Source organism: Callorhinchus milii, unplaced genomic scaffold, assembly GCF_018977255.1.
Source record: "Callorhinchus milii isolate IMCB2004 unplaced genomic scaffold, IMCB_Cmil_1.0 Scaffold2, whole genome shotgun sequence".
Taxonomy (NCBI): Eukaryota; Metazoa; Chordata; class Chondrichthyes; order Chimaeriformes; family Callorhinchidae; genus Callorhinchus; species Callorhinchus milii.
This window is the reverse complement of record NW_024704743.1, coordinates 74200759-74272847: the sequence shown is the minus strand read 5'-3', so window position 1 is coordinate 74272847 and position 72089 is coordinate 74200759. Positions and strand designations below refer to the sequence as shown.

At 42.4% G+C, this 72089-nt stretch overlaps 2 protein-coding genes across 3 annotated transcripts; one reads left to right on the top strand and one right to left on the bottom strand.

Annotated features, from left to right (window-relative positions):
• The first annotated feature begins 3716 nt into the window (after positions 1-3716).
• On the top strand, positions 3717-7539 carry pomgnt2 (protein O-linked mannose N-acetylglucosaminyltransferase 2 (beta 1,4-)). Its single transcript, XM_042332577.1, has one exon. The coding sequence runs from the start codon at positions 3775-3777 to the stop codon at positions 5527-5529; it is 1755 nt and encodes a 584-aa protein (XP_042188511.1). The 5' UTR covers positions 3717-3774; the 3' UTR covers positions 5530-7539.
• A 33013-nt stretch (positions 7540-40552) lies between these two features.
• gask1a (golgi associated kinase 1A) lies at positions 40553-71734 on the bottom strand. Of its 2 annotated transcripts, none has more exons than XM_007906398.2 (5): positions 71631-71734; positions 63931-65436; positions 46603-46725; positions 45210-45313; positions 40553-41253 (listed from the first exon to the last, which is right to left on the bottom strand). In XM_007906398.2, the coding sequence occupies exons 1-5, from the start codon at positions 71631-71633 to the stop codon at positions 41052-41054; spliced, it is 1938 nt and encodes a 645-aa protein (XP_007904589.2). In that variant the 5' UTR covers positions 71634-71734; the 3' UTR covers positions 40553-41051. The 2 variants fall into 2 exon arrangements, 1 of the variants encoding a protein (XP_007904589.2); XR_488842.2 differs by lacking the exons at positions 40553-41253; positions 45210-45313; positions 46603-46725 and adding exons at positions 58095-58211; positions 58383-58504; positions 61431-61644.
• Between the last annotated feature and the right edge of the window lie 355 nt (positions 71735-72089).

Below are 72089 nucleotides of genomic sequence, written 5' to 3'. Positions count from 1 at the left end.
GCAGAGAGTGTTCACAGGTACAGAAAACAATCCAAATACTAATGGGATACTGAACTGTAGAGCTGTAGAATATCAAAGATTGTTGCTGTAGCTGTGCAGTGAACTGGTTAGATCTCATTTGTGGAGTATTGTTCATTTCTGGATGCCCCACTATCAGGATGAAATTCGGGCTTCGAGTGGGTCCACTGACAATTCACCTGGCTCAGTTGGCAGCAAGCTTGCTCTGGGTCAGAAGGTTGCGGGTTCCAACCTCAAATTGGGATACAAGCTCATAAGCCTACAATGCAGAACTGGGGAGACTGCTGCTGTATTGTTGGAATTGCACCAGATTAATACCTGGATGAAGGGTTCAACTAAGAAAGGAGCCTGGGCAAATTTGAGTTTGCAATCTCTAGGGCTAACCATTTAAATGAAATACCCTTCCAACACGAACTGAAGAATGGCCACAGGTCTAACGGACATTGAGGGGGAGCGTTCAAGGTAGGCCCATCTGGAAGAAAGCATGTAGAAAGAACTTAATTTTTTATTGAATCTTATGATGTCAAAATATCTCTGAGGCCTGCACAGGTAATTGCTGTCAGTTGTAGACACAGTTTTTATAGGCAAGATCCCCAAAACAGCAATGAGGTGAATAACAAAGAAAGGGGCTTGAATGGATGTGGGGGTAAGGTAAGGAGGGGGGATTGAAGTGATGTTGTTTCTCTGGGGTTATGAAGTCCGATTGGTCTCCTTTTATGCTGAATATATCCATGTTTCTATATCTGGAGGACTGTTGGCCAGGAGAAACTCTTATTCTCTTTTTGAATAGTTCTGAGCTATATAAATGCAAATTGTTGTTGTGGGATCTTTAATGTCCATGGGTTACAAAATGAGCATATGACAACTTGGCTCAACATCTCTTCCGAATTACAGCAGTATTGACAGAGCAGCACTACTACCTCAGTTCTGCATTATAATGTCAACCCAGATTATGAGTTTGTGTCCCTATGTGAGGTTTGAACCCACAAGCTTCTGACGCAGGGGCAAGAAAGTTACCAGCTGAGCCAGGCTGATGCACAAAGGTAAAGGCAATGTTTACATTCCACCCAATGCACCTTTCAATTCAGTTAGAAGGATATAAAACCATGTGAGAAGAATTAGTATCTAGTATCTTCATGACTCAAGTTGAATGACACGAAAATAAATTGTTGCAAGTAATCTAAGGATGGAAGTAGCCGACTGCAAATCATATATGTAACAAAGACTACAGATGAAACAAGTAATAACTTTTATCGGGATACTCTATTTATAATAATTCATTATAACAACTTGCATTTATATAGCACCTTTCAGACAAAAAAGGCTCAAAGGCTTCACGTGTAGTGGTAGCAAACAAGGAAATGAGAGATTTAGAGTAAACCAGACGGTCAGTTTTTTATGAAGGCAGTCAAAGAGGTGGCAAGGCAAAGTAGTTTTATACTGTTAATCATTTCCAATAATCTTTAAATTTGGTATGGCATCCGGAGAATGTCTCAAAGCATTTCACAGGATATACTGTAGTGACTGTTTTTGTGGGTGAATGTGGCAGCCAATATGCACACAGCAATGTTCCACAAATAGCAATGATGTGAATGACCAATTTTATTTGAAGAATTGGAATAACTGCCCCCCCTGGCAGTCTATATATGTACAGTGCCTTTTCAAGCATATTATGAGAGAAGACGCAGTGCGGAGTGACTGGAAGAGAGATGGAGCAGGAGATATGAGGTGGTGTGGAGAGCGGCAGCAGAGACAGCGTGGAGAGGAAGGTGATGTCACCCATCGTCCCGTCCTCCCCCCAGTTACAAAACCTGGCTCTGCACTGAGGTTGACACACAGGGGGACAGAGGAAAGAGGTGGGGGTGGGGCCTGAAAGCATGACCACCAATAATAGAGCAAAGGGAATGGGTAGTAAGCAATAAATCAAGTGAGTAGAGCGGAGGATATGAACTGGAATATAAGAAAGATGACTTCAGACTTGTTGACATTCAGCTGCCGAGGTGCGACTCATCCAGGACTTGATGTCAGATAAACAAGCTGGAAATCCGAAAGCAACGGACACAGAATTGAGTTCAGTGAGTTGGGTATCATCAGGGTACACGTGGAAGCTAACCCCACGCTTACAGAAGATGTGGCCAAAGGAAAGCATATAGATGAGGAATAGGAGAGGACCAGGGATAGAGCCCTGGGATGGGGGCATAGGATGAGAAGCCCCCACGGCAGGGCAAATGGAAATATAGTGATGGCACAGGCAGGAATAGAACCGTGTAAGAAAGTGCCGCACTCGATTACTGTTAAGTATTGTACCTGCTTTGGTTGTCAAACATGGAAGCTATTTATGTGTCCCACAAACAGCAATTAAGGAATGTAGTTTAGATTAACAAACAGCCTTGTTATTTGAATTCATGTTTGGGTTACATTTCTCAAACTCATTCCAGCTTTCTTGTTTTTGCAAGTTGTGTGATACTAAAGACAAACAATTAGTGGGCAGACAGTGTTTCACGTCCATTAGTGTGAGAGACTAATCTTTAGCACTGTCTGAATGATGCTGTGGGTTAGTTATGTGCTGTATGTGCAGCTTCTTTTTCCTCCTTTAACATCTTTTTTTTGCTATTAAAAATAATTGTCATTGTGCTTGTCTCAGCCCTACCTAGCCACTGCTCCTTGGGGAGTCACAGGAGCTTTGCAACAGTGTACCCTGCATGTGACACTAACCTTCAGGAAACTGACAAATTGAGGCAAGCCAGCTGTAAAAGCAGGAGCGAGATCATAGCAGAGCATGCTCAGAGCAAGAATATGCCTTCACTGCAGCTGAGATAATGGTAGTGATCGGACAGCTATTAAAGCAAGTTCAACATTTCCGATTGCAATATTGACCCAGTGTAGGGCTGACTGGAGATGAACAAACCTATAACTGTAGCAGAACAGGTTAAGCTTTTGTTTTACTGTTAGGAAATCCTTTCAGTGCTTGACAAAAGGTAAGCTAAATGTTTTTGTGTCAGTGTTGGTTGGGAGCTGGGCATGGGGGACAGTGATAGAAAGGTGCCTTGACAGTGTTGGCATCAAACTTATTAAATGTCTTGCTGCTTAGGAGAGGGGGAGGTGCGTGTTCTGTAATTGTATTGATTTTGCTTTTTGTGCACACATTTCTTTCTGTCAGTTCAGGTTATTTTTGCTTGGCTCAGAAGGTGCCTGCGGTAAACATTACTGTGAGATGCAACCATGAACTGTACAGCGATTTAGAAGCTTTTCCTTTTCCTTTATGTGTTATATTTCAGGGAGCTTCCTGTCCCCTCCATCAATGATACTATACTCTTGAATCCGTGGATCAGGATGTAATGCTTTAAATGTGTAATTTGAACTTGTTGAGAACTGCAGGGAAGGAGAACCCAAGACATGTTGGAAATGCTCAAAAAGCAGCTCGGGAAGAGAGAGGTGCTTAAGGCTTCCAGTGTGAACTGTTTGGCCCCAAGTTCTATTGATGGGTCACATCTGAAATGCTGGCTTATGTTTCTGGCAAAGTCCTGACATGGAGCTTCAACACACAATACAAATTTTGAGGTGAATTGCCAAACTGAGCCAGGCTGACACTTATCAGGTTAAAGGCCTCTTTCATCGCTGTAAGATTCTATGATACATAATTGAATCTTTTTTATTGCTAATAATTTCTCGTTTGTTGCTTTCAAGGTCCTCGCTTCTCCCTTGATTGAAAGATTACTCATCTTCTTGCTCCTTCTGAAGTGGACTTCTTTCTTCATGCATAGGCCAAGCCGGTGCAGAATGAACATAGCAGCTATATTCAATGCTCTGCTTGTGTCCATTCTGGCAGCTGTACTGTGGAAGTACGTTACACTGTGGGAACACGCTGCCTTCATAGAGGAAGAGCTGCTCCTGTCCCAGCAAAGTCAGGAACTCTCCCAAGTCAAGATTGACTATCATGCAGCACTCCAAGCTCTTGTGGAAGATGGCACGAAGATGGTCTGCACGGGAAGAATACACACTGAACGCATCTGCAGATTTGAGTCTCTCTGCTTCTCCACTGAAGCTGAAGAGTTTGTGTTCTTCCACAGCAACGCTTCGTTTTTGCTACCAAATTTGGGATCCCGGCGGTTTCAGCCTGCGCTGTTAGATATGTCTTCTGTAGAAGACCACAACACACAATACTTCAATTTTGTAGAACTTCCTGTTGGTGCTCTTAAATTCATGCAAAAACCCGTCTTTGTGCCAGACGTTTCATTGATTATGAATCGCTTCAACCCTGACAACCTCATGCACATTTTCCATGATGATCTGCTCCCAATTTATTATACAATGCAGCAGTTCCCAGACCTGGACCTCAATTCACGATTAGTCTTCATGGAGGGGTGGAGTGAAGGCTCGCACTTTGAGCTTTACAAAGTATTTAGCAGCAAGCAGCCTCTTTTGAGGGAGCAGCTCAAAAACCTTGGGAAGTTGCTTTGCTTTACAAAGTCTTATGTTGGATTGTCAAAAATGACAACTTGGTACCAATACGGATTTATCCAGCCTCAGGGTCCAAAGGCAAATATATTGGTATCTGGTAATGAAATTAGGCAGTTCACGCAATTCCTAATGCAAAAGCTAGATGCTTCTGTAGACTCGAACAGTGAGGATTATATTGTTGTGTTCAGTCGCACAATCAACAGGCTGATACTAAATGAAGCTGAACTGATCTTGGGTCTTGCCCAAGAATTTCAGATGAAGACTATTACCATAACTCTAGATGACTATTCCTTTTCAGATCTCACCCGACTTATATCTGGGGCATCCATGCTGGTCAGCATGCACGGGTCCCAACTGGTGATGTCAATCTTCCTGCCGCGGGGGGCTTTGGTTGTTGAACTCTTTCCTTACGCTGTTAACCCAGAGCATTACACCCCTTATAAAACCCTGGCCAATCTTCCAGGCATGGACCTCCAGTATGTTGCTTGGAAGAATACAAAGCTAGAGAACACTGTTGCCTTTCCCGATAGGTCATGGGAGCAAGGGGGAATAAAACACCTGGATAAAACTGAGCAGGAGCGGATAAGAAAGAGCACAGAAGTTCCCCGCCATCTATGTTGCCGAAATCCCGAGTGGCTGTTTCGTATTTATCAGGACACACACGTGGACATCCCATCACTTATAAGTGCTATCCGGGCAGTAAGGTCCAAGCCTCTTGTCAGAAAGGTTAAGTCAAGTAGTGTAATTTATCCTGGAAAGGTGAGAGGTTCAGAATGCCAGGCCACTGTCCATAACACACACAAGGCAAAGTTGTCTGTTTCATGGCAGGTGCCTTGGAATCTTAAGTACTTAAAAGTAAGGGAGGTGAAGTATGAGGTGTGGATACAAGAACAAGGTGAGAACACTTACATGCCGTACATCTTACCTCACCAGAACTACACATTCATAGAAAACGTTAAACCCTTCACAACATACCTGATTTGGATAAGATGCATCTTCAATAAAAACCTCCTTGGACCATTTGCAAATGTGTTGGTATGCAACACATAATGGCAAGATTTCAAGATGGGCAAGAAAGAAATATAATTTCTTACTTTCTTCAATAGATTGTGTGGCTTTGACAATGTGTAATGTAATATTCTGTTAGCCCTAGAAATGAAAAATCGTGTATTGCATAATGGAACAGATCAGTCAAGTGACATTTTTAAATTCATAAATAATGGCTTGTTTGGGGGGCTTCTTACACAGGTAGATGAGCCTGTGGTCTCTGGTGCTGCTCTACCTCTAGAGACCCAGGTTCAAAGCCAATCGTAGGTGGGATAAAGTTCACCGTTCAGTGTTGGATGTGAAAGATCACAAGAGACATTGGTAATGACCATTTTGGCCAGACTCCTAACACGTTAGCTGGATGTAAGCCTACAGCATCTTAAATTAAGGAGTCGCTGAGTTGATGAGAATGGTGAGAATACCATTGACTGCAGAAGGGGAAGGTGCTTGTCAGGTATAAATGTTGAGAGTACGAAAATAATGGAAGGGATTTGCAGTTTGCAATCTCGGTTACCTGGTTCATGAATAATGCATTTTGAACAGTGTCAGAGGTGAATTAGAAGGAAAAAAGAGTCATCTGTTTCAACTCCCCGTCTCTCCCCCCAAAAAAAGTAACTAGCTGTGTTGTTGAGAGTTACATAAGTGCCTCTCGTATGATCCAAAGGCATACTATTTAACAGTAACAACCACATTAACGGTTAATATTCAAATTTCAGTAAAGTAAATGTGCTAGAGATCTTTCCTTGCTAATGTTGCATATATATTTAAAGATGTTGTTGAAGTGTTAACAGTTGTGACTCATTGTTTTTTTTGCTGATCTAGCCACAGCAGAGATAATTTTAATGTACAAGATTAATTGTACCGTAACCATTGCCAGTAGCCAGAAGGTGTGTGCCCTCGGAAGTAGCAACATTTGCCTTAAAAATAATGCTTGGAAATAATTAAAAGGACAATACTGTCTGTACCTACTGAAATGCAACCATTTTAATGTAGACATTTTATTAGTAATGGAAGAGAAAATATCCTACATATCCTGTCGTGCCAGGTCGGGAAGAGGGGAATCCATTTTTGCTGCCTTTTGTTCTCCAGTGGGTGTCTGAGGTTGTAGATGGTGATCAGTAAAAGCAGCATTTGATGAAATGCAAAACTTTCCCGAGATTCTACACAGTCTACTTTTTTTAAAAAAAAACTTATTTATTTGTATGTATTATTTATACAAGAAAGGATTGCTCAACTACAACAATAGTCACTACACTTCACAATAAATCCTGTGAAGCGCTTTTAGACATCCTCCCAAAGTGAAAGGCACTATCAAGTTCAATGATTTTTTTACACCACCAAAAGGGAGTCTGATTTTAAATGTAGACATTTTCAGCACAGAAAGGAGGCCATTTGGCCCATTGTATCTGTGCAGACAATTCCACTTATGACGTGACAGAATACAGAAGTCATTATTGTCTGTCTTGTCTTCCTCTGGTTTCCTGCTTGTTTGTTAAATTTTCTTTTCTCACCTCCCAGTTATCGTACTGTACTATTACCGTAAGACCTTTGATGGATTGTGAAGTTACCTCTTTGCTTTTAATTTAAATGTCCATGGCACATATTCTAATGGGGAAGGAACACCCAATGGGTCATGCCTTGAAATGAATGTCAACTGGATGTGACAGATGTGTCAGATCAACGAAATCTCAAACAGTCACCCTTGATCAAATGTTTCGCTAGTTTGAGGACATATGGATTAGATGAAATAATTCTGCATTCCTTTGTAGGTGTTTATAGTGCGACATTGTAATAAGATTAGAGTAAACAATGCAGGTTACAAATTATCAGTACGGTACTTCATTTGTAAAAGGCAAAAGTGATCTAATGTGAACTATTTTGTGTAAGGTATTGACAATTGCTTGATAAATGTATTTATTGTGTCTGATTGCTATGTTATTAGCAATGATAGTGTTGGTAATCAACGGGAAAGAACAAATGTTTATCAATAAATGGATGATAGTTTAAAAAAAACATTTGTGTTGATTGTTGTGCTTTTTTTCAGTTTTAAATCAACTTACTTCAGCCTATAGCTCTGAAGCATGTCCCTTGTCAGTTGGTAAAGCTGTTACCTAGTGTGAAACAGTTGTAACTAGCTGTTACCTCGTGTGAAATAACCTAGTTGTGGAGTCCTATAGCTCAGTGGTTAGAGCACTCGCTTTGCAAGCGAGAGACCTGAGTTCAATTCCAGGCAGAGGGCGAAACCTTGGGCAAGTTTCCTTACTCCACACAGAGCCTAATAATAATCCCTCCAAAACCAAAAACAATAATAAATTGGTCATTTTCAATCTACGACTGTTTGTGGGACATTGCTGTGCGCAATTGGCTGCCGCATTCGCCCACAAATATACAGTCAATTCACTTTACAGTGTGTTCTGTGAAGCGCTTTGGGACGTCCTCCCAACGTGAAAAGCGCTATATCAAATGCAAGCATAAAAAAACAGTCACAGATTCTAAAGGACCCATGTTCAAATCCCTGTTCCGCTCTGAGTTAATGATCTCAGTCACACAGACAGTTGGGCCCTACAGTTGTTTTTAAACAAAATATATATTTATTTGTGGATAGAATATATTATATTTACACTCATCTCAAACAATTCTCACAACACAAAGAAAACCGCAACTCATTATTATCCCGTTACAGACGCAACAGACCCGGGAGGGTGGGGCGGGGGAGAAAGGTGGGATGGCCTCTGCACACTCCACTTTAGTGGAGGGACCAAGGCTTCCCCCCCCCTTGCAGCGCACAGTTACAAGGGTTGCTTAGTACCCCACTCCCTGCCCCCACACCCCTCCCATCATCAAGATGTGCACACAATTTCAGGGTGCCTTACAGTTAGACTCCGTGCATGAGGTAGGGAGGGAAAAATAATCAGCCTGACATCCTACTCCTGATTCCTATGCAGTGGATGCCCCCCTAGGATGGGTGCTCGTGCGTTTATCCCTTGAAGATGAGATTGGGTCTGACTGGTGCTCGTGGTCACTGCCAACACTCTCTAGGCTCTAAATGTGAATGGCTACTGGGGTGAGGAGCCATAGGGCCTGCCTGTGAGATTGCACCTCAGTGAGAATTAGTCTTCAGGAGAGGGGTACGAAGAAAAACAAAGTTCCCATACGCAGGCTCACAAATATTTCTGGCCTCACCAAAACCTGGCAGATTGCTGAATGATTCAGAATCTTGGGAAGAATTGGAGAATGAGAAAGGCACACTTTTTCAAAAATGAAACTGTAATTGCTTTTTCTAGAATAGACTAAAACCCTGTAACTTCTGGCTTCTTTCATTTATTGTGCTTCATCTGTACCCTGGTCGCATGGTGTTCATTACATTCTTACTGTTTGTTGGATAACTTCTCAGGCATTGTTTAGTGTTCCCTTTGAGCATAGCACCGCTAGCAATAGCACCTCTTTAATCCACTGCACAGATGTGACCACGCTGCTGAGAGGGGCAGAAATATTGAGCAACAGTTATTTGCTTACAGAGAAAACACAGTATTTTGTCTGACCTCCATTAGGATTCTCGTGGAGCCACTTGTAGACTATTCAAATGCTCTCCTCGCTGTTCTCCGACCTGCTTACCCTGAATCCACAACCCGCTGCCTCCACTTGACTGGCTCTGACCTCTTGCTTATCCCTCAAACCCTTTGTTCGATTATCAGTGGCCATGCTTTCAGCCACTACTCCCCCAAACTCTGGAACACCCTTCCTATATCCCTCTGCCTTGCCCCTTCCTTCCCCATTTTCAGGTTAGCCTGAAGACCTTCCTCTTCGATCGTGTCTATGGTCATCTCACCCCAGCTCAGCGTCATGCTCCACCAAGGTTAAGTACTCTGGGATGCTACCCTGGGTGAGGGGTCTCCATGGTAAAATTGGGGTCACATCTATTTAAGCGTTTACACCTGATAGCTTGTATAATCATAAAACAGCACAGAAATTGGTCATTTGATCCATCAGGTTTGCACTGGTGTATTTCTCGATACGAACAACTCAGTCAATTTACACTCTTGCTCACTTCCCATAAACTTATTTGTACTTTTTCAACAATCTATCTAACCCCCTTTAAAATAGTCCATTTACTTCAACGACAGTTTGCGACAGAGAATTCCAAATTCCAACTACCAAAGAAACATTTTCTAATTACCCTTTTAAATATTTTGTAATTTAAACGATCCTTGCATCAGAGCCAAAAATGGTTTATTATAGTTTGGAGGTTTAACTTGAAAACAGTATGTGTTCACGGACTCCACTGCTCCACACTTGAGCCATCAAAATAAAGCTGAGAACCTGCACTGATATTTTCATAGCTGTTGTTTTATTGTTGTGGTCCAGAGCAATCCATTTCCAGCTTCCTACTCACTGTTTCACATTTGGAAGCGATGGGATCTGCCAAAAATCACATAGACAAAAGTGAAAAGAAGTTGGATTTTTATTTGCTATACGTGGCAACCACATATGTTTTAAGCAATTACATCTGTGCTGTAAGGCCCGGATATATTGTGGAGCACAAAATGACATATTGTATTGGTTGGGTGGTTGGGGAATGAAGAGGCACACATGGACGTGGCCTAGTGTTAGTATATTTATATAAAAAAATTATTCATAGAATAAAAAAACTTGCATCGTGTTGCAAGTTTCATTTATTGAAAAAAGTGTATTTGTGAACTTTTTTTTGAGCTGAGTTGATATGAAGGCAATATGAAGAAAATGTGCTTATCAAGCTCCTTTGTAATGCAAACCTGAACCATGGATATAACCTTTCTCTCCTGAGTATTTGAGACGATAAGGTCTTTCATGTTCCATTTATAACTCCCTGTTCTCTGATCGTTCACTGCCAGCTGTGGCTCGAGCGCCTCCGCACGTACTGCCTCTCCCTTTCACAGGCCAAAACTGACCTTTACTCCAAAGTCATCCTGGAGGCAAACAACAATCCAAAGACGCTGTTTCCACCGTCCATCACTCCTCCGTGCACCCCATCAAGCTCACTCTATCCTCCCAACAAACGCCAAGTGCAAAGAGGTTCTAGACTTCTTCACCTCAAAAATTGAAAACATCTGCTTGGCTGCATCATTCCCCCCTCACCAGCCCCCCCACCCCAACTCTGTCCCCTTCCACCCCACCCAGACTATCCGCACCGCCTTCTTCCTCTGCCACAGCTCCAGCCACTGCCCCTCCTTACACTCCTTTGCCCCCATTTCTCTCTCCTCCCTCTCAACCACAATCACCCGCATGAAGTTCACCACCTGCTACCTTGATCCCCTCCCCACCCAGATGCTGATCACTCGACGCCCCCTTCTCTCCCCACTGCTGGCCCACATGGTCAACCAGTCTCTCTCTTCAGGCTCTGTTCCACTCCCCCTGAAAACCACTGTTATCACACCCCTCCTCAAAAACCCCCCCTCGATCCCCCTAATCTCTCACACTACCATCCCATCTTCAACCTACCCCTCCTTGCCAAAGTCCTGGAACACATTGTTGAAGATCAACTCCAGTCACACCTCTACCTCCACTCCCTCCTTGAGCCCCTGCAGTTTGGTTTTCACCTGGGCACAGCACAGAGACAGCACTTGTCAAAGTCACAAACAATATTCTCTCTATCTAGGAACAGGGCTCCCGCCTCCTCATCCTCCTGGATCTCTCTGCCGTGTTCGCACAGTTGACCACACCATCCTCCTCCATCAGCTCTCCTCTCTCATCTACCTTAGTGTGGCCCCACTTGCATGGTTTGAGTCCTACTTAACCAACCGCCTCCAACAACAGCAACAGCTACTTGGATTTATATAGCGCCCTCTATGCCTGACGGCATCTCAGAACGCTTCACAGTAACGGATCACGGGGCCGAGTCAGGGGGAGGGGGAGGAAGGTGACCAAAGGCGCGGTTGAAAAGAAAGGTCTTCAGAAGGGATCTGAAAGTAGGAAGAGAGGGGGCGAGGCGAAGGGAGTGAGGAAGGGAATTCCAGAGCCTCGGGGCATAGTGGCTGAAGGCACGGCCACTGAGGATGGAGTGGAGGACTTGGGGGATGAGGAAGAGGCCAGACCCGGAGGATCGAAGGCAATGGGTACTGTTTTGAGGAGAGAGGAGGTCAGAGAGGTACGGGGGTACAGAGGAGTGGAGGGATTTGAATACAAAATCCTTCCATTTCACCTCAATAAATGGTTTCTCCTCCCGTCCCCGCCCAATCACCTGAGAGGTACCCCAGGGCTCCATCTTTGGCCCTCTACTTTTCCTCATCTATATGCTCCCTCTGGGCAAAGTCATCTGCAGACACAGGGTAAACTTGTATGTGGATGACACGCAAATCTACTTTGCCTCTTCCAGTACCAACTGCTGATGTTTTATCAGCTTGTCTGGCAGTCATCAGGGCCTGGATTAGTGTAAACTTCCTGCAGCTGATATGGACAAGACAGAAGCCATGCTCCTTGGCTCCCATCAACATCTTCACTGCTGCAGATCTGAACTCCATAACCCCCCTGAGCTCTTTCTCAGACTCACCAAATCAGTTTGCAAGCTAGGCGTCCAGTTCGACCCCCAACTGTCCTTCCTCCCCCACATCCAGTCCCTGATTAAGACTGCCTTCCTCCACCTCCGCCACATTACCCGCCTCTGACCGTATCTTACCCAAATGCAACCGAAACCCTCGTGCATGCGTTTGTCACCTCCTGCCTGGATTACTCCAACGCACTCCTCGTCGGTCTCCCCAGCTCCATTACTCACAAGATCCAGCTCATTCAAAATTCTGCCGCCCGCATACTGACCCGGACCAAACATCTCACCATTTTTGACCAGGCTCCACTGGCTCCCCATCACCGAACGGATCGATTTCAATACCCTCACACTCGTGTTCAAATCCATTCACTCCCTGGCACCTCCCTACCTCTCCAACCTCCTCACTCCCCAATCCACCACCTCTGCTCAACTGGCGCCGGCCATTGGAGGTCACATTTTCAGCCACTATGCCCCAAAACTCTGGAACACTCTCTCAATCCCTTCGCCTTGCCCGCTCCCTCCCCTCTTTCATGTCCCACCTAAAAACTTTCCTCTTTGAGTGTGCTTATGGCCATTTCCCCCCTCCCCCAGCTCGGAGTCAGGCTCCACCACTGTTAAGCACTGCGTGGAGGGTGCTATATAAGTGCAGTTGTTTCTGTCATCTTCATCTACTCGTGTTCATTGAATTCAAAAAAGTGTCCTTGAAAAATTGTTCCATAATGCAATTGCTGATAATAAAGTTCACCACATATGTGAGGGTGCTTACTAATTCATGAATTAATATTTTACAAATATGGCGACAGGCACCACTTTCCGGACCTGATTACCACCATCTGGAAAATGACAGGATATGCATTAACAACAACTTGCGTTTATATTGCATCCCTCATGCAGAGTAGAGTCCCAGAGCACTTAAGGCTATTTTGGATGGTATTAATGTGATTTGGTCAATTCTGGCAATTTGTATGATCTGGTATTTTATGCCAATTGACAAATTCAAAAAAAGAAGGGAGTTTCTCCAAGTGTCCTTGGCAATAATAACCCAGATTAATTGGCCATCTGTTTGTGAGTCCGAAATCAGGCAGCATAAATATTAAACAGCCAGTAGCAGGTCTTAAAAGGATCTAAAAGGATGTTTTGGAAGAATTTTTTTTTGCAGCAGCCATTGGTAAGAGTAGAAGGAAAAATTGGTTGAACTCCAGTAAGTCCCAAATCACTTTACAGTATATTCTGTGAAGCGCTTTGAGAAGTCTAGAAAACGTGATAAGGCACTATAACAAATGCAAGGATTATTTTTATTAAAAATCATCAATGTATTTTAGAGGAAATTTGATGCATTTGTGAGAGAAGGAAATAGAAGGGAACAGGATTGGGGATTATAAGGGGTGGAGTCTTGTGCTCCATGCTGTTAATGTCCAATACACTCTCATGGTTGTTTGTGGGACATTGTTGATACAAATGACTACGTGCAGAAACAGTCGCTCCATTTGATAGGAATTCATTTGTGATGTGCTTTGAGATAATTTGATGTGTTAAGAGGCTATAAAAATGCCATTTCTTAAAATGCCAGTTTTAGCACCAGTTCCAATTGCTTTAGGGGAGTGAAAACACATTCAAATAAATTTGTCATTCTTTAAATTCTGAGCGATTATGTAACGTATCTTATTGATCTAGAACCATAGAATGTTACAGCACAGAAATAGGACAATCAGCCAACTCCACGCCGATATTTTTTTCCACATGAGCCACACTTTCCTGCTCGCTCCACATGTTCTTTACCTTATTTCAATTCTCAGTTTGGTTTGGATACTCTTAAGCATGGTGATGGGTTTCTGCATGTCACCTTTCTGCTGACCACCCCCCCAAAAAAAAAAATCCTTATTTCAAAGTTCTCTCTAATTCCCTTATTTGAGCATTTATGGAATCTACTTCAGATGTATACACTTCCTTTTGTTCTGAACAGGCCTCAGGAGAGAAGCTCAATTCAACTTGTGTCTGCCACATTTATACTATGCAGATGTAGTACATCACTCTTGAAACCATCTTCTGTAGGTATTGTCAAGAGCTGGACTGTAGCATGAGTCTTTATGCCAGAGACCCTGTTTGTACAGCAAAACTGACACAGTAATAAAAATTAGACATTGCTAATAAGTAGAGAAGCTCTGTCTGGGGGAGAATGACTACAGGAATTTGCAGGATCTGGACCTTCTGCTGCCCATTAGCAGCGATGGACATGAAAAAGATTGAACGTGAAGGTTTCCTGTTTCAGGGTGTAATCGACCAAGTGAATGAAATATTACACTGCATCATTTTGGCATCAAAAGACACTGTAACCTAGCATGGATCGTTGGTCAGAACACAGTTGCATTATTGCAAACTATTTTGGGATCTTAACTTCAAAGGGACATGGATGCATTGGGTAGAATTCGGAGGAGAACAGTGAGAATGATTTTGTAACTTAGCATTACACAACAACCTAAGAGTGTTCTGTAATCCTGAGTGACAGGGTGAAGTGCTTTGAGATTTTCCTAGGTGCTATGTGAAATGCAAGAATTATTATAATTTGCATGTAGTGAGATGTCAAGGTAGCGAATGTGCTCAAAGATTCAAAGATATCTGCTTTGAGTCTAAATAAGGAAGAAAATAAATATTTGAAATTGCAGTGATTAAACGATGAAGACTTTTTTTTTAACAATGTTTTCCTCACAAACAGCATGGGTTATTAGATCCAGGCAGAATCCTGATAATGAATATGAATGAATGCAAGGCACAATTCAGATTTTACTTATCTTTAGGGATCCTACATTATGAGGAGAGATTGTCAGTAGCTCAGTGGGTAAATATATTGCCTGTAGGACTGAGCCTTGGAGATGAGGAAGATACTATATTTCATCCCTGGTATATTTTACTTCCTCAGTTGGGGGTACTACAATTAGCATTTGTGTCTTTGGATTTGTGTCCAGGGAAAAAATAGCTTGATTTCCCTTCTGATCACTGTGCACTGATGCCTGCTAGAAAATGAATAGAGATCAAAGCTCCTGTATGAAAAATGTGAACTATAGGCAATGTAGTTGAGAATTTGTAGCGCCTGTGGAAAGCCACTCCAGCATGAGTCAATACCTGCAGGAGAGGAAGGGAGAAAATAGGGGTGTTGATGCATCATTGCAGCAAATCAAGCTGCCAGTGTAAGTTTCTAATACTGCCTATCATAGGCTAAGTGAATGTGAAATGTGTGAAAAGCACGTTTTGCTTTAGCATAAATGGTTGCCATAGAATATGTAGCACTACTGAGATAATGTTACCAGTTAGCAATCATGTGAAGCAATCATGAAATTGGCCAAGCAACTATCCATTAGAAATGGCAAAAAGCCCCATAAAAGTAAGCATGAATTTCCACAATTCTCTGGTGGTCCTGAGTACAATATAATATAGAGTTACATAGATTGATAGACAACATGCCATTTGGCTCAACTAGTCTTTGCCCATGTTTATACATTGTGTGAGCCCCCACCCATCCAAAACCCCGTTATAACCCCTCTATATCCTTCTCCATCATGAATGTATTAAGTTTTCTCTTAAATATTATTGATACTATATGCTTCAACTAAAGTTTTCGGCTGTGCGTTCTACATTCTAACTACCCTCTTTGTGAAGGTACTCCTCCTAATCTCCCTATTAGATTTATTACTCATTATCTCATATCCATACCCTCACCAACAAATGCAAAAGGTCCATAAAGTCTTGGATAACCCTTTAAGAAGAAATAGACAATTGACTGGGAAACAATAAAAGAAGACCAGGAAATATAAAAAGGGATTCTGGGAGAATAGCCGGTGTGGGTTTATGATTGGAGTGTTGGATTATTTTGAGCTGAGACTAAAGAGATTACCAAATATGCCTGAGTTTTGAGCATCATTACATTAAGATCTAACTTATTGAATCCTTTCATAATATTAAACACCTTTATCAGGTCCCCTTTCAATCGTCTCAACCCCAGAAAGGTATAATCTCTACAATCTTTCTTGATAGCTGTAACCCTCACCTCTGGTAACATCCATGTGAAATAATAACATGGATAGTAATTAGAAGACAAACATACTAAAATCATTGCATTCTTTTTCTTATTGCAAAGTTCCTACACAAGCTATCACTGTAGGGTTCATAGAAATAACAGCATAGAATGATGCTGTTCAGTTGATTTTGTCTGTGGCATCCACTGAAACTATCCACTCCAATAGCACATAGCCAAAACAAAGACTTTCTATTTAGTTCCATCCGTATAGCTTGTCAGCCAGAGTTCTTTCCTTGCCGGTTTCCAATTTGTACACCAGCTCAGACCTCGTAACTCCACAAGAAAGGACAAGTTACTGTAATTTGTGAGTGACCTCCCCTTATTAAGTTTTGTTCTCTCTCACATCGCAAACACAGCGTCTCTCACCAAAGAAAGGTAAGTGAGTAACTGCTGCCAATCCTGCTCAGAATGCAAATTGTTGCATTCAGTCTTGACTTTGAATGTAGTTTTCTGTAGTGCTTAATAAGGAAATGTACAGAAAACGTGAATAGAAGGGTTTAGGTGAGGGAATAAGAGGAGTGAGTGATGTGTTGAGAATGAAGACTGGCATGGACTAGTTGGACCAAATGGCCTGTATTCATGCTGTATCAATAACAACAACAACAACTTGCATTTATATAGTGCCTAACACTCGGAGTAGCGTCTCGGAATGCCACTCTATGTAACCATAGATTCCTGCTAGGAAGTGTAAGAAAAAGAGACCTTTTTTGATAACACCTTATCATACTGAAACATCTCAAGGCACTTTACAGTAATTATTGTCAAGGGCACTGCAAGGTCCCACAAACCGCCATGAGGTGAATACCCAATTAATCTCAAACCACAAGAAACTTTTTTCAAAAAATGTCAGGGGATTTTTCATTTCCACTTGAACTTCCACTTGAACCTCGGTTTTATGTCTCATTGAAAGAATAGCAAAACACAGGGTCTGTACTGGGACCCCAGCTATTCGCCATATATATAAATGACTTGGATGAAGGAATAGAAAGCTTATATTCAAGTCTGCAGACAACACTAAGATAGGAGGCTCAGTAAATTGTGTAGATGGGAGTAGGAAGTTACAAAGGGATTTAGACAGATTAAGTGAGTGGGCAAAGCTGTGACAGATGGAGTTCAATGTAAGGAAGTGTGAGGTCATCCATCATGGACCGAAAAAAGATAAAGCAGAATATTTTTTTAATGGGGAGAAATTAAGAACTGTGGAGGAGCAAAAGGATTTGGGTGTCTATATCCACAAATCACTAAAAACGAGTTCCCGGGTGCAAAAAGTAATCAAAAAGGTGAATGGAATGTTGGCCTTTATCTCAAGGGCCTGGAATACAAAGGGGAAGAAATGATGCCTCAGCTGTACAGAGCGTTAGTCCGACCCCATCTGGAGACTGCGTTCAGGTTTGGGCACCACACCTCAGGAAAGATATATTGGGCCTAGAGGGGGTGCAGCGCAGGTTCACCAGAATGTTACCAGGCCTAGAAGGATTAAGTTATGAGGAAAGGCTGCTTAAACTTGGATTGTATTCCCTTGAGCTGAGGAGGTTGAGGGGTGATTTGATTGAGGTATTTAAGATGATAAAGGGATTTGATAAGGTAGATACAGAGAAGCTATTTCCTCTGGTGGAGGAATCCAAGAAAAAAGGGGGCATAGTCTTAAAATTAGAACCAGGTCATTTAAGAGTGAAATCAGGAAGCATTTTTTCACTCAAAGGGTGGTAGAAATCTGGAATTCTCTCCCCCCAAAAGCCGTGGATCTTGGATCCATCCACACCTTCAAGAAAGAGATTGACAGATTTTTGGTAGGTCGGGGTATTAAGGAATATGGGGAGAAAGCGGGAAATTGGATTTGAAATTCTAGTAAAGATATAGATCAGCCATGATCTAATTAAATGGCGGAACAGGCTCGACAGGCTGAATGGCCTACGCCTGTTCCTATGTTCCTATGAGTGGGGGGAAGCTTATGGAGGGTGGAAAACATTGCCTGAAAATGTGGTTGAAGACATGGGTCTTGTGGTGGTGGAGAGACTCCAGGGTGGGGTTTCAGAGAGGGAGGTGCAGAATGGTTGAAAGTTCACCCACTGCTGGTGGGGCAGAGAGGGTGGAGGATGTGAAGCTGACTGGTGTTTGCTGAGGGGGGAATGGAGCAGTGAGGCCAGTGGAATGGCAAGAGATCACAGAGGTAGAGTGGGACAAGGCCGTGGGGAGATTTGAATGTTAAGACAAAAATTTTGAATCTGATCCAAGGGCCTTCTTCATCCCAATCTCTCTTTTTATCTTTAGAAATGATCATAAAATGCTTATACACAGCACTCTTTAAGATCGTAACTTATTAATCATGTGAGTTTCTACATTATGAGCCTATGGTAATGAAGTAAATTGTTGCCACAATTAACCCCAATTTTAGGTAGATTTTTACATGTTGATGAGCAGACTCTGAGCCATCCAGATGGCTGCTGTTAATGGATTTCCAGCTTTCATAAGCTTTCCTAAGCGCTACAGATGTGAACTGTAAAATCTGACTTTAATGCCAGGAATGCTCTATGTGTTAAGTAGTCCCTCAAACCATATATTGATATTTAATAAAGCTGGTTAAGATTATTGGGGTGAAACCTCTTTGCATCAGCAGCACAGAGCTGTGGAGAGGCACACTGGATTTTTAATGCCCACACCACACAATCAGGCCAGAAAAAGATACACATCACAGAATACCAAAACAGCTGTTATCCTGGTTTAGTAACTCACGCTCTTGTCTCTGAATCAGCAAGTTGTGGGTTCAAGCTCTGTGTAGGTCTTTGAGCTCATAGATTATGCTGACACTCCATTGCAGTGCTGGTGTGCGATGCATTGTCAGAGGTGCTGTTCTTCAGCTGAGATGTTAAACCGAGGTCCTGTCTGTCTGTTCAAACTAATGTTAAAGATCCCATGGCACTATTCAAAAAGAGAAGGGAGTTTCTTCCGGTGTCCTGGTCAACAATCCCCCAAATAAAATTGGTCACACACTTCATGGATCTTTGTGGGCCATTGCTTTGTACACATGCAAGGATTATTATTATAACCAGATACTTATTATTCAACCTTCTTAAAGAGCAATCCCACAATTTCCTCTTTAATCAAAAATGCTCTGACCAGAGTTGATGGAGAACACTGAACAGTGCTTTGGGGAGTGAGCTAAGTGCATTCTGCACTCTGTGTGTTGATACTGAGGCCCCCTCGGGGGGAGTGAGCACTGTGCACATTCTACGGCATGAGACCAAACCACACATGGAGGCATCATCGAGGGCATCTGAGACATAGCTGTGTGCGGCAGTTCAGGGCTGATTTGGGCCTTGAGCATTGTGATCCACACCCATCACATTGGTAAAACCCACTGTATAACATCAGACAGGGTTTTGTTCTCGCACCATCGCTGTTCTGCAGGACTACTGACGAGGTTATGGACATGTGCTCCAACCAGTTCAGTGCACTCATTAACAACAGGGTGTTTACAGATCTCGCCTATGCTGATGATGCTGTTCTGTTCACTGATGACCCAGTGAAGTGGCCAGCGATCCTGAAGTGCTTCAAGAAGGCAGCTGTCTCCATGGGACTCTGGCCATTGGGGACTCAGACCAAGCTCCCGAAGGTCTCTGCTGGACAAGGGTCTGCTTCCATAATATTCTCTGATGAGACAAATAGGTTCAGGTGTTCGCTTACCAAAGATGTGGTATTGATTCCTCTGGTTACTGTGGATCAGACATCCACAGACGCTTCGGAATGGCGAGCTCGGTGATGAACAAGTTTGACAGGGCCTGGAGGCTGCCATGAATGTCCCTGGCCATGAGCCTGTGTATTTACAGGACCTGAGTGGTGTTGGTGCTTCTATAAGGCTCGGAGACATGGATGCTGCTGAATAGAGACTCGCATGTGAGGTGCCATCGCCGGATTCTCGGAATATGCTGGTTTAAGAAGGACACAGTGTCAGCTCAGACAACCGATGTGTGCAGTGACATAGTGCGAAGGCATCACTTACTCCAGACACTTCTGCTGGATGGACGAACAGTCGCCTGTACACTGGGCTCTTGGATTTGCTGTTTAGGTGTACTGCGGCTCGATACCTGAACGCAACTGGAGGAGTCATCGAGGGTGTCAGACACATAGTTGTGTGACAGTTCAAACTGATTCAGGCCTTGAGCCTCAAGATGCCTGAGACACTGCCCATGATCAGTTATTGTAGAGGCCACTACGACCCAACACTCAGTAGTAGCACTTCTCCTAAAGCCATCTCCTCACACTGCATAAGACCCTATTGTACTACATGTTTATCAGAGAATTGCTTCTGAAACAATGCTGATATGCTGCCAAACCTGCAACATGAACACCACACAAAGCATCATATTCCCTGTTTTTTCCATCAGTAAACAGCACCATACAGTGGAAAGCCTGTTATTGTGGTATGCAATACATTCTTTTGATCTCTTATGCTGACCCAGTCATATATTTGATTATCCATATAATTTCTGCCCTGAGTTAAACTGATTTGAAGCGTGACCAAATCATTAGCTGCTTTTTGAGCATAATCCTCCATACCCACCGGGGGATTTTCATTTTGAGATTTCAGAGCAAATCTGATCCATAATGGTTTTTGTTGGAATCTCTCAGTTCATTAGAGATGATATGACCGTGGGCACAGCTCCAAATTCCACCCCCTTATCTGGGATGGTTTCTCAGCTGAATCTCTAGCTCAAAGTGCAACCAATATTCAGGCGTGTAAAATAAGTTATTAATAATGAAAAAAAATGCTTTGAGTGAAGTTAACATGAAGGTTATGTTTAATTGTCACCAACGTCTAAAATGAATTTATTAACAGAGCAATGATTGTCAGTCATGTATTTGAGACAGAAAATTAAATATTTAAAATGCTACGTCTTGGTATAATTATGCTTAATTTTCTTGGTTGACAGTATCAGGTCAAGCACTCATCATCCCTCAGAATGTTAGTGCAGAATTCAGTCTTTTTTTTAATAATGAGCTTCTCCATACAATACAATACAACTTACATTTATATAGTGAATTTCACATCGGGAGGATGTCTCAAAGCACTTGATAGCTATTGTACAGAATGCGAATAAAATTGGTCATTCACTTTCTGGTTGTTTAGCTGTACGCAAGTTGGCTGCCGATTCACCAACAAAACATACAGCCACAAAACATTACAGTCTATCCTGTGAAGTACGCTGGGATGTCCTCCTGACCTCAAAGGCAACAACAAAAACAACAACTTGCACTTATATAGCGCCCTCCACGCAGGGTAGCATCTCACAGCACATAACAGTGGCAGAGCCAGACTCCGAGCCAGTAGGGGGTAGGGGGAGGTAGCCGTAAGCACAGTCGATCAGGAAAGTTTTCAGGCAGGACTTGAAAGAGGGAAGGGAGGGGGCAAGGCAGAAGGATTAAGGAAGAGTGTTCCAGAGTTTTGGGGCGCAGTGGCTGAAAGCACAACCTCTGATGGTGGGATGGAGGGTGCGAGGGACAAGCAGGAGGCCGGTGCCAGTCGAGTGGATGCGTCAGGTGGAGGATTGGGGAGTGAGGAGATTGGAGAGGTAGGGAGGTGCTAAAGTGTAAATGGATTCGAACACGAGTGTGAGGATCTTGAAGTTGATCCGTTCAGTGATGGGGAGCCAGTGGAGCCTGGCCAGAACTGGTGAGATGTGGGTATAGAGTTTGGTCCGGGTCAGTATGCGGAGTTCTGAATGAGCTGCATCTTGTGAATAGTGCGGCTGGGGAGACCGGCGAGGAGTGCGTTGGAGTAACCAAAACAGGAGGTGACAAACGCATGCACAAAGGTTTCGGCGGCATTTGGGGTAAGGTATGGTCAGAGGTGGGCAATGTGGTGGAGGTGGAGGCAGGCGGTCCTGGTCACGGACCAGATGTGGGAGAGGAAGGGCATTTGGGGGTCGAAACGGATGCCTAGTTTGCGCACTGATTTGATGAGTCTGAGGAAGAGCCCAGGGAGGTTGAGGAGTTCAGATCCGCAGGAGTGAAGACATTGATGGCAACCAAGGAGCATGGCTTCCGTCTTGTCCATATTCAGCTGCAGGAAGTTTACACTCATCCAGGCCCTGATGTCTGCCAGAAAAGCTAATAGAACATCGGCAGACCCGGAGTCGATGCTGAAGGAGGCAAAGTAGATTTGTGTGTCATCCACATACATGTGTGAACAGATGACATCGCCCGGGAAAGAAGAGGGCCAAAGATGGAGCCCTGGGGTACCCACAGGTGACTGGGTGGGGGTGGGAGGAGAAACCATTTGCAGAGATAAAGTGGAGGCAGTTGGTTAAGTAGGACTCGAACCACGTGAGTACAGTCCCACTAAGGTGGATGAAGGAGGAGAGCCGATGGAGGAGGATGGCATGGTCGACTGTCTCGAACGCAGCAGAGAGATCCAGGAGGACGAGGAGGCAGAGGAAGTCCTGGTCACAGATAGAGAGAATGTCATTTGTGACTTTGACAAGTGTTTGATGTAAAATTCGAGGGGGCTTGACGGGGTGCATGGAAGAGGTGGTGGACAGTGGAAAACAGCGTCTTTGAATTGTTGTTTGCCTCCAGGCTGACTTTGTTGTAAAAGTCAGTTTTGGCCTGTGAAAGAGAGAGGCGGTAGGTGCACAGTGCTCGAGCCACAGTTGGCGGCAAGAAGCCCTTGTGATGTAGTGGTGAAACCCCCTTTAAGGTGGAACATTATAACTATAACCTTGTGCTAGAAGCCCTGATTCTCACAATTCATCACATTGGTTGTGGGTATCAGGCTGTTTCAGTTATAATACAGTGCACTAAGATGCTATCTTGTGTGAAAGGCGCTGTATAAACATAAGTTGTTGTTGTCATTGTAGCATTCTGGCCTATGAGTCAGAAGACTGTACGTTGTGGTTCAAGCCCCGTGTTGAGAGTTTTTGCTCATCGTCTAAGCTGACACTGCAGTGTTAGAAAAGCACTGAGGTCCTATCTGCCTGTTCAATTAAAAATTCTGTAGCACTATTTAAAAAGAGAAGGGAGGTTTTCCTGGTCTCCTGGTCTTTGGGCTCATAGTCTAAGTAAAGTGAGGTACCAGTGCAGTGCTGGGAGGAGCAGGCATTAGCTGAGGTGTCATCTTTCGGCTGAGACATTAAGCTGAGGTCATGATTGCCTGTTCATGTGTCCTAGCCAACAATAGTCAATACATTGTATTGCGCCTTTCACATCAGGAGGAAGCCCCAAGGCACTGGAGAATCAGGGGAAGGTGGAGGTTCGGGGAAGGTGGAGGGCAGGGTGGGAAGGAGGGTGACTGAAGGCATGATAGGTCGTGAAGGAGGCAATGGAGAGGGTGAAGCGGAGGGATTGCGGGATGGAGTTCTAGAGGGTGGGGGCAGAGTGGCTGAAGCCCACCCGCCAATGTTGGGGAGGGCGAGGTGGGGGACGTGAAGCAGGCTGGAGCGTGCTGAATGGAGGGAGCAGGCAGGGTGGTAGGGGGGTAGAAGGTCGCAAAGGTAGTGGGGAGAGAGGCCATGGAGGGCTTTGAAGGTGAGGACCAGTATCCTCTTGAACTGTATCCTCTGTGTGATGGGCAGCCAGTGGAGCCGGGTGAGGACGGGGGTGATAGGTTCACGGATCCTGAAGAGGACATGGGCTACAGAGTTCTGGATGATCTGTAGCCTATGGAAGGAGGAGTTGGGGAGGCTGACAAGCAGGGTGTTTGCAGAACTGCTGAAAACTTCATCCATTTGAAGCTATGGTACTTTGATCACTTAGTGGGGAAGAGCAGTCTGGAAACAGTGCTACTATGTGAACGTGTGCCTGGAAACTGTAGTCAAGGTTACCAAGACATGCAACGAATGGACAATGTAATGAGATGAATGGGAGATATCAGAGATAATGTAGTTAATGAGTGGGAGAGAAGCTTCTTCTTCAGCTTGAAGAAGCTAAACATGCTCGCATAGATGTGGTTGTTGTAACAGAACACAGAAGGAAAGGGGTTGTCATGCACATCAGTATAATTACATTAACTAGAATACCAAAATTTAAATGATTGTTTTGGATTTTTGGGGATGGTAAACTTAAGGTTTGCTTTGGTTTAATTTGGTTTCCACATAGCATTATCAGAATTCAAAATGTTCCTGTTTGCCTCCAAAATGGCTACAGCTACAAGAATTGAATTTTAAAGTACAATATAACTTTGGGGCTTCTTTGAGTTCTTTGGGTAGCAGAACTAAACCTACAATCATCATTCTGTGTCAGCTTGGCTAAGATGGTAGAATTTTTTTCTCTGATTGTCAGGTTATGAGCTCCAGCAACTTGAGCTCACAGTTTAGTCTGACTGACAATCCAGTGCAGTCTTGGGGAAAGCACTGCATTATTGGACATGATATTTGGGATGAAATGTTAATTCGAGCTCCCATCTAACTTTTTGTTCAGCTAGATGTTGAAGCTCTCATGAGAAAGGGAAGGGAGTTCCTATATTGTTTATTCACTCTTAGCTTGTTGGGTTTTGCTGCTGCATTTGCTTTCAGAAACAGTCACTATACTTAAAGCACTTTGCAATGTTTCAGTGTTATAAGGTTCTGTGAAATGCAGTTTCTTGTGAGAGACTCAATCATAATCTAAAATGCTCATGGTCTCATTTTAAATGTGTTAAATGAGGTATGTAACATACATTTGTAAAGTTCAATGTTATCTATTTCTTAAACTCTGTGACCAGCACAACCTGACTGGATGTGAGTCAGTCTGACCAATGCATCTCTGCTCTGCTAGGATCTACCTATGTCAGAGCAATCTCCTTTTGGTCAACACAAAAGTGCCAAAAATAAACAACTCCCAATATTAGAGCTCTGCCTATCTGCAACCAGGTGCACTGAAAGGAAAATGAAACAAGGCACTTTTTGGTTTTGTTAAAGAACCCATTAGGGAGCTGAAGAACTTTAAAAGGACCTTTTTGGAGCAGAGCTGAAATGGATGGGTCAAATGTTCTTCTTCTGTGTTGAAAATTTCTATGGATTCGCACAGTACAGTGTTAATTGACATTAGATTTGAGCCTTCCTGCTATGTTACCATGCTTTCACCCCAGAATGTTTGGAAGTAGGTTGATATTACAATTCTTCAATTGTTGTTTTGTAAATTAACACAGATTTTGTAAATTGTAAGTAAATTAAAACAGATAACACAGCTTCTCCCAGGAATGTCCACATATCCTCTAATGTCCATGAGCAGTTCTCCCACTCGACTCAGAGAGCTTGTTTAGTCTCACACTGAAGAAGAGTAGCCCAGCCGTGAAGGACATTTCAGATTTACATCCATGACCAATCCTATCCGCTGGCCTTGGGCTGATGGCAGTTTTCACTTGATTGCTTTCACACACAGCTGAATTCAGAAAAGAAGAAACGAGATACACAACAACTTGCATTTAAAAACCGCTCCTCACCCAGGGTAGCGTCCTAGAGCACTTGACAGTGGCGGAGCACGTCTCCGAGCGGGGGGGTGTGTGGTAGGTGACCGTAGATACGGTTGAAGTAGAAGGTCTTGAGGTGCAACTTGAAGATGGCAAAGAGGGAGACAAGGTGAAGGGATAGAGGAAGAATGTTACAGAGTTTCAGGGTGTAGTGGCTGAAACCCACTCACACAGCTGAATTCAGAAAAGGAGACACAAGATACACCATTAATGGTAGGTTTACACTGCAATGATACCAGTCTGGTGTCCTGGCCTTAACTACCCTTCCTGACCTGCTATAGGTGATAATAACCCTGTGGGTAAGCAGGGTCTCCCTTGAGCTGAACTGATTCCAAACTGAAACACTAGGCAACGAATGTCGGAATGGAGCCAGCTCTCTATGGCGGTCTTGATTGTCCAGTTCCTGAACCAGTTGGGTCTGGAGTACACCAGGGCACTGCTGATGACAGACCAGCCAGCCTGGCTCATCAGCAGGACTTGGGAGGGCAGACCGGTCACTGGAACATAAGAACATCAGAATTTGCTAGGCAAAAAAAGATCAAGGTCCACCTAGTTCGCCTTCCACCGTTCCACCATCCTTGACATATCGTGTCCGAAAATATATACTGTATGCCGAGATATTATTTTCTAGCAGAAATCTATCTAATTTGCTCTTGAAACAAATGACATTTTCTGCTTCCACTGTCTCCCTAGGAGCCTGTTCCATAAGTTTACTACTCCCTCACTGAAGTAGTGTTTCTGCAGATTTGTTCTGAATTTACCCCCACTGGAGGCAGGGATTCCTCCCTCTCGGCTCCTGATAACCCTGCAATCCAAAGTCTTAAGGAGTAGCTGGACAAGCAGCAGGAAGGTCGCCAATCAATGCTCTCAATGGCAAACTTTGTGGTTTCAGCTGGTTCAATGCACAGCCAATTCTCTGAAAGCACTCTGGGACACTACCCTGCATGAGGAGGTGATATATAAATGCAAGTTGTTGTTGTTGTTGAAGCGACTCTCAGATGCTGCTTTCAGAAATTCAAACTTGGGATCAATGACTGAGCAGAGTTCTGGAGGGTTGGCCAGTGACACATTCAGTGTTTCAGTGTTTACCAATTATTTAGTGATTCTCGCAATTTGGAGCCCACTATTACAGAAACACCTCAAATCCTTTTCAATCTTTGCTCTTGACTTCATCGCCTTAATTCACAAGATCACAAGATTGGTTTGGGTGAAGAAAACCCTACAGAATTGCTACCCGGCCGTCCTCCTATCACTTTATCAACCTTGTTTTTTAAACACAGTGTCCTGGCCTCAACCACTCTTCCTGGTAACCTGTTCCCATCATTAATCCAGTCACCAAAGGAATATTTCCTGGTTCTGCAATTGTTCTTTGCAACCGTAAACTAGTGTCCTCTTGTTCTGCTGCCTTGGCAAATCAAAATGTATTATTTTGAGTTTACTTTCTCATTCCTGTTTAAATTCTTCTATTCAGTAGCTCTCTAAGATCCCCTCCGAGACTGTAAATACCAACAATGTCATTTGAAAACCTAGCTTAGGTTTTTGTCCGTCTTGCCATTTCACAACAGCTTGATTGCATATGCAAATATCTCAGCGGAAAAGATAATGATGAGAAAATATAAAAGGAATAAAAATCAGTCATTCCCCAGAGGCTTCGCTCAAATAATCACGGATGCTGCTTCCTGCTTCTGCAATTATAGATTAAGGGACAACGGGTATCTCTGCATCACTAGACAGGCTCCTGTCCATCAGCTCCCTGCTTTCCTTTATCATTTCATTTGGGGTTATTTTCTGCAAGGTTAAACCAGGAGACATGATTGACTGCAACAGCTCCAGCTGTGGCTGAGGCACTATTATTAATGGCATGTCTCTTCCATTTCTAGCTGAATCTAAAATCGTGTTATCCTTTTTCTCCGGCACTCATCAGCTTGCTCGACGGACCTGTCATCTGTGTAGAACACGTACATGAGCCTGATATCCCAGCTGCATTTTATGAAGTGATGTGACAGCACTTCAGCTATTGCATTGCAACCCAGGACAAGAAGTCTCGCTGGGAGAGATTCTGCATTTCATTTTCTCCTGTGCAACTGAAACGATTTGCAATGTTCACCATTCACTAATGAACACTCAGTGTAAACTCAGTTCATATACTTCTTAAAATCAATGAGGCATTATCAAAATAATAATAATAATCCTTGCATTTAATACAGCATGTATACGTTATGTCGTGTCTAAGCGTTTCACTGTAATTATTGTCAAATGTAGTAACTGTGTATTTGAAGGCAAAGCCAGCAGCTAATCTGCGCACAGCAAGATCTCACAAACAACCATGAAGTGAATGATTTACCTATTTATTTGGAGGATTGTTAGCCAAGACACTAGGAGAAACTCCTTTCTCTTTTCAAATAGTATCATGGGACATGTCCACCTATACCAGCAGACAGGATCTCAGTTTAATATCCTACCTGAAGGACAACACCTTAAGCACTCTCACAGCACTCTATTGGAGTGTCAGCCTAGGCCCTAGACTATGAGTTCAAAATTCAAATTCAAAAGGGAACTAGGTATCCACCATATTTGGAAGATAATTCCTTAATGATGGATATGAGAGATATATGGCATTGAAATAATTCTTATTATTTGTGGGAAAAGAAACTTGTGTATATTCATATGTTTCCAAGTAAAATAATTACTTAATATTTACATAATCCAAATAGCTTTCCTATTTATGTGTGCGATGAATGTAAATAATAGTAATCATTGCATTTGATATAGCCCCTAAAATGTCAAAAAGCCTCAAGGTGCTTCATAGTAAATATCGAAATGTATAGTGGCACAGAGTTACTCCACTTTACAGCATAACACCTTGTGAAGCATTTGAAACATCCTCCTGACATGAAAGGAACTATATCAAATGCAAAGATGATTTATCATTATTATTATTATGGACGAATATGGCGGCCAATTTGTGCACAGCTATGCCCCACAAGCAACCAGTAGTGAATGATCAATTTATTTTGTTTGGTTATTTGCCAGGACACAGGGAGAAATAAAATCATTTCACTTTTTGAATGATTGCTCTGGGTTGTTAGTCGTTTATCTGACCACCTGTAAATCAGAGTTTGACAGGAGTTGAGGATACAACTCGCCTCAATATAACTGGGTTGGGAAGGGAGGGCAAGGCTCCCACTGCTGATTGCTCTCCAGAGACTCTGCTGGAAAACTCACTTGTGTGCATAAACTAGGATCGGGAATGCTTCTTATTGTCAAATAAACACTTTTCTGTCACTCTGAGGTACTACCCCTCATGAAGGGCACTATATGAATACAAGCTGTTGTTGTTGTTGTCCAGGCTTATATGTGAATGTTGATCATTTGGGTAAAGTACCAAGGTCTGAAATCTGCTGATGAAGATCTCACAGGCCAGACACCAAACTATCTCTGCTGACCCCGAGTTTCTGAACATGGCAAGTTTCTCTCGCCTATTACGCTGTTTGGAGTTCATTACATGTAGGAAGCCAGACAAGGTTAAACCTTGATCAGTTTAAACCTTGCTGAGTTTAAGGAAGGCAGACAGTCTCACCCTCAAACACCTGATCAAGGAACAATAGTTGCTTTGAAATGTTTATCAGGATCAGAGATCACGGAGTACTTTACAGATTTATGAAGTGATTCTTCATTCATTTGCTTTAGTGGTTCAGTAACTTTCCATTAGGAAAATTTTCTATCCAGGGATCAAGTACATTCAACCCACTGCTCCAAGAACCTTATATGTGCAACAAGTTTTCACTGTTTTCAAAATTCTTTCAAAGACTTTTTCAGTTCTCAGAGATATTGGTTTGTGCTCCTGTTTTGGATATTTGTACACCAATCACAGAAAGTTAGTCTGCAGGTGCAGCAAACAATTAGGGAGGACCGGTATGTTAACATTCATTATGAAAGAATTAGAGTATAAGAGTAGGGAAGTCTTGCTGCAACTGTATAGGGCCCTGGTGAGACCAAACCTGGAATACTGTGTGCAGTTTTGGTCTCCTCATTTAAGGAAGGATGTACTTGCCTTGGAGGGGGTGTAGTGTAGATTTACTAGGTTAGAGCCAGGGATGAAGGGGATGAATTACGATGATAGGCTGATCAATTTGGGCCTATATTCTCTAGAATATAGAAGAATAAGAGGGGATCTTACAGAAACCTATAAGATCATCAAAGGGCATGATAGAGTAGATAGTGGGAGATTGTTTCCCAACTGGTTGGAGAAACTAAAACCAGGTGTCACAACCTTAAAATCAGAGGCCAGCCCTTTCGCACTGAGTTGAGGAAGAACTTCTTCATTCGGAGGGTGGTGGATGTATGGAACTCACTACCCCAAAGGGCTGTTGAGGCTCAGTCCTTGAACATATTCAAGACTGAGATCGATATATTTCTTATTGCAAAAGGGATTAAGGGATATGGGGATAAGGCAGGGCTATGGTATTAGCTGGAGTTAGATAAGGAGATCAGCCATGATTGAATGGCGGGGCAGGCTCGTTTTGTTTAACCCTCAACTGTCCTTTCTACCCCACATCTGTGCCATGACCCGTTCTACCTTCCCCCACTTCCGCAACATCGCCCGGCTCTGCCATTGTCTCGCACTACAGGCTGCTGGCAAGGAATCATTAACTCTGCTAACTGCACGGCAAAGCACTATTGTCCTAGCTGGACAAGCAGTGGGAAAGCTTGTCAGACAGCGATATCAATGCCAAGTTATGCGGCTTTAGCTGGTTAGACTCCAGCAGTACCCCAAAACAAACCCTCCAGGGACAGATTGCCATTCCATTCCATGACACAGAAATGTGTAGGTGGGATGTATGGAACTCTCAGTTTGGTTTGGATAGATTTAAGCATTGTGGTGGGTTTCCCCTGTGTCAGACACCCAGCAGATCAAAAAAAATGTTCTCATTGCTTTAGACAATCTTAACCAAACATATGTATTAATGGAGATGATAACGCACAAGTGCAAACAGATAGTTGGGAGAAGGAAACAGGAAACTTTCAAAGAATCTTACAAACACTCCAAACCTTGTAGTTTGAAGTAAAACTCTTTGTCTGCTTCTATGAGTTATGGACACAGGTCAAATTAAATAAAATTCTTGAAAGCCTGTATGAAAAGTCTTAATAATGGTATGCTATTAGACATATTATTTAATATTCCTGACCCTGTGAAGCATTTAAGACAAAACAATATTTAACTCAAACATTGCTTTTATTGACATGATGTGGCAGGTCAGCAACACTGCTATATTCACTCTAATACAATTTATTACTTGTATTAACATTACTCACAGTAGCGTGAGAGTGCGATGAGTCATTGTATCAGCCTGGCTCAGTTGGTAGCATTCCCACCTTCTCACCTCTGAGAAAGAAGGTTGTGGATTCAGGACTTCAGGACTTGGAACTCATATAGTCTAAGTCAGGGGTCTCCAACTGATGGATTCTAGCCCCATGTCAACAACAACAACAACAAAATTACATTTGTAAAACGCCTTTCACATCAGGAGGACATCCCAAGGCGCTGGACAGACAGAGTTACGGTCCCGTCAGAATCAGGGTCGGGGAGGGTGAAGGGCAGGGGGGGAAACAGGGAGATTGAAAGCACAGTTGAAGAGGAGAGTCATGAGATTGGTCTTGAAGGTGGCGATGGAGGGGGTGAGGCAGAGGGACTGTGGGATGGAGTCCCAGAGGGTGGGGGTAGAGTGCCAGAAGACCCGCCTGCCAATAGTGGGGCGAGCAAGGCGAGGGGCATGAAGCAGGCTGGAGCCCGCTGAGTGGAGGGAGCGAGCAGGATGGTAGGGAGTTAGGAGGTCGGAGAGATAGGGGGGAGCAAAACCATGGAGGGCTTTGAAGGTGAGGTCCAGGATCTTGAACTGTATCCTCTGTGTGATGGGAAGCCAGTGGAGTTGAACGAGGATGGGGGGTGATAGGGTCGCGGAGCCTAGTGCAGGAAAGGACACGGGCTGCAGAGTTCTGGATGATCTGCAGCCTGTGGAGGGAGGAGTTGGGGAGGCCGACAAGCAAGGAGTTGGCATAGTTGAGCCTCGATTGTAATGAAAGCGCGTGTGAGGGTTTTGGTGGCCTGTAGTGTGAGACAGTGGCGGAGCTGGACAATGTTGCGGAGGTGGGGAAAGCCGAGCGGGTCATTTGTATAGTCTAGACTGGCAATGCAATACAGTTCTGGGGAGCAATGCATTGTCATAGGTGACATCCAATGATAAAGATCTGATGATACACCTCAACAAGAGTAAAGAGTTTCTCCCAGTGTCTTGGCCAACAATACCCTAAATAAAATTGATGATTCTCTTAATAGATGTTTGTGGAACATTGCTGTGCACAAATTGACTGCTGCATTCACCTGCAAATACAGTCACTACACTTCACAGTAAACCCAGTGAAGTGCATTTCGATGACTTGATAGGGCACTATACCAAATGTAAGGATTAATATAATAGGAGTTTCTGGTCGAATGCTGGAGCTAAGTGATTTTATTTGTCTTGATTAGAGGGAGCTTTACTGTGTAGTTTACTGTGCTATACGTGACTTGGGCCTTTTTGATGCTAACACTGGGTACCTGAAATGGGAAAATATTTCATTTCGTAACACTTAGAATTCAACTCCAAAAAAAATTGAAAACAAATTTTTTTTCTAAGACAGTTCTTCAGGCGATGTTATGGCACTTTTTGAAATAAGAAGGGAGTTTCTCTCGGTGTCTAAGGAAGCCAAAACTCAAATCAAACATTGCTTTAAACAATTTAAATTGTCACTAAAAGTTGAAATTACAATCAGCACTGTTGACGCATTTTGTCTTATTTGTTCAATAACTAAACCTCGTTTCTGCAAAATCTTTCACTCCTGCTCTTTTATCAAAAGTGACAACTGACACTTGTCCTCATTAATGATCAACAGAACACAATGATTCTGTCTCATTGGGATCTCTTATCATTTATGCAGATATAGATATGCCAAGGCAGCTCAACTAGAGGGCACAGGTTCAGGATTACAAGGGCAACATCAGGACAGACATTGGGAATTATCTCTTTACAATAATAATAATAATAATAATAATCCTTGCATTTGATGTAGCGCTTTTCACGTCGGGAGGACGTCCCAAAGCGCTTCACAGAACACACTGTGAAGTGAATTGACTGTATATTTGTGGGTGAACGCGGCAGCCAATTGCGCACAGCAATAATAATAATAATAATAATAATAATAATAATAATAATCCTTGCATTTGATATAGCGCTTTTCACGTCAGGAGGACGTCCCAAAGCGCTTCACAGAACACACTGTAAAGTGAATTGACTGTATATTTGTGGGCGAACGCGGCAGCCAATTGCGCACAGCAATGTCCCACAAACAGTCGTAGATTGAAAATGACCAATTTAATTATTGTTTTTGGTTTTTTGGAGGGATTATTATTAGGCGTGTGGAGTAAGGAAACTTGCCCAAGGTTTCGCCCTGCCTGGAATTGAACTCAGGTCTCTCACTTGCAAAGCGAGTGCTCTAACCACTGAGCTACAGGACTCCACAATGAGGATAATTAATGTCTGCAACAGGTTACCAAGAGAGGTGGGTGACACTGGACCAATTTAAGAAACAGCTTGGTCCTGTCATAGGATACAGCAACACAAGTATTGCCAGATCAACATGGATAATCTGGAAGGAGGTGCGATCAGCCTAATTGATCTCATTGTTCATTTGTTAGTTTGACTCGTCGCTGACTATGTGAGTCACCAAAAAACCAGGCAAGCAGGATACTGGGTCATATTGCTAAATCACTTGATTTCAGATCCTCAGGCATCATACACAAGCAATATAGTGCTCTGGTCAGGCCACACTTAGAGTGCTAGATACTACAATAAACGAGGATGGTCTTTGGTGTTAAAGAAATGAGCTGTGAGCAATCTTCAGAGAAGATAGCTCAGAGAGGACCTTATAAAGGTGTATAACATTTTAATTGGAATCAAAAAGTAATCCCCAAACAATACTTTAAGATGCACAAACAACAACAACAAATTACATTTGTATAGCGCCTTTCATGTCAGGAGGACATCTGCACTGGACAGTCAGGGATTTGGACCTGAGCTGGAGATTGGGATCAAGAGGGGTGGAGGGCAGGAAAGGTAGGGGTAGGAGGGTGGCCGAATGTGCGGTCGAAGAGGGGGGTCCTGAGACATGCCTTGATAGAGGCGAGGGAGGGATCAAGGCGAAGGGAATGTGGGATGGAGTTCCAAAGCGTGTGGGCAGAGAGGCTGAAGGCCCACAACAACAACAACAAGATTCCATTTATAAAGCGCCTTTCACGTCAGGAGGACGTCCCAAGGCGCTGCACAGTTGGGTCATGACCCGAGCAGGGGGGAAATGGTCAGGGTGAGGGGAGGGATGGGAGGGAGCGAGGAGGGGGAAGAGAGTCGAGAGGGGAGCTGAAGGCTCGGTCAAAGAGAAAGGTTTTGAGACCGGACTTGAAGGAGAAGAGGGAGGAAGCAAGGCGAAGGCACTGGGGGATAGAGTTCCAGAGCCTCGGGGCTGAGAGGCTGAAGGCCCGACCACCAATGGTAGGGCGATTGGGGCGGGGGACGTGGAGCAGACCGGAGCCGGAGGAACGGAGGGTACGGGCGGGTAGGTAGGGGGATAGTAGGTTGGAGAGGTAGGAGGGAGCAAGGCCGTGAATGGCCCTGTAGGTGAGGATGAGGATCTTGAATTCGATCCTCTGGGGGATGGGGAGCCAGTGGAGGCGAGCGAGGGTGGGAGTGATGTGGTCCCGAAGCCTGGTGCGGGACAGTACACGAGCTGCAGAGTTCTGAATGACCTGCAGCTTGTGGAGGGAGGTGCCGGGAAGGCCGGCGAGGAGAGAGTTCCCGTAGTCCAGCCCAACCACTGATGGTGGAGCAGGCCAGACGGGGGACATGGAGCAGGTCGGAGCCTGCTGAGTGAAGGGAGCGAACAGGTTGGTTTGGCATTAGCAGGTCACAGAGGTAGGACGAAGCAAGGCTGTGCAAGGTTTTGAAGGAGAAGGACGAGGACTTTGAACTCTATCCTCTGGGGGATGGGGAATCAGTGGAGCCTGGTGAGGGTGGGAGTGATTGACTGCACAAAGACAGGACAAAAAGAGTACATAGGTTCTTAGTTACAAAGGGAAATTTCCGGGACAGATACCAGGAAGTTTTCTTTACCCAAAAGGTAATTAATGATTGAAACTGGCTGGACACTGGAGGCATGTATTCTGGAGAGGATGAGATACGATGGACCGAAGGGCCTTGCTCATCCGGGCAAATTATGTGATCTTTTCATGAAAGTAATTGAATTGGGTTTAAATCCTGTTTATATAAAATTGGGTATGTACAGACTTAGTGCTAGATATGTGACTGGAAAAGAATGTGTGAGATAAAATGGGACACAATTACAGGAATGCCGTATACTATTGGTGTGGCTCCTATCACATATTTAGGCCAAGCAAAAGGAGTCAGCAAAAAAAAAGGTGAATTCTGATCTGCTTGCTTAATTCAGAACAGCTAAAAGCATCTAAATGGCTCCTTAACAAGTGTCTCACCAGAGAATAATTGAATACCATGCTTTCTACAGTAAAACTCACAAAGTCGGCTCTTTACAAATGGTATAATCACTGAAGTCGTACATGCATCCGAGTCCTATTCAGTTTCCGACCAAAAAACTCTTAGATTTCTTTACACTAGTCATATTTTATGAATCGGATAAGCGGCTAAATCGTAACGGTTTTTTGATCCCAAATAATCCTAAATCCTATGCAAACGATCACCTATCACACTTAATGGCTGCATTGAAGCACGCATGTGCAGTGTTTCGTTTGAAACAAGTGTGGGAAACAATATCTTGACCCGTTACTGCATATGTGCTTACCAGCTGCAGTGAAGAAGTACCGCATGCGCAGTACAGTACTTGAAACAAGAGTGGAAAACAAGTATTCGTTAAGTGTTAGTCGTATAAAATCCAACTTATACATAACTTTGCATAAGGAATATATGATACGACTTCTGCTAGTTTGCCTAATAGATTGCGTAAGTCATATTAAATGTTATGGTCCTGACAGATATGATTTTTGCGAGTTTTATTGTACAACCAAGTTAGAAACATTTCACATATTGTCCAGCAGAGGGAGCATAGCCTGTCCCTGCTCTGAGAGCATTTCAGCAACTTCCAAGAAAACGATATAAGGAGAGGTTGAGAATGGTATTAGGATCATTTGGGAGGACAGGAGGAAATGAGGGGATCATAAAGTTCTTATTGAGATTGGGAGAAATAATGCTGACATGATTTTAAAATACATTAACATATTAATAACTGGTCCATAGCTCCTGTAGCTCAGTGGTTAAAGCACTCGCCTCGCAAGCGAGAGACCTGGATTCTATTCCCGGCAGGGCGAAATGTTGGGCAAGTTTCTTTACTCCACACGCCTCTTTACTTAGCAGTAAGTAGGAACCCAGTTGTTAGTTGATTGGCGGATCGCTTTCCGGGGATAATATTCCCTCAAAAAAAAATTATTTGGTCGCTCAATCTACGAATGTTTGTGGGACACTGCTAAGTGCAATTGGCTGCTGCGGTTCGCCCACAAACATACAGACAATTCACTTTACAGTATATTATGTGAAGCACTTTGAGACGTCTAGAATACGTGAAAAATGCTATATCAAATGCAAGGATTATTATTATTATATCAATACTATATTTTTATAGTTTTTCATATTTATTGTGATGCAGCAAATATGATTTTATGTACAATTTTATTTCGAAAGAGACAAAAGTTCTAAATATTAACAGAATGTAAACGAAGACAGATTAGATACTTGATCATTGTTTTTGGCTGTTGGACAAAATAAATATTTTTTTAAATGTAGAAAAAGATACATTCATCTTTGTCAATCCACGAAGAAGCAATAACAGGAAAGGAAAAACCGGGGAAATTGTGTTGACATTCCAGTGGCACAATTCCACATATTAAATGATAATACTTGTAGTTGATACAGTTACTTAAGTTCAAATGTCTGAAAGGGTTTAACCCTACAGTGAATCACCCTGATGTGTTGACTCTTATATAGGGTTCTGGTTCATGGGGGTCACAGCTCTTCTGGGATTTCTGTTTAGAAAAGAGACACAATTGCAGTAAATGACCACTTGTCACTGCGTTCTCAGTAACTGACCATTGAATGCCATGATTCCAGTAACTAGATGGTGGGTGAACATCTTTGGATTGGGATTTCGGACCAAACCATTTTCCTGAAGTCGGGAGTGTATGCTGGGGAGGATTTGAACGAATTTGGATCCAACCCCTATGTTGGGAATTTTACCTCACAGTCCAGGCCGACACTCCAATATCGTGCTGTGGGAGACTTGTTGAGGTGCCTTTCTTCAGATAGAATATTAAATTGAGGTCTCATCTGCTTGTTCAGGTGGACATTGATGATCCCGTGGCACTATTTGAAAAGAGAAGGGAGTTTCTCCCGGTTTCCTGGCCAACAGTCCCCCAAATAATAAAAATTGGTCACTCACTGCATGGCTGTTTGTGGAACATTGCTGTGCGCAACTGACTGCCACATTTGTCTACAAATACACTTATTACACTTCACAGCAAAATCTGGTGAGGCTCTTTGAGACATCTCGATGAATGATAAGGCGTTATAGCAAATATAAGAATTATTAAGATTAACATTGAACACTTTAAACCTTTGTATCGTGTCCCCTTCAACTTATTTTCCAATGACCTCCTTACGATGGCGCAAAATTACTCTGCCTCTGATTTCATCTCTGGATCTAAAATGTTCTGAATGTATACATTACTTGGCATTTTATGTGGTTGTTCCCTGTTTAAACAGGTTGCCATATTCTGGGTTTGATTAACTTGGTCTTTTTCAAAGGGTATCTTAAATATCTTAAACCTTGACTTCCTTTCACTCATGTTGGTCCTGTGATGACAGCAGGTTCGGCTGCCAAAGGCGAGCTGTATGGTTTTCCTCCAGTTTTAGTGAATATAATGAACCACTGTGAATTTTTCTGGCAAAGGAGGCTTTGGGGTGACATCCTTTTTTTAAAAAAAAGGTTGTATTTTCTTGCTTTATCCTGGCCTGTGTAGTTATAGAGCAGTAATGAAATGTTCAGCCCTCCAACTGATCTGCCGACCACCTCACAGGGGCACTACTTTGCTCTGTGGACTCAGCACAACCAATGTACAAACCCTCTTTGTTATCTCTTCGGGTACTTTCTAGAGATGTAGGCAAGACAAACCAGATGCTGGGGTTGAGTTTAGATCCCCATATGTCACACTCAAGCTATATAGCGCACTCGTCAGCAGCGCCCAGGATACTGCATACTGTTCCAATCACTGCAATATCTAGACTCTACAGCCAGTGCAGAGGAGAGCAGCGAGGATGTTAGAGGAATAAGCTTAGAGCAATGATTAAACAAGCTCGGGATCTTCAATTTCGGAAGAAGACATCTCAGTGCGCGTCTTATAGCGACGACCTTACAACATGTTAAATGGGATTGAAAAACTAAACCCAGATCAATGCTTTAGGATACATCAAGACAGCACAACAAGATGACATGGGTTTAGATTTGTGAAAGGCAGGACAGACAGACACCAGGAAGGTTTTCTTCACCCAGAGGGTAATTAATGACTGGAACATGTTTGCAGGAAAGGTGTTTGAGGCCCGGATACTGGACTGATTTTAAACAATAGCTCGATGGGTGTTCTGGAGGGATGAGATCAAATGGGCAGATGGGCCTTCTTCATCTGAACCAATCTTGTGATCTTGCCATAGAGTGGAAGAAAATGTAAATCTAAGCCATAAAAATTACTAGTTTTGAATCTTTTGCATCCTTGATATTTAGATCTCCAACTAAATATTAACAGGCGCACAGTCAATTGACACGAGATGTACAGTGAGTAGAAACTATGTGGAACAGGTCAAATTGAATTCAAATAAAAGCCACAAAATAATGGCAACACACAAAAACGGAGAGATATTGTCACCAGCTTTATTGCTTGAGGCACTCTAAACAAGCCAATATCTTAATTATCTGAACTAGCTTAAATGACATAAGCAGCCTAACAAGATAAATAATATTGCACAATCTATCTGCTGAAACTCAAATGCACCAGAAGCAGGGAATTTCTCCTAGTCTCATCTTAAGATCTTAAAATCATAGTATCTAAATTTGTGCTTAATTTTAGAACATTGTTAAATTCAGCTTTATTTTGAAAGCCTGGTTTTCATACAATCTTCACAAACCACAACGAAAAACTGGCTTAAAAACTGAGAGTGAATTTAAGGATTATTATTAATTTTACAAAATTCCGACTTGAAAGAATGATCTTGAAGCTAAAACCCTGATAGATTTTGGATCCCATTTGAGACCAGGAAATCCTGCTAGGAGATAATGTCTGTGAGTGGTCATGGTGTCTTACCTGCTTTCTCAATTTTACAGTGAGATGCATCTTTCTTTATCCTTCTCCAGATATAGCCAGTGACTGATCCCAGGGTGTGCTCATGCCTCTGTCCATTTCTCCCACCAATCTGTCAGTTTAGCTCAGTCTAGTTGCTGTTCCCCAAAAGAGCTGGGAAATCAAAAGCGATGTCGTGGGGGAATGGGAGAGGATGAGAGAACCCAGTTTCTCATTCTATTTGTGTGGATAGGTTAAGGTATCAGACCTTTGACATGTCAGCCACCTCAGCGTATTGAGATACAGGGAATTCCTCTTGCTCACTCGGGCTATCTGATTGTATTTTGCTTGAGATTATTCTCAGGCTCGCTCAGCAAGCTTTCTGTAATCGGAAGCCTGTGGACATTGTAGGTGACAATGGTTGGTTGTGCTCTTCCTTTGCCAAAGGGGATGTGCAGGCAATTACCTCTGTACAGAGGTGCCCCTATTGGCAATGGCTCACTGAGGGAGATTAAGTGGAATGGTTTACTGTCCTAGAAACATTGTTTTCGTATACGTTTTTATGGGGGGGAGGGGGGTAATGCCAGCAATCAGGAAAATCATAAACTGAGAGCATGAGTTTCACACTTTTTTGCCAGGCAGCAGCTTAAAAATAAATGTAACACTACACTAAAAAATTAAGTTCAGAAAGCCGTTCTAGCGGCTAAAATTAAAAAAACTCGCTTTTGTTTTTAAAAATGTCACCGTTCCAGCACGGGGAGACCTGATGGATAAAACCATTCTCTAGAGGTGAATAATGATGAAGTACCAGAGCCAGGGGATCACAAGGTCTGTCTTTGTGGTAACTTTCGCTGGTGGATGATAATTAGCAGGAGATGTGAGGGATGGCCTCAATGGAGAATATAAATGCATTTAGGAAGAAGCTAGATATACACATGAGGGAGACGGGCATGGGAGGGAGTAGGGAAAAGGTGAAAACTTGTGGCGTGTAAATATCAGCATGGATGTTGGACTGATTAGCCTATTATGTGGTATATGGTCTATGTAACTCCATGACACACTTGTTCACAATAAAACACAAACTTTAGTGCAATCAACATGAAATTAAATCATCCTTTGGCAAACTATATCAAAATCCTAGCAATTAATCAATCAAAATACAGATTTCTGCTTCTTTTGTGCATTTGATCCAATTATACTCGGGAATCTGGGAAGAGCTGATTAGATGAAATGTAAAAGCAAAGTCCTCACATACAGTGACCATTCATTCAGGTCTTCTGATAGGTATTCCTCTGTATTCTGCGGTTTGCTCTGAGATGGTTGGTTCGCATACTCCTTGGTCATGTCTGATATTTGGTAAGTTAAAGTTTACTTACTACACTACACCCTGAACTCTCTGCCTCAATCTCTCCACTTGCCCCTACCTTTCCCTGAAGACTTTCCTCTTTGACCGTGCCTACGGTCAACTCCTCTCTCTCCCCACTCGAAGTCAAGCTCCAGCACTGTTAAACGCTCTGAGATGCTCACTACTCACGTGAAGAGCACTATATAAATGCAAGTTGTTATTATTGTTGTACTGGACTCAGTGAAAAAATGGCTTAATGCTATGATGGAAAGAAGGTAGGATGGTTATTTTGGAAAGGATGAAATCAAATGAGTTCCTTCATCTCGGATTTCTTTTGTGAGGAATATCAACCAATTTGTGTGTTGTTTTCTTCTTACAATTTTAACTGAGTTTTTCCAGAACTGAGGTGGGAAATTCTTGACAGTGTTACCCTGTAAGAACATTTTGTCTTAAAATATATGATTTTACAAAATGATGGAAAGTCTTAAATACAGTCTATAATTAGAAGCTGTTTCTGTTATATGAGCTGGGGAAAAGCAGCTTTCAAATTGAGATTTAAAAATCCTCCGTAATTCCGCATGATCTCAAATTTTAAGACAAAATGAAAGTTACAAGGCTAAGATTTGATGGAATTTTAGGCCTCATGTCTGTAAAATAACTTGGGTTTTACTTTAAGATATGGGGAATGTTACATTGCTGTTATTCGGTAACAACTTGGATATTCTTCTCTTGGATGTAGTTGAGCAGCAATTGAGACCTTCTCTCCACTGTGTGAACTAGCTTCTGTACCTCTTTGATCCCCTTGTGACTCTCCCAGAACTCCCTGTCAGCATACAGTGACCTGAGCAGCATGTCCCGAAAACAGCCAGATTTTAAGACCGAGACAGCGTGCAAAGGTAACCTGGGAAAGAAACAAATGCCTGTTAAATGTCTGTCAAACAAAGCACAAGCTACTGTCTTAGTCAACAGCCATACGAGAAAACTTGGATTTGGTCGTGAATTGAGAAATCTGGCCTATTGTTTTCACTGTATTGCTCCGATCTTTTCACTAGTTACATGGTGGCAAGACGGGATGCTCTAATCTGAACCACTGTCACGTTATGGGGTGAACAATGCAGTGTGTAGGTGTGTCAGTTCATCGCATGTTATGGTGTGTCTTGTTCACGCTGTGAGTTTTACTTTGCACTCAATAAGTTAAAACCTCTACTGGAGTGTTTCTCATTGTTCACACATTCATTTATACCTGAGGGTTTTCCAAAGTCCCCTTTCTTTGCTAAGTCAACAACAACAACACAACAACAAAATTACATTTATAGAGCGCCTTTCAAGTCGGGAAGACGTCCCAAAGTGCTGAACAGTCAGCTGTCGAGGCCCGAGCATGGGGGAGGGGTGGTGTAGGGGTGAGGGAAGGCAGAGAGGTGGGAGGGAGACCAAAGGCACGGTCGAAGAGAAGGGTCTTGAGACCGGCATTGAAGGAGGCAAGGGAGGAAGCGAGGCGAAGGGACCGTGGGATGGAGTTCCAGAGTGTGGGGGCAGAGAGGCTGAAAGCCCGGCCACCGATGGTAGGGCGGGTCGGGCGGGAGACATGGAGCAGGCCAGAGCCCGCTGAACGGAGTGAGCGGGCAGGTTGGTAGGGAGTCAGCAGGTCAGAGAGGTAGGAGGGGGCAAGGCCATGGATGGCCTTAAAGGTGAGGACGAGGATCTTGAACTCGATCCTCTGGGTGATGGGGAGCCAGTGGAGCCGGGCGAGGGTGGGAGTGATGGGGTCACGGAGCCTGGTGCGTGAGAGTATGCGAGCTGCAGAGTTTTGGATGATCTGCAGCTTGTGAAGGGAAGAGTTGGGAAGGCCGATGAGGAGGGAGTTCTCATAATCGAGCCTTGATGTGACGAATGTGTGGGTGAGGGTTTTGGCAGCCTGAGGGGTGAGGCAGTGGCGGAGTCTGGCAATGTTGCGGAGGTGGTGGTAGGCAGTGCAGATCATAGCGCAGATGTGGGGGAGATAGGACAGTTCAGGGTCAAACAAGACACCCAGGTTCCTGACTGGCTTAGTGAGGTGGAGTGTGCAGGCATGGAGGCTAATGCTGCCAGCGCCTGATGTGCGGAGGCGCTGGTGTGAGCCAATCAGGATGGCCTCAGTCTTGCTGACGTGAGTTGGAGAAAGTTGACCCTCGTCCAGGACTTGATGTCGGTCAGGACACCAGTAATCCTGGAGTTCAGGGTGGAGGCAGAGAGGTAGAGTTGGGTGTCATCTGCATACATGTGGAAATTTACCCCATGTCTGCGGTTGATGTCACCAAGGGGGAGCGTGTAGAGTCAAATTCAAAGTCAGAATGAACTGATGTATATTCCAGCAAAGTCTGTGCTCGTGTTGAGCAGAGCATAAATAGTGGGGTTTGCACATTCATTAAATGCCCTCTATAGCCATCGAATAATAGTCGCCACGTAGACAGCTGCTTCTTCAGCTGACCTGGATATGTACGCTATTCAGATTGTGCCGACTCTTTCTTCATACCTCGGTATCCGAGCCTTTGCCAAGAAAAGCATTCTGAGGACCTGTCTGGCAATCTCAGTATACACAAGAATTGAGTCAACTTTACTCTCCCTTTGTATAACGTTTAAACTACACCTGTCTGTCAAACCTGGGTGAGGTGGCTTTCAGTCAGAAGCAAAGTTAAACATTTAACAACAACGGGAAAGCACGAGTCAATATCCCTGCACTGATCATGCTATCGGGTTCTGCAAAGGAAAATTTAGTGCAGCCACAAAAGCATTTTCTTTGGCAGCTGGCTGTGTTGGCTCATGCTGCAAAAGTAACAGTGAGAGAGTAGCCTGGATAGGTTTATGCCACTCATTCCTGTTTACAGCACTCAAAAACTTGCGTTTCATGTAAAATAAACCTCTTGATTTCCCTCGCAAAATAAAAAATTGATTAGAAACAGAGTGAATGTTAATTCTATCAGCAAACATGAGAGCTAATCTGTGCCAACAAAGTCCCACAAACAACAATGAGACGAGCAACCAATTAATTTGAATCTGGGTGTAAAATTTGGGTGAAAAATATAAGACAGGACAATTGAAGAAAAATTTGTTATTTTGAAAAGTTGGCAATGGGAACGGAGTTGGGGTTAGGGGAGGGGAAGTGAGGGGAGGGGATAGGTTAACATTCACCTGAATCATAATGAATCTAAATTGAAGAGTCAATCAAAAAAGGGATGGTGTTCTGGAAAGGAATAGATGCCAGCCTGGCTTAGTTGATACACCCTTTCCTCTGAGTCAGAAGGTTGTGGGTCCATTGGTAAAGATGGATTCGATAAATCATTGCACAAAAAATAAAATGCTCATTCAGTCTGCATACGCTCTCATTCACTACCATGGCTGTTTGTGGGTCATTGATGTGCACAATTGGCTGCCATGTTTGCCCTTAAAACACACAGTCACTGCACTTTAAGAATATCCTGTGAATCTCTTTGGGACGTCCTCCCAATGTGAAAGGTGCTATACGAAATGTAACGATTACTTATTAATTATTATTATTAGCATATTTCATTTTAATGTTTTCCGTCCCAATATCTGATGAGAAAATTTGCACATGAATGAAAATCATTGCTGTTTGCGTCAATAATTCATTTGTATATATTTACATATTGGATTGCACAAGATGCATAATAGACCCCACTGGTACTCTTGTGTTTAATATTTTTAACTCATGAACTTGTAAAATAAATTGTGTTTAACATTGTCTATTATTATTGTGTTTATTATTGTCTTTGCCTAGTCCTCTTGATCTATCTGCATTAACCATTTCATTATTTCTGAACATACAGAGGACAAGTTTGCAGGGCTATGGGGAGAGAGCGGGGGAGTGGGATTGAATTGGATAGTTCTTTTCAAAGAGCCGGCAGAGACACGATAGGCTGAATAGCCTCCTTCTGTGCTGTATGATTCTATGATTCTATGAGCATATAGGGAGGGTGGTTCACACGTGCTGAAGGCTCTGGGTTCAAATAATCAATCTTCTGATTTTGATCACTACCGATTCTTTAAAGAAATTCATCTACCCTACAGGGCTACAGTAATCCCAGGCACGTTACCTAGCCTCATTGCTGGCTCATCAGTGAAATTGTAGACATGCCCCAATTGAATAAGTATGTGTGCATCAAATTAATCAGGTGTGTGGTTACAATCGTATAAATGTACAGTGCTGAAGGAGGTCTTTGACCCACTGAGTATGCACTGGCAGTCCGAGCAAGCTGTCCATTCAATATGACTCCCCCGTTCTATCCCTGTACCCATGCAAACTTTATCTTTCATGTACCTGACTACTTCCCTCTTGAAATCTTTAATTACCATTATTCATTTTCTGCTTTAGAATAATAACAATCCTTGCATTTGAAATAGCACCTTATCATGTCTTCGAGACGTCTCAAAGCCCTTAACAGAATACACTGTAAAGTGAATTGACTATATATTTTGTGGGCGAAACGTGGCAGCCAATTGCGCACAGCAGTGTCCCACAAACATTTGTGGATTGAAGTGACCAATTTATTATTATTATTTATTTTTGAAGGAATTATTACCCCCGTAACAGCTATCTGCCAATTGGCTAATAACTGCCAATTGACTACTTACTGCTAGGTAAACAGAGGTGTGTGGATTAAGGAAACTTACCCAACATTTCGCTCTGCTGGGAATTTGAACCCAGGTCACTCGCTTGCGAGGTGAGTGCTCAAACACTGAGCTACAGGACTCCTTTGGGACTCCTTTGAATATTCCAAGGGCTCTAAGTGTTATTAGGATTTGGGATGTTTTAGTTGGATGTGCATACATTTTATTAATCTGTCATGAAAACATGCTTACTCGTCAATGCCCTCCAACAGTCTGAAATTCAGGTTGTCCTCAGGCTGCAGAAGTCTCGCTGCATTGTCTATGTACACAAGCCGAGATGGATCTCCTTTTCGAACCTGAAAACAATGTAACAATTTGTGTCAATTAATAAGGGGCCACAAATCATGTCAGACAGTAGTTTTAGGATTTGGCACTATCCCATAAGGGTATTCTGTACAATTTATTTGACTATTACGGCAATTCTTCCCCCCCCACAAACAACAATGGTATGCAGAGGAATTGGTTGGTGGTGGAGAAGGGAAGTCTGGAGCTATTTTTGTCTACCAAGATGATCCTGCAATAGAAGTATTTGGCCAAGGAGAGGCAGAGATGGCAGGTTTTGGAATATCCAGACCAATGTGGCGTTGGAATGTGAAGCCAGATCTGAGTCAATTGCAAATGTACCAACATTGTGGAATGTTTCAACATGTTAACTGTGCTGCCTACATTTTTGACCTTAGCGCCTTGATAGAGGAACAACGTCGTTTTGGGGCTAATATCAGAAACATAGTGATTGAGGTACTTTTCAGGAAAAGTAAGGGGATGTTGTTATTCAAAGTTTCACTGCTCGCTGAGCCTTTGTACAAATAGGCTCCCGGTCCCAATTGCTTTCACCAGCTGAATATTTTTGACTGTAAAGCTAGTCAAGGCCTTTGTTTCTAGGTCATGGATTAACATCCTCCCACTTGCTCTATATTTATAGGCTATTCAAGAATCCTGGATATTTAATTGCTCTGTAGTACATTGTGATGCTTCTACCTGATCACGAAGACTAAGCAGGATCAGTGAAACCTGGAACAAGGTAAAGTGCACCAAGCAAGGTTCTACAATGATGTGTCCATTAGTTTTGTTGTGCTACCAAAATCGATCTGAAGGCTTTGAGAGGATAAATACTAAAAGATCATTCTTGTTGGTTGCTGCATCAGTAAAGAGGAGTCATTGGGTCAGAGGATTGTGGACGGAAGAGTTAAAGTTTCTTCATGTAGAGTGTTATTAGCAAATGAAATTATTGAAACTGAGACTACCACAACCTTAAAAAGGAAATGGATAGCTATTTAATGAAGCACAGTATTAAAGCATATAGTGAAAGAGCAGAAAACTGCGACTAAAATACTTAGCTCCAAAGGAAAAACTAACAACAACTTCTGCTGTCATTGTCATTCTATTCTGTTATTGTTATGTTCTGGTCAGCTTAATTCCTCTGTTCCTTAATAAAGCTCCAAAATTTCTTATAGCCTTACCTTAAAGACCATTCATTGCCTTGAATGTTAATACCAGTGATAATGATCACATCACACACCCCAATTGTGATAGTGATAAGGAATCATATCAGGGTTTCCTGTTGCTGCACGTCTGATTGACATACCAGGATGTGGACCAGAGCTTGTTCCTTGAGACTCCGACAGTTTTCACGCAGCAGTTCTTGCACACAGGGCTCTGAGGGTTCAGGGGAAAAACCACAGCAGTGTCGATCCAGCCGATCATGGACCTGAAGAAAGAAAAGCCTCATTTGTGAAATGTAACAAGACTAATACACACACCTGCGATGTGTCTGGAATACCTACACCTCTTTCAAAGCACTGTTGACTTGTTATGTTGTTCTTCCAACGGTTACATTATGCTAGAGGTGAGCCACCTTGGCACTGTAGCTTACTAATGCTGTCAGGCCTCATGGCTTTTCGAGTTGACTCACTCAGTGCTATTATCAGAACATAGAGAGCATGGAATGAAAAAAGGCCATTTGAGCCATCAGTCTGTATCATCCACTGGCTATACTAATCACAGACTCAACCCAAACCATTTCATCTCCCAAGGAAAGGTTCTGTAAATGTGATTGATTACCAAAACTCGAAAAGGAAAATAATATGGAGTCTAATTTGTGGTATTTCTTGATGGAATTTCTTAAAAAATTCCTATGAGCATTCCCAACAATTTGTTGGAAGTTGATTGCATTGGAGCAGAGTTGTAGTCAGTCAATGTGATGTACAATGGTTATTGGAAAGAGTTTTCATTCACAACACTCAGATTCCGTATTAAGAATTTGTGTTGATAAAAATTAACCCATAAACAACAAATAATAAAAAACAAAAGCACTGGAATGGGAAGCTGTAATCAAGAAGGCGAGGCAAGTACTGGGAAGCATTTTGGGGCATTTGATTATATGAGTATATCAAGAAAAGGTATACTAACTTTGTATTGTTCACTGCATGCAATATTGTGTTAGAGAGAGCTTGAATACATTAGGGAGGGCAACAGAACATGTCTATGATGATTCAAGGATAGAATTCTTCTTTGTTAACTTAGATGGGGGAAGCGGAATCTCGAATTCTGGCCCAAAAGTATTGGAGAAAAGGTTGAGTGACAACACATTGGAGGCTTTTGCAATGCTGAGTGAAACAAATCACTTAGATTTGCAGCTTGAACTCAATAATGTTGAGGAGTTCGACTACTTTATTTAAAATGTTGGATAATTTAATCGTCTACTCTTAAGGTTCTAAATCTCACTTCAAGATCTCGACTTCAAGACCTTCACACTCGTGTTCAAATCCCTTCACTCCCTGGCACCTCCCTGCCCCTCCAACCTCCTCACTCCCCAATCCATCATCCGGCATCTCCAGTCGACTGGCACCGGCCTCCTGCTCATCTCTCGCACCCTCCGCCCCATCATCAGAGGTCGTACATTCAGCCACTATAACCCGAAACTCTGGAACACTCTCCCTCAATCCCTCCACCTTGTCTCCTTTCTCCCCTTTTTCAAGTCCCGCCTGAGAACCTTCCATTTTGACTGTGCTTATGGCCACCTTTCACCACCCACCCACCCCACCCTGGTTCGGAGTCAGGCTCCTCCACTGTTGAGCGCTCTGAGACGCTGCCCTGCGGGACCAAAAATACAGTCACAGGTTCAAATTGAGTATGTTTCAGCTGCAAATTAGAATTAAATTCAAATAATTTTGCCTGATTACCTTTGGGAGTCATTTCTGACATTTCATAACAGAGTGGATGCAGATCACATTGGATCTGTTGTGAAAATATCACAAATTTACCTCCTTTGTTCCCTCCAGAGATTGGGTTGTTTGGCTGGAGTCTGTGACGGGACCTGTGTACCTGGTCAATGGAAGGAAGCCCCTTGATAGTCAAAAATGCTCTACCACATTTCATGTTTTCTAATGATCTGATGAAGCCACAGGAGCAATGTGGAGGAAGACCTGGAGACAGTGGGAGGCCATAAGCAGAAAGAGAGGGACTAAACATTGAAATTTACACTTGTAGGAACGTGCATTTTCACTGTTTGGTACAAGATTTGGGCTGTGAGCGTCTGTGATTACATTGAAGAGGCACCTTGGCCTTTTGAAGAAAAATGCATTAAGAATTAAGATATTTTAAAATTCTGCTGATTATCTCTGTTGATGTCTTAGATAAATAATGAATGTGCTGTTTATTTTGAAGTGGAACTCGATGGCGATTTCAGCAGGTTTGGTGCGTGACTGTAGGCACTGACCCACAGCAACTCACAGTGAAGGCCCTGATACAGATTCAACCACAAACATGTGCTGGGAATGTATACTTGCAAAATAATACATCAATGAGCAGCCACACATATGGCAGAAATCTGTTTACTTTGCGGAGCTTAATCCATGTCAAGTTTAAGTTACCCCACGATGATGCCCTTCGTGTGAACTGTTACATGACTATTTACATGTGTCTACCAGAAAGATAGGATAATACATCGAAAGACCATTGCAATCCAGTGACTTTTTACTCACAGGTCGAGCTCTCATTCACTCATGCCAAAGGCGAAATTATTTTTAATGTCCGCAAACTTAATGCATGACCTTAGAATCGCCTTTGATTGGATTACTGTCAGTAATTACTGTTGAGGAATGTGGTTGGCTTGGGGTTTAATTGCCTTTCCTCTTCAAAAGAAAACTAGATCCAGATGGAAAGCTGCTCAATAAATGTGAAATGTAGATACTATACTTAGAGAGTACAAGGGGCACAAACCTATTACCTGTTTTATTTCCTACCCTGCAACAAGCATCACTGCACTGAAACAAAATTAGGCTTCACATTCAGACTTGTGTTTACAAAGAGACATTTGGCAAAACTGGACTTTGTTGAAAATACAGTGGTTGTCAATCGCTGCACCAAATGCAATATCTGTTTCGCGATCACTCCTGACATTTCTCAGCTGAGAAAAGTCCGACAAAGATTAGAAAGCAAATTATTGGCTGTAGAGCAGCCTCTGAGAGAGTAAATTTCTTTTCAGTGAATTTTTTGTTAACAAATCTCTCAACTTGAGTTATGGCCTGGAAAATGCAATTACTACAGCGATATATGGTTTGCGAATGCTGCATTTTCAACCACATTAACTTCATTCAGCGGCTGCTGAGCTAATAATGCCCAGATTTTACAGCTTCATATCTTAGCATTCTAGGTTAGATCAACCAACCAACTATCGAACATCAACAATAAGCAGTTAGGAACCTGAATGAGGTGGGAGTAAGCCCCATTATCCTTGTGGTAATATAGGGAGCAAATCAGATATAAAAAGAGCATCTGGAGGAGGGTGGAATTGAGAAATCCCTGATTCAGTGAACAGCGATAGACATTTCTGGTGGAGGAGACAATAGATCAAAAAATCAATTTGGATAAAGAAAGCCCTTTGGCCCATTCAATTTCATCCTTCCAGAACACCCATCCTACTGTCTTCCCATCGTAGCCAGGAAGTCAAACATGTTCGGAAATGGGATAATCCTCACCCATGTTGGGGTGGGGGGGGGGGGGGGGGGGGTGCGGGGCGTGAGGGAGGGAGAGGGAGTTGCTCTTGTAGCAAATACAATAATCATTTTTGAAACATTTCTAACGATTAGCAAGTAGTCACTGGAGGAGAAAGCCACATCCACAAAGACTCAAGATCAGTATAATGGTACTCCAAGGCTATCTGCTCCTCTACTCTAGCACCATTTGAGACACATTTCCTTTCTTTGTTCTTCTTCTCAAAATGCACTACATTCTTCTATATTGAATTGCATTTGCCACCTGCCTGCCCCTCCCCTAATCTATCTATGTCCTCCTGTAGACTCTGGTGATAGACATGCCCACCGGGAATCCTGTCTTAACTCAACAACAAAAATCCAAGTTAACTCAATGATTTGCACTAATCCACAAGTCTGCTCCAGGCTCAACCATTGTGACAGAGTCAGGCGTGAGGGAGAGGAAAAGCCACTTTTATTATCACATTGCTAAAAAGTAAAGTTCAGCCCCATCTTTAATTGATCACATTTTTGGGAGTTAACAGCACATGATTTATTGCATTCCCTGTGGACATGTCATCTTTGTTGTCACTGCCTCTGGTTGTCTTTCATTCCCGCTTCAGTAAATACTAGCGCAACTCAACACTCTGTAAGTTTTGCGCAGTACCTTACAGCGCTGTACACTGAAGGCACAGTCCAGACTATGGGCTCAGAACCTGTGGGTAAAGTAAAAGTACACACACTGTCTGTGGTGCAGCAGTGCTCTGCACAGGTAGAATGCTGCTGAGGAAATGTGACATAGCTTGCTGAAATTTCATAAATATGCTGGAAAACTCACACAGTTCAGGGTACACGATAATTTTTCAACTGGCTGACAATTCACAACTGAACGCTTTCACCAGCTGTAACTGCGAGAGTTCAGGAATCTACTCTTCCCTGTGTAAAGGAGATTCATACAACATATCGCTCTGCAGGAGTGTTCAGGTTTAAGTGGTGCGTTCTGCCACGTGATATCAAGTAAGTCTGCTCTGGTGTGGCACCTTTACTTGTGCATTTCTGCAGCTTAGTTGATGTCTCTGCAGTATTTCTGCAGTGACACGCTTCAGAGCTTTCCTTTGCTTTGTCTGCAAGTTCCAGTGACTACTATTCTAAGTGGCGACTATGCTTTATGTCTGGTCCTTGCAGGTGGTGTGGGTAATAAGGTAATTAACACATTGAATCAGATAAGAAACATTTGCTTGCAAAGTACACAATCACTACACTTTACGGTAAATCCTGTGAAGTGTATTGAGACATCCTCTTGACAGAAAATGCACTCTATCAAATGCAAAGTTTATTATTATTAATAATTTAGAATTTATTGTGCCGAGGACAAGGTGGGGAAAGGAGGGCTTACACCCCGCAGTCAGGCTTTAGTTATCAGCTGGCAATAGGGTGATGTTTCTTAGCAGTTTTGATTAACACATTCATGGGCTGTGAAGTAATACTGCAATTTTGACTGCTTTGTGTGAAGTATTTACTCAGTGCTCACTGTCGAGCTGTCCTGCCTTTTCCACTTCTTTCATATAAACTACACAAGCCAACTGCACTGAATCATATTTGACATATTTACACCTTAAAAAAGCAGCTCTCGTTTGTACGGATCCTGAATTCCTGAGAATAAAACTGTCCCACAGCTGTCATGGTTCATGTGGAGTTTTGCATGTTGAATATAAATGTTAAAAATATTTGTTAGGTCCCCACTAATGGCTCGGTGCATTTATTTAGTGAGCAGCTGGGAAAGGTAGACCATAAGTTTACTGATCTCAGCTGGGCAGCAGTAGAAGACACTACGGTTGGGCTTCAGTGACTCAGGGTTAGAGAGAGGAAAGTCAGCCAGAGTTTCTGATCACTATCCAATGCCCTCTGCTAGCCATCTGTGGGTATGGATCCCTCAATTTGACTGTGATGCCCTCACAACTGAGTTGCAACTGATGTTCATCGTCAAAGCCCGCACGTGTATAATGGTCTCTAGGGCTAATTGCTGGAGGGTGTGTGGATCCCAGTTGACAGTAAACAAAAGCCTCCTGAAGAGGAGAGGAGAAAATAATAATAATAATAATAATAATAATCCTTGCATTTGATATAGCGCTTTTCACGTCGGGAGGACGTCCCAAAGTGCTTCACAGAACACACTGTAAAGTGAATTGACTGTATATTTGTGGGCGAACGCGGCAGCCAATTGCGCACAGCAATGTCCACAAACAGTCGTAGATTGAAAATGACCAATTTATTATTGTTTTTGGTTTTGGAGGGATTATTATTAGGCGTGTGGAGTAAGGAAACTTGCCCAAGGTTTCGCCCTGCCTGGAATTGGACTCAGTTCTCTCGCTTGCAAAGCGAGTGCTCTAACCACTGAGCTACAGGACTGATAAGAAAAAAAAGTGTTTCTCTGCTGAGTTTCCCAATCTATTAAAACAATCTAGAAATTATGTCTGGTCTGTGAGCTGTGCAGAAATGACAGCTTCAGCCTTTGACAAGCAAGCGGTGCTCTGAAAATGTTTCAATCAGTACATTTCTCTGTTTTCTATATAATAACAGTCATTATCCACAACTGAGGGACCATTTAGTCAGACTTCCACGACTGAATCGCGTGCTATTTGTCAATACCGTTTGAACAGCAGGATTAAGGCAGAGCTTTGCTCCAAGTGTTTGCTCATAGTAATATGTGTCATGCAGAGTGGTGCTTAGAGCCATTAAATGAATCACAGCAAGCAGCGATGCCTCTGGTCTCTGATATAATCCTCCAGTAACTAACAGTCAGTGCTGACAATACAACAACAACTTACATTTATATAGCGCCCTCCACGCTGGGCGACGTCCCGGTGGGAAGGTGACCATAGGCATGGTCAAAGAGGAAGTTCTTCAGGTGCAACCTGAAAATGGGGAAAGAGGGGGCAAGGCGAAGGGATTGAGGCAGGGAAATGGGGAGTCTGGAGGGATGAGATGTGGCTTTTAAGTCTTAAAAAGCGGCATTTCACAGATATGTAAGGTATTACTATTAGATACATCAAAGTAGGCAGGACAAAGTTTACAGGTACAATATTATGAAGAACAAATTTAAGACAGATACCAGGAAGAATTTCTTTACGGAGAGGGTGAGCAACTCGTTACAAGAAGGAAAGGTTGAGGACAGGATGCTGGACTCTTTAAAAAAGAAATAGTTTGATGCTGCTGTGGGAAGACGGTAAGAGTGTGGAGTCTGGAGGGATGAGATCAAATTGTCCAAAAGGATTCCTTCACCTGAACCTCTCGTATGATCTCTTGTGACTTGCTATCAAGTCTGTTACCTTGATACTACAGGAGTACCTACAGTTCTGCATATCTTTGGTATGTTCAGCACTTTTACACTGACCGTTCAACTGGCTCCAAACCAAAGTACATCGCCACACAATGGCAACTGTGATGCAAGTGGGAAACAATGCCTCTGGTTTCTCTATAGTTCTATATATTAATTTTCTTCTATTTTAACATTCAAAGAAATGTACCTCCGGATCGCCATGTATTGGGCAATGTACCTGTATCTTGACCATAAATTACAGTATGTTCTCACTGAAGGTAAAGTAGCACCTTTTGTTATTACTACTTCTTTTCTTTTCTCCATACAAATCATAGAACCATGGATACTTACAGCACGAAAGAAGGCCATTCGGTCCATCATGTTTGTGCTGGTTCTTTTAGAAACAATGCTTTCAGTCCCATTTACCTGCCATTTTCTTATTTCCCTGTAGTTTTCTCCTTTTGAGATATATATTTAGTCTCTTTCGAAAGCTACGATAAATTCTGAATTAACCACTGCTCCCATATCTTAATTACTCTGTGCATGGAAACATGTCTCCTTATCTCCAAATATCCTCTTTTGCTAACTATCTTAAATTGTTGTTCTCTAATCACTAACCAAACATTCCACAGCTTTACATGGAATAACACTTAATGTCTAAAACTCCAAACTGAGGCAATTTTAACTGCAATAAAGCTTTAATATCATTGAAATTTTTTTCATGCAAGTTAAATACTGCTGATTTAACACTTCTCTTCTCATGCTCAGTGAGTGAAGAGCATTGTACTGTATGAGTGGATTGCTGACTCTAGTTCCAGTACACTGAGTATTCAATAACCTTGTTATCCATGCTGGTACCTGCATAGGCAGGATGAGCATTTATATCAGATTAATGTCATCTATAACATGATCATTCACAGCACCAAAGAGAAGGCAACAACAGTAAAGCAAACCATTCCATTCTGATCTGGGAATACTGGTTTGTTCCACACACAGTATAATGAATGCTTCTTTTCAAAGTTTGCACTAAAGATTCAAAGGCCCAAATTTCCTCCTAAATCTGTAAGACCATTTTAACTTTACAATAGCATGGAATTGTGGGAAATTCTTAAATTCAATCTTAATTTGAAAGCCGGTTTCTGCAATTTTTAAAAAGAGCCGGCATCCAAATCAAGTCTGAATATTAGAAATTTTCCACAATTTTGCACAATCTTAAACTTCAACACAAAATGGTCTAAGACTAAGTGGAATTTTAGGTTCATATTATAAAATAGAGGTGCTCAGGCCCTAGGTCTGTCTTAAACTGATAACATTTTCAAATTAGTTGTCACTTAATTTCTACGTGTGGAAAAGATAATTTTCTTTTAAACAATGATGAATGCTTTCAATTTGTTGCAACAAAAGTTTGTTGCACATTAATGTCTCTAGATATCACACATCTTCACAAAACTGAAGTGCATGTACATTATATTTTTCAAAATCCTGCACCCACTTAAAGCAATCTCCTTTTCAGGTTCGCAGTCGCTGATGCTAATTTCTAAGTGTGAATCGAATGATATTCTGTTTCATATTCACAAAAGTCTTACTAACAGCTCATGGATACTCCTGACTCATGCTCCTGCAGAATAATAACAATCCTTACATTTGGTAGAGTGCAGGTCAGAATGCTCATCGCACACAGAACAATAAAGTATGTTTTACAATGCACACTGATGTTGTTCCAACATCCAAATAAGCTACTGAGTACAACATTATCAGTACTTGAAGCATAATAAACAGCAGAAGCAATAGTGCAATAGAATTAAAATTAAACTACATTCTATTGACAACGTTAAATATTTTAATCAGTTTCAATGACAACTGCTTCCACTTATGTGGTGCTATTCAAGTGGAATGACCAGCTTGATGGAGATCAGTTGTATAACCAAAACCTTTGAGCAAAACAAATTTTCAATGTGTGTAACCAGAAGTGAAAATGCTAACAACAACAACAACAAAATTAAATTTTTATAGCGCTTTTCACGTCGGGAGGATGCTGCTATGGTATAAATGTTTCTCAAAATTGGATCCACTAACTCAATTAATGTAAATCAGGCTCAATGTTTAATTCAGCTGTTTATTTGACAAATGTGAGTATGTGTATGAATCCAATGTGTTACATAAGAACATAAGAACATAAGAATTAGGAGCAGGAGTAGGCATTCGGCCCCTCGAGCCTGCCCTGCCATTCGATAAGATCATGGCTGATCTTCAGACCTAACTCTAATTACCTGCTCTATCCCCATATCCCCTAATCCCTCTATTTTTAAAAATATATCAGTTTCAGCCTTGACGATGTTCAAGGACCGAGCAGCTACAGCCTTCTGGGGTAGTGAAATTCACTACCCTCTGAGTGAAGAAATGTTTCCTCAACTCTGTTCTAAAAGGCTGACCCTTAATTTTAAGACTGACCCCTGGTTATAGATTCTCCTACCAGGGGCAGCAGTCCCTCAGTGTCTACTTTATCCAGCCCTTTAAAAATCTTATATGTTTCAATAAGATCTCCCCTAATTCTTCTGTACTCTAGAGAACATAGCCCTAGTTTATTCAGCCTATTCTCATAGGTCAGTCCCCTCATCCCAGAAACTAACCGAGTGAATCTACGCTGCACCCCTCTAGGGCAAGTATTTCCTTTTTTAAATAAGGAGACCAAAACTGCACACAATACTCTAGGTGCGGTCTCACCAAGGCCCTATACAGTTGCAGCAAGACTTCCCTACTCTTGTACTCTAAACCTTTTGCAATGAACGCTAACATGCCGTTCGCCTTCTTAGTTGCTTGCTGCACCTGCAAACTAACTTTTTGAGACTGGTGTACAAGGACACCCAAATCCCTCTGAACACTAACACTATCTAATCTCTCCCCCTCTAGAAAATAATCTGTTTTTCTATTTTTTCTACCTAGGTGAATAACTTCACACTTCCCCACATTAAATTCCATCTGCCACCTACTCGCCCACTCCCCTGGCCTATCTATATCCCGTTGCAATCTTTTTGCATCATCCTCAGAGCTTACTCTCCCACCTAGTTTAGTGTCATCCGCGAATTTAGATACGTTACATTCAATGTCCTCGTCTAGATCATTGATGTAAATTGTAAATAGCTGAGGCCCAAGCACTGATCCTTGTGGCACTCCACTAGTCACATCCTGCCAATTCGAGAATGACCCGTTTATCCCTACTCTCTGTTTTCTACCCGTTAGCCACTCTTCAATCCATGCTAATATGTTCCCATTAATCCCGTGGGCCTTAACCTTGTGCAATAGCCTTTTGTGTGGCACTTTGTCAAATGCCTTTTTAAAATCTAAATATACTACATCTACTGGTTCCCCCCTATCTAACCTGCTAGATACATCTTCAAAAAACTCTAAAAGATTAGTTAAGCATGACTTCCCTTTTGTAAAGCCATGTTGACTCTTCACAATCTTGTTATGGTCTTCCAGGAATCCCATAAACACATCTTTAATTAAGGACTCAAGAATTTTCCCTACCACTGATGTCAGACTAACTGGTCTATAGTTCCCCATCTTTTCTCTCCCACCCTTCTTAAATAGTGGTGTTACGTTTGCAATCTTCCAATCAATGGGAACCGTTCCAGAATCCAGAGAATTTTGGAAGATCAAAGACAAGCCATCCACTATCTCAGTAGCCACCTCTTTTAAAACCCTAGGATGTAGGCCATCAGGTCCAGGAGATTTATCAGTTTTAAGACCTGACAATTTACCTAAAACCATTTCTTTACTAATATTAATTTCCCCAAGTTGCTCGCTAACATTGTCTTCTTGGTTCCCCTCTATTCTTGGTAGGTTTTCAGTGTCTTCTAAGGTGAAGACAGTAGCAAAGTACTTGTTTAATGACTCTGCCATGTCTTTGTCCCCTACTATAATTCCCCCCGTCTCTGCCTGTAGCGGACCCACATTTACCTTTGACAGCCTCTTCCTCTTTATATATTTATAAAAACTCTTGCCGTCTGTCTTTATGTTCTTCGCTGGTTTGCCCTCATATTCCAGAGTGTGTAGTTAAGTGCTCTGGATGTACAGCATCAGATCTGTGGTATTAATTCTCAGTCTGTGCTCTATTGGCTGTGCTTGTGATGTCCACTTACCACCAGTTGGGGTCTTGTGAGTCATGTTAGCAGCTAGAACCAAAAGATGTGGAATCACCTTGGGCTGACGGATGGGGCAGCGCCACTGTGTGAGACCCAGCAAGAGCAGACAGGTGGTCATTTGGAATGAATTCTTGAATGCCTGTGAAATCCTTTGTGCAGAGAAGTCTACAAATCATCCCTTATCTCAGCCACAACAAAAGCTACAGCAGAACTCATGCCAAACTTTAGGTCTGCAAAACCAAACTCTTGGGCATGTTGCACTTCAGCACGTTGGCCACTGCCACCTACAGGCAGAGCAGATCAACCAGCCCCAACTCCAGTTAAGGCATCCTGCATCATTGACTGTGGCAAAAGACCCAGAATCCACTGAATACCGATGTGGCAGCAATGCGTGACTATGCACATTGTTAATGCAGCTCTTCACATCCATGTTGTCAGTCTGTCAGCCCCTGCATATTGACCGTGTCAATTTTCAAGGCGTAGGGCAGTGAAGCCTATAGGTCTCTATACTTTCTCTATACCATCTGAATGCAAACAAATTATTTTGTGATAATTTGGTGGTGGGGTGGGGGGCGTGGGAAGCATGTCTGGTTGCATTGCTTGCTCAACCTGTCTCCCGAAGTTTCCTCCATGGCAGTGCGTCATTCTCTGGCATTGATGATGAGTGCAATGTTGTGATGATGAAGTGACTGGTGCCTGTTCTGTGCCAGTAGTCACTTCGCAACATGTTTTTAGATTCCATGAGGTCTGCACTACCCTGTGGAAAGAGACAGTAAAAATATTAGTTCAGTACTGAGAATTAACATTAGCATGTGTCTTACCTATGAGGCACCCAAAGGGGTTGCACATGCATACAATTGTGGTTATTACTAATGTTGTGCCTTGCTATAAAAACTGTTGGATTATAACAGATGATATAGAAACTTACCAGAATCTGTGCCTTTCTATCCTGTGCTACAGACTGTCAGTCCCTTGATCGTACACTCTGCAAAAGTCTGCTGGCACTTCTGCCTGGCTGATGGGAAGTCTAGTTGGCTGGCTTCTTGTCTCCTAGCAATGTACATATTAAGTGGGATCTCTTTTCTTTTAACAAAATATTTGTATTTCATTTCATTCAATATTAAACGGGCATGGTTATAACATAATAGATAATAATAATAATTCTTGCATTTGATATAGCGCCATATCACGTCTTCGAGATGTCTCAAAGTGCTTCACAGAATATACTGTAAAGTAAATTGACTATATACTTTGTGGGCGAAACACGGCAGCCGATTGCGCACAGCAGTCGTGGATTGAGTGACCAAATTATTTTTTTAAATTTATTTTGAAGGAATTATTACTGCCGGGAAAAGCGATCTGCCAATCAACTAACAACCGGGTTCCTACTTATTGCTAGATAAACAGAGGCATGTGGAGTAAGGAAACTTGCCCAACTTTTCGCCCTGTCGGAAATTAAACCCAGGTCCTCTCACTTGCGAGACAAGTGCTCTAACTACTAAGCTACAGGACTCCTGTAATGATCCACAACTGCACACGACTGCACACTAAACAGCAACGTCCACCATATATAGAACAATCAACATTGTCCTCCTCTTCACCATTTTATTCCAATGTACACCCCTCTATAGTTACCAGCAATCATTAATAAAACACAGAGAATGATTAGCCAAGGATGGGGTTAAAAATTATTCAGTATCATTTAGCTCCAATATGGAGGCATTTGCACATTAAAAGAGCAAAAAGCAGGACCAAATCCTAAAAATCTTTAACATCACTAAATTGGTTTTGCTGCCCACTTATTTGCGAAGGTGTATTCAACCAATCAGTAGTTGAGGATGGAGAGGCGGGGAGGGGAGGTGACCTCCCTGATGAATTCGAAACACTCTGAAATATTGGAATGAATTTTTCTGTTTTCCTGAAAAACATCTTAATGGCTCAAGGTGAAAGAGGAACCAAAAGAGGTGGGTTTCAGGTCTCTACCTCATTATATTTGAACCGCCCCTTCAGCTCGAGAACAAACTAGATCTAAATAGTGATCTTGTGGAGTTTTTGACATGAGCTGTTACCTGATATGTTGAAGATTGCGTCAAAATCACAATCAGTGTCTAGATTGCCTTTGAGACAAAAGAGACGTTCATTCCTCCAGGTGTTCAAATATTATGGGAAGAAGATTCAAACTTGGTCTTTGCCAAGGAAAATTTAAGATGTACATGAACAGCCAAGAGCCAACACTGAATGCTGTATGCGAGCAAATTAATTCAAAGCCCCAATTACAATTTACATTTGTGGTGAGAATGCCCTAAGATGAAGGCTTTACAGCTGCAAGTCAGGTAGAGACTTTCAGTAATGACTAAAGCAACAATTCCTTCATGCTAGAGGATTTATCTTACTGAATACTTTCAACCTGCTTAACTTGTTTGGTCTGGCCAAAGTTTTCAGCAAAATGTTTGTCACAACAACTATATCATAAGAACAATGTTCAGGTGCTCTAGGACGCTACCTTGCATGAGGGGGCGCTGTATAAATGCAAGCTTTTGTTGTCGTTGTTATCACAATAGTAACCCTAAAAAGCACTTCCCAGGGTAGACATCGAGGCGGAAAAAAGTTCTCCACTTCTCAGCAAGAGCACCATACCAACTCATCTTACCTCATGGGTAAAAACTCCATTGAGCCTCTGCACTGCTTTTGCTGTGCGATTACTGTATAAGAGAAATCCTTTAATGGCCGAAAACACCAAATGCATAATGTGTAAGGCCTGATGAAATTTTTACCCCATGAGGAGATTTTTACTAAGATATGTTCAAGCCGTGCAAAGTCTAGGCTCAGTCATGTTTTAAAATGTGTTCAGTAAAGAACGGATGGCATCATGACATGCATGCAAGTAACCTTGTGGTTACCACCCACTTTGGCTAGACACTATTCATTAGCAGTGAATCATGCAAATGAATATGTGTCAGTTCAATTGGTCTTAATATAAATTATTACCCTGTACAAAACCAGGCCAACACCACATACAGTAAGAACACATAATTATTTAACTCTTTCACATGTCATTCTTTCACATATCAATGTGAAATGCTTTAATATCAATGCTTTTCCATTTATTCCCTCCTGATTCTATTGCCATCTCCAAGAGGGAGGGAACAGGATGATGACAGTGCTCATGATATGCATCAAATCCTCTGATGGGAATAAAATAGACCTGTGCTCTCCAATGCCAGGAAGATCCCACACCTTTCAAGGCAATTTTTTTAGCATCATCTCTGGACATTCCCATGAGGCTGTGACTCATCTGACAGCCTTATGGGACTGTCCAGAGATCAGCGCCCTGGGACGTCCTCCCAATGTGAAGGGCGCTTATACAAATGTAATTTATTGTTTTTGTCATCTGAAAAAGATGTAACAAGAGATCAGTCATAGTGGGCATGTGGCATCCCATCATTAGCTCACCTCACGTTCAGGGTGTATAGGAGGTGACAACCAAAGACATTTGAATGCCTTTGCAAACTGTACAATTGGGTTTTACTCAGATACAGTGACAGGACTACTTTGCATCACATAATGCATCTTGTTGGTGGCCGTTGGTGGAGCAGGCCTGTTTTCTAGCTGTTCTGCTGTAATCACAATGAGAAGCTAACAGCCCAACTCTCAGCAACAGAAGATAGCCCTTCAGAGCTCCACTGAGAGCACTGTCTGCTGTTTGGTACAGGCAGTTCCAGCTACATTACAACCGATATGCCACTGCATTCAGAGAATGACCATGAGGAGAATTTATCTGATCAAAGCTCTTATGACCGCACCTTTTAAAAAGATATTAATGTAGCTATCACTGTAGAAATGCTGATTAAATTATGTACAATTTAAGAATTTCAGTTACCTTTACAATTGATATAAATAATGAAAGATTTTATAATAACACAGAACACAATATACTTTGTTTTTAGTAAGTTTCAGAAAGAGTGTATTTCATTACCATCGTGCTTAGTTTCCATCACTTTAGTCGGTTGCTTTCCATCACTTCTAAATTCAATACCCTTTTCTCTTGAACCAGAGAGCTCATAATATCATTTTTGGGTTAAAAAATCCCAGAGTTCACCCTTCTCTGTGCTGCTTGTAGACTTTCTGGAGTGTTCGGACTTGTGTTCTTATGCTCTGAGTCCTGATTCATGAATATATGTAGAGAGCAGCTTGCAGTATGCCAGTTAAAACAAAAATAACATTTGTAATGAGGAATCTGTCACAGAGTGTCCACTGAATACAAAGCAGTCACAAACATGAATGGTCGTCATGTCACATTGTGCTAAAGTCGATGAAAACAAAAGTAGAGTTTAACATGATCAAAGCATATTGAATCAAACTCAGAACAGGGGAGGTGAACACACAGTTCAGAAATAACTCAATTCAAAAAGAACGAGATTAAGGGAATGAAAGGTAGAGTTGTGCAGGATTATTTCTTGTTTATGTTGTTATTTTCTTTACCGTTGTAACAGAAGATGAGCCGCAATGACATTTTCGTTCTTGGACAATCCTCTGTTGAGTTGCATTATATTCAATCACAACAATAACCTTGAAACAATGAATGCCAATACGTTCAAACAGACATAAAGGATAGGTTACGGTAATCATGTGGGAACTATTAGAATTACAACACTTCAGAGTTATAGCACTGGTAAAGTGAATGGTTTTATCTTTCAGTCAAAGGAAGCCCATTTAAATTGACCCTAGTAATAGGATTGTTAATGTTTTAGTTCCTTTAGAATAATAATAATAATCCTTGCATTTGATACAGCGCTTTTCACGTTGGGAGGACGGCCCAAAGCGCTTCACAGAACACACTGTAAAGTGAATTGACTGTATATTTGTGGGCGAACGCGGCAGCCAATTGCGCACAGCAATGTCCCACAAAGAGTCGTAGATTGAAAATGACCAATTTATTATTGTTTTTGGAGGGATTATTATTAGGTGTGTGGAGTAAGGAAACTTGCCCAAGGTTTCGCCCTCTGCCTGGAATTGAACTCAGGTCTCTCGCTTGCAAAGCGAGTGCTCTAACCACTGAGCTACAGGACTCCACAATGATCCTTTCATTACAATAATCATCCCAAAAAATACCACAATATGGCTTAAAGTTTATAGCATGTCATTGCATGGTTTCTTGTATTAATTAACTAGGAATGTGTTGTGAAACACCACGAACTTTATCCCTTGATTATGAGCTTCATGTTAAAAGTCCTGTAAGGGAAAGACAAACATTGTATAATACTCTATATACAAATATGTTACAACTCTGTAAGAGGGAAATTATCATTTGATAACATTGTACTAACTATAGAGCTATGTAAGGAGGTATGTATCATTGTACAGAGTTGTATCATATGCCCAACCTGTTCCCAAACCTAATATCACATAACATAACATGTAGGAGCAGGAGTAGGCCATTCGGCCCTTCAGCCTGCCCCGCCATTCAATCATGGCTGATCTTCTAATCTAACTTCAGCTAATAACCTGACCCTGCTTATCCCCATATCCCTAATCCCTTTTGCAATAAGAAACATATCTATCTCAGTCTTGAAGTTAAGGAAGTTAACGTGATCTGATTTAGCTGTTCAATAGGGGAACAGACTCTTGACTGTAGTTGGGAATCTCAAAAAGAAGACATAACCATAAGATTCGAGCTAAGACACTAAAAGGGTGGCCAGAAAAAAAGTGGTGAGAATATTGGATGGCCAAAAGCTATAGAATAAACTGAGGATCTTAAAACAAACTGAGATGCATACCTTAGTGAATAAGGTTATAAAGATATTAGTAAGTAAGGGACAAGTATAAAGGGATTTGGGGAAAGGAAAAGAATAAAATTATTGAGTTGCTGTAGACTTAACGGCAGAACAAGCTTAACGGGTCAAATGGCCTAATTCTGTACATATGTTCCAATCTTAAACATAGATAGTGAACTATTGGGTTAGCAATGTAGCACTAAACAGTTGCATTTCCAAAATCTTTAAATATCTCACTGATAAGCACATTTTTAAATAGCATTGCTTTTCGTACCATTGTGAAGTTCAAAGCTATTCTTTAAGTATATCATAGTAATAATAATCATCCTTGCATTTGATATAGCGCTTCTCACGACTTCTAGACGTCTCAAAGAGCTTCACAGAATATACTGTAAAGTGAATTGACTGTATGTTTGTGGGGGAAACGCGGCAGCCAATTGCGCGCAGCAGTGTCCCACAAACAGTCGTGGATTGAAGTGACCAATTTTATTATTGTTTTATCCTTGAGCGATTATTATCAGGAAGGAAACTTGTCCAAGGTTTCACCCTGTCGGGAATCAAACCCAGGTCTCTCGCTTGCAAGGCGAGTGCTCTAACCACTGAACTATAGGACTCCTCAGCAGCTTTTTCTCTCTATATATATCTTAGGTAGTTGTGTTAAAAAGTGAGGGAAATCAATGCTTCACGTAGAAGAAGTATTACCTGTAAGAGGAAGTCAAAGAGAGCCAATCTGCCCCACTCAGAATGTTTCACACTGAGACAGTCCTCTGTGGGATTCTTCTGAGAGTCTGCAGTGCCACAGTGCCTTTGCAGCTGAGCCTGGTATTGTAGCCAACTCAACTCAAATGAATTTTGGTCCTTGTTGGGATTATCCAGATGCTGAATATCAGAATCCCACCAAACAATTGGCCTGGGCACTCCATCTGTGTACCTGTATGGCAGCAATCCATCGCTGAATCTTCGGGCCACGACAGGAAGGCTCCGGTTGAGACCCAGAACCCTGTCCAAATGGAACGCTAATACTTCATAAAGATCACTGGGTCTCTTTATCAAACCACAAAACCCATCCTGACAGTGTGCCAGGAGGTCGGGGATTACAGTGTCAGGGTGAGAGCTCAGACCGACTTGCATTACTTGCCCATGACCAGGTATCCGTTCCTTCGCCGTTACTGAACCCTTACTCAGCAACTTCATCTTTTCAATGTCATTTGAATTGAACCAAGGTGGTGGATGCCCAAGGAGACTAGCCTTATCTCCCGAGTCTGAAAGTAGCAGGTTTGCTTCAAAATTGTTACACAGCTTAGGTTCACCTCCTCGTCTGTCCTCACTTTTCCCATTATTTGCCAAGAACATGTCACTTGCACTGTTGGTGGATGAGGTTCTGGTAGTTTGGTGGTATGCCTTGTTCTTAACCTTTTGGACAGGTACACTTTCTGTACGGTTTGAAGAGGTTTTAAATTGAGGGGCATTTTGCTTTTTATCTGAGGTGCCCTGAAGGACTGGTTTATCATGAGACATCCCATCCTTCACACCGGATGTAGAAATCTTCAAAGTGACAGACTTTTGAGATAGTTGAACAGAACTGCGTTTGATTGTTACAATTCGATTCACATTGTTAGCTTGTAAAATAGGCTTCTCCACTGAAGATGGAGAGTGTGTGGGTGGTGGTCTGTTATCCTGTGTCATCCCATGAGGATCAGTGTTCTTACCAGCTTGTATCTGGGGAGACATCCCCCGTCTCTGGGGAGACATCTCTTGTGCTTGAGGTTCAAAAGCCTCAGCCTGGTTATCATTTGTTTTCCTGTGGATTCCTTTCAGCTGCCGTCCTTTCCCCTTTGGTTTATCTGCTTTATCTGAGTTGCTGGGATATTTGTGCCTTTCTCCATAATTGGACTGCATGTAGTTATACTGTGCGTCACCCACAGGCCATCGTTTCAGCTTTTTCCTCCCCATGGGCGGGAGTTTGCCATTTGTCTGGGAGGCGGTTGTCTTTTTGACAAAGGCACCAGTGCTGTTTCTCCACAGACGATGTTGAGTGTATCTGCCATGTGGCCGGCCGGGAGCTCGATAGTCAAAGCCAAATATGCTGTTGTCAGCAGTCGGTAGAGGCGGAAGAGTATTAATCATCACCATGGAAAGGGCACTGAAAAAGCAGCAGAGAGTCACAGGTCTCTTCCTGAAGAGTACCTTTAGTGACAGTCGCCGTGCCTATACAAGGAAGAAAACAACAGTTGAATAATAGTAATAATTCTTGCATTGATAACAATGCCTATGATGCTGAAACATCTCCAAACAGCTGACAGTCACAAGATTGTTGGGAGTGAAGAAGGTCCTTCAGCCCATTTAGTCTCATCCTTGGCAGAACATCTACCCAACTGCCCCCATCACAGCATCAAGCTCTTTTATAAATGAGTCCAGTGTCCTGGCCTAAATCATCCTTCATGGAAACCTGTTCCAGTCATTAGTTACCCTCTGGGTGAAGAAAATCATTGCGGTATCTGCCCTCAAATTGCCTTTTGCAACTCTAAACCTACGTCCTCTTGTTCTACTACACTTGTGTATCCTAAAGTATTGCTCTGGGTTTACTTTTAAAAAAATTCCCGTTTAAATTGAAATTGCTGTCATGTCTCGTGACTGTGTATTTGCAAGCAAACGAGCAGCTAATTTGGCCATGGCAAGATCCTACAAACAGACATGAAGTGAATGACCAATTTCACATTTTAATGCCTGTGGCTTTCCAAGTGATAAAGGAAAGTGATGTGAAGAACGTTCAAATGCCATGCATTGCCCATTGCTTATTTAGTCAGTTAAACTTTTTACGTGCATGAGTTTCAAGGTCACAATCCTACAAGCACGACCTTTGCATATTAATAAAATTAATGAATCTTCATTCACATAAACATTAAAAAACCTGTTGTGAGCTTTCAAACTAATCACAAGGTACCTTTGAGTGTGGAGAAGAAACAGGGGAATGATTTTGAGTAGATCACTCTAATGGGGAGTTTAACCCAACCATGATGGGTTGAAAGGCCTCTTCTGTGCTGTTAACATTCTATGATCTTACGCGGTCAAATTTTTCCATTCTTTTTTATCACTAGCAATAATTAAGGAATGGGTTAAAGGCTGGAAGCTGTCCTTAATGAAAGGTTTGGGATTGAACTCCCTGCCGCTCTCTCCCCCCTCAACCCTGAATCTGGGAGAATTGTTTCTCCCTCTGTTGTTTCAGAGTGAAAACATGGCCATCTTTCTAATTTAGTGAGGTACATGATTTATCCATTCATAGCCACTAAATGGCTTTTTAACTTTCAACGTATACTTTTAAAATTTCTTTTTGGGGACGTTGTAACAAAGAAGTGAAAAATCTACATTCTCCACGGTCTGATTAGTCTTTCCAGAAAAAGAGAAGCCATTCTACCAAGTAAGGGAAGTGGTCAGTCCTTATCCTATCAATAAGAGAAGCTTTTAAAGGACACATTTTTTTTCACTGAATTTCTGTACTGATCCTATTTATTTCCAGCATTACCAATAGTACAATTTTGCCTGCTATTTGTTTGCTGACAGGGCAATTGAGCCTAGACTGAAGAGTTGGGTCTTTTATTACACACTATCCTCTACAATTAATTGCTAGGCTCTCAGCTGGGTTCCTATTTTTGAGATAAGAGCACTTTGTGTTCCCTTAATTTAGGGATCCTGAGACCTGTAATTTTACTGTCTTAGCTGTAAGACTGTCAAGTCTTAAAATTTAAGGTCCTGCAGAATTGTGTAAAATTCTTTCATTTAATCTGAAATTGGAAACTAGTTCATTTTATGAACATGCAAAAAACTCCCAAATGACTGATTTTAAAACTATTCCAGAATTCTACCCAATGTTAATTTTTAAGATGCAATAGACTTTACAAGCTCTGTGGCCTCACAGTGTTGTTCTGATGAGAATTCTGGATATTTGCTCATTGCTCTCTTCAATCAAATGATTCCTGATGCTTTACCCTTAGGGAACGTATGTCTATACTGTGGCAGTCACCAGTGAGTGGTTAGTAGTGCCTCACCTGATGCCAGCAATAATGTTTACACTGTAGTTTTCGCACTATCCTCTGTAGCTTTTAACCACACAGTACCACTATTATATAACTCAAACACACTGCTGCCAGAAAACCTCGGTTGGTATAGAACCAGACCACATGCCCAAGATTTATGACTAGTCCCAGAAACTTGGATGTGTCCCAGAGTCAGTGAGAGAATCCAATGACCACTGTCTATTTGCACGGGGTTGCACAATGTTTTGACATTTGAGTGGTTCAAAACAACAGCAGATCATTTAGAATGCCGTAATGGAGTTTACAATTCACAGTTAGAAGTGGTGGCAAGCTGTACATTAATAGAGAAATTAATTTGAAAAGTTTAAAGCATGGTGATGAAAGTCTGCCTAGCTTCTCACTGTTGTGTCAACTTGACGCACTTGATAGCACTCTTGTTTCTAGGTCAGAAGGTTGTGGGCTCAAGCCTTGTGTTAGGACTTCTGCCAATCCAGTGCTTGGGGTGTGCTGCATTGTGGCCTTTCAGTTCAGATTTTAAAACAAGGTCTCGTTTGCCTGTTTTCGCAGAGGTTATAGAATCCGTGACATGATTTGAAAAGAGAAGGGAGATTCTCCTGGTATCCAGATTAATTAATAATTCATTTGATATCTGGTTGTGGGACTTTGCTATATCCAAATTGACTACCATGTTTACCTATACCTGACAGTAATTAGCTGTGATATGTTTTGACGTAATAAAGGAACCAAAGCAGGATGGCTTAGGAACAGGAAAAACCCCCAACAAGCCTAGTGGAATGAAAGTAGGTGTCAGCAAAACTCAAAGTTAAATTTGTAATTTTCTGACCCTGAACTCCCCCCCATCACCCCCCCTCCCACCCCCCCCCCCCCCCCACACACACACACTTTGATAAGCACTTTTCTAAATAGCATTTTTTTTTACCACTGTGAATTTTGAAGCTATTGTTTATGTCCTGGGTAATTTTGTTAAAAACTACTATTGTCTCTGCATCTCCCTTGTCCTATTGTCTCTGTAACTCCCCTGTGTACCTCAAATCAGGGGAGTAGAATGAACTGTGGACGTCTCCGTGTTTCCCTTCACTCCATTACTATGAGGTGTTCTTCAGACACGAGCTAGACAGTACCAGGATTTTCCACCGTGTCTCTGAACTGCTTCACCTGGTGGTCCAGCCAAGAGCTGTCAAAAACATACCCGACTGACCTGGGAGGATCCCTGATATTCTCAGCTACACTAAGACTGGGCTGCAGATTCTTCCCAACCATATTCAACATTGCTGATTTAAGCATTCGTTTCTTTTTGGTCCATGTGTTTATTTGAACATTATATTATGGACCAGTTGTAGGCAAACTCAGCAGCCAATTTGTGCACAGCAATTTCCCACACACAGACATGAAATGAATAATCAATTTTATCTGGGGAAATATTGCCAGAACACTAAGAGAAACTCTCTTTTCAAACAGTGCCATGGGATATTTAACATCCACCTGAACAGGCAGACAGGACCTCAGTTTAACATCTCATCTGAAGGATGGCACCTTCAACAATTTTGCTCCCCCCCAGCCCTGCAATGGAGTGCCAGCTTAGACTTTGTGAGTTCAACGTCCTGACATGGGACTTGGATCCATTAAAGTGTCACCCTGGCTCAGTTCAAGCTCTGTGTCATGACCTAGAACCCACATGGCCCACACTGACACACCAAATTCAGTACTGGGGGCTTTCTGTATTCTCAGAGGTGCTGTCCTTCAGTAAATCAAGGAGGACACGTCGATTCCTCTTTGCTTGTTAGTTTATGTTAAAAGAAAAGTTTCTCCCAGTGTCCTGACCAACAATTCCCCAGATAAATTTGGTCACTCACTTCATGGCTATTTGTGGGACACTGCTGTGTGCAGGTTGGCTGTCCTGTTTAGCCACAAGGTACACAAAGCCATTATACTCTACAGTATATCCTGTTAAGTGCTTTGAGACATCTCAACAACATGATAAGGTGCAATATCAAATGCAGTTTGATATTCTGACTTCGAGGTGAGAATGCCCCCAACTGAGCCAAGATGACACTTGAATGTGTTATAATGAATTTTGAGGGAGCATCCTTGTTCCTCTGCTCAGCACTGGCTTTAGGGTCTACACATGGTACTACTTGAAAAAAGAAAGGTGTTCTGTCCCATAATCTCACAAATAAAATTGGTCATTCACTGCACTTTATAGTATATCCTTTAAGATGTCCTCCTGATATGAAAGGTGCTGTAAATGTAAGGATTGTTATTATTGCTGTTTGCGGATGCTGCTGGAATAAATTAGCTGCCATGTTTACCTACACAATAACACTCACTTTTATTTCTAATGTTCTCACTTTCCAAATGTTACTCCTACAGGAAAGACATTTTGAAGTCAATTGTAGTATTTTGGTGCAAACATGCTTAGTTCTGTGCTCAGGACCCACAATCTCCTTATGTATAAATGCTATCACTTCACATGGGCAATGGCATCACCCAGCCTGCTGCCAACACCATGAATTATCAGGCAGAGCCAGTGGCAGTGGGCACCAATGAGGAGGTGGCGGCTGCAGTCAACAAGGCATGACTGGGGCACCTGCATGGAAAACTGGGTGTTGCAGGTGACCCAGGTATCCTACAGTTGTTGTCAAACTACTCCCGACACAACCTCCTGCAACACAATCAGCTCCAGGCTGCTGCTCAGGGTAGTAAATAGTCTGCCCAGACAGCATTATTATTCCACATAATAGGTCTAATTTGCTAGATTCACAGCCGAGCTTCTGGAACACCATCGGTCACCAAATTTGCGGACATCAGAACTGAGATTGGAATCACATCCGGGAATCGCTAACCCAGATGCGATTCTGATCGGAAATTACAATTCCTTTCGGAAATCAGACCAATTACAGAACAATAGGAGCTAAAATGCAGTTTGGGCTAATAACCCACGTTCAAATACATGCAGGTGCCCGCCCTTATTACTCTATGTAATTTAACCACATGAACAGGATCATTCTTTAGACCTTTCTGTGGGTTAATTGTTCAGTTAATTAATTTTCAATGGATCTTAAATCCTATAATTGTGAATGTAATGGTGGTATGTGACATGTCCTGGCCAATATTCATCCCTAATCCAAATTCATCCCAAACATTTAAAATTAGTTTCACCTTACCTTTGCTTACATTACATTCTACTGTATATTAAATACAATTTATTATTTAGTTCCAGATCATCATCCTTTTATATTTAACTATATCATTCTTTTTGATTCTGCCTGCCTTCTGATTCAGGTGGGCATTAAAGCGCAGCCCCTTTCCTCCATGACTATTTCAGAGTAACATACATATTTTTCTCTACCAGATTATCGTGGCTTGTTGCAATTTCCAAATGTTCCTGTAGGCTTAAATGTAAATGCTGCCTCCTTCCTTTCCCTCCACAAGATATTCCATTCTCTCCCAAATTCAAATATTAACAGAATAATAATAATCATTCTTGTATTGCACATAGCACCTTATCAAGCTACTGAGAGTGCTTCAAAGTGCTTCACAAAAATATACAGTAAAGTGTAGTGACTGTTTATATTTGTGAACCAACGCAGCAGCCAATTTGCACGCAGCAATGTCCCACAAACATCCATGAAGTGAATGACCGGTATTCCCTGAAGGATTGTTGGCCAGGACACTGGGAGGAACTCCCTTCTCAAATAGTGCCGCGGAATCTTCAATGTGCACATGGACAAGCAGTCATGACCTCAGCTTAATGTCTCATCCAAATGATGGCACCTCCTGATAACACCCGCTCCTCCCAGCACCGCACTGGTGCCTCGCTTTACAATGAGCCCAAAGTGGGGTTTGAACCCACAATCTTCTGACTGACAGGCAGAACCGGCTGAGTCAGGCTGACACAAATATACAGTCAATTCACTTTACAGTATATTCTGTGAAGCGCTTTGGGACGTCCTCCCGACGTGAAAAGCGCTATATCAAATGCAAGGATTATTATTATTATTATTATTATTATTATTATGTAGATCTCAGGATGTTATTAGCATTCATTATCTGCTGCTTGGAGCTGGAGCTGCTGAACAGCTCTGCGATGCTGAGCCTCAGAACCCACCGCATCATCACATTCACTGTCACTCACTCACTCACTCACTCACAGTCACTATTTGCTGGGCTCAGCGTTAGTTTCATGCAATCTTAAATTCTGACAGACAGACCGACCGACAGAGAGCTGAGCAGTGAATGCTGGCAGAAAGGAATCTGTTTCCCCTTTGCGCTAAGCGTTTGGCTATTAACCCGCGACCCCCAAGTGAGTTTGCAAAGAGCACTTTAATAAGAGTGATGCAACTGTACCATTCCTCCTCACAGTGAACCTCTCACTTCATCTTCCGAAAGGGAATCCTCTGCAATCCCGGGGGAGAGGAAGGGGGTCCTGATACTGAGGCACAGCCCCTGTCTGTCTGTCTGTCTGTCTGTCTGTCTGACTGTCTGTCACTGTGTGTCTGCATGTGCAGTCTGTGCCGTCTGATCCCCTACAGCATCAGGGAGGTGCCCTCAGCTAACAAGCAGTCAGTTGATGCCAGAGCCATTATTTGCGTTGCTCAGCACTTGTCCCCTGCAATCTTCAATCCTGCTCCCAATCTCCTTGTGCAAAGCAATGCTTTGCTCTACTTCATGACTTCGCCTCAAGCTGTCAAGTCCATTCAGTCTCTCCCATTTGCAATCTTTCTCTCAGTTGCTGCTGCTGCTGCTGCTGCTGCTGTGGTCCTGTTCAGTAGAGAGCACCTTCACTGCTGGAGTCTGGCTGTACTG

Bases quoted from the DNA above. Each gene is read 5' to 3' on its own strand.
- pomgnt2 (XM_042332577.1), top strand. From the start codon at position 3,775: ATGCATAGGCCAAGCCGGTGCAGAATGAACATAGCAGCTATATTCAAT.
- gask1a (XM_007906398.2), bottom strand. The intron at 46,726-63,930 runs GTAATACTTCTT...TTCTTTCTTCAG, and splicing joins TCTTTGACTTCCTCTTACAG to GTCCATGATCGGCTGGATCG. The intron at 41,254-45,209 runs GTAAGCATGTTT...TTTCTTTCCCAG, and splicing joins CTGTTGGAGGGCATTGACGA to GTTACCTTTGCACGCTGTCT.